Source organism: Mus musculus, chromosome 14 (genome assembly GCF_000001635.26).
Source record: "Mus musculus strain C57BL/6J chromosome 14, GRCm38.p6 C57BL/6J".
In the NCBI taxonomy this organism is placed as follows: domain Eukaryota; kingdom Metazoa; phylum Chordata; class Mammalia; order Rodentia; family Muridae; genus Mus; species Mus musculus.
In genome coordinates, this window is record NC_000080.6 from 44,731,409 (window position 1) to 44,803,497 (window position 72,089).

The following is a 72,089-nucleotide window of genomic DNA, read 5'->3' on the forward strand; positions in this document are numbered from 1 at the left end:
CAAAAGTTTCTTCTGAGTGTGATGAGAACATTTTTGTTTTTCACAGAGATATTATTAAGACTGAAGCTTCTGTGTGCAAAGCAGAGATCTGCTGTACCTTTCCCAACTCAGTCCATAACTCAGTTTATGTTCAAATAATGTATGATCTTATTAGTGATGCAAGGTAGATGAATACCTCCTGTGTTCTCCTCATGGGAATAGTCTAGACCAGAGTGAGATTATTTTTCTCTTTCTGACTCTCTCTGTGTCCCTTAATTATGTTTCTGTTTCTGTCTGTCTCTCTGTCTCTGTCTATCTCTGTCTCTCTGTCTCGGTCACTCTCTCTCTCATGGTGGTTTTGAGACAGTGTTTCTATGTTTATTCCTAGCTGTTCTTTTTTTTTTTAATTAGGTATTTTCCTCGATTACATTTTCAATGCTATCCCAAAGGTCCCCCATACCCACCCCCCCAATCCCCTACCCGCCCACTCCCCCTTTTTGACCCTGGCGTTCCCCTGTACTGGGGATATATAAAGTTTGCCAGTCCAATGGGCCTCTCTTTGCAGTGATGCCCGACTAGGCCATCTTTTGATACATATGCAGCTAGAGACAAGACATGTCTCTGTCTCTCTCTCTCATGGTGTTTTTGAGACAGTGTTTCTGTGTTTATTCCAAGCTGGTCTGTACCTCACTCCATACACCAGGCTGTCCTTGGGAGATTCAGGTAAAATCATGCACCACAAATGCCTACTGCCTGATTTTAAGAAATCATATATATCTTAAAGTATAGTGGAAGTTCATTGTAACAGTGACTGGAGCCGTTGTTCCTTTAATCTAGATAGGGAGATTAGAATTTAAGCTCTTAGGGATCTCCAGAGTTAAAAGAGATTACTCTGGCCCTCCTCCTTTTCTGAATTCCTTCTTTCTTTTCTTTTTTTTTTTCCATTTTTTATTAGGTATTTAGCTCATTTACATTTCCAATGCTATACCAAAAGTCCTTCTTTCTTTTCTTTATCCCTCCCATGTTCCCTCTCTCCTGCCATACTTTCTTCCTTCTTTCGTACCTGCCTTCCTCACATCCTTCCTTCCTTTCATCCACGTTTATTAATTTCCTTCTTCATTTGCTCTTGTTTCTTTTTATATCTATGTTTATTTCATTATTTCCTCCTCTAATTAAATTTGTGAAAATTTTTGAGACTGCTTCTAACACTATGGCTCAAGTTGACATAAATCTCATAATAAAATTATGCCTAAGATTTCCAATTGGTAGAATTATAGATAAGGGACAAAATGCCTCGTAAGATTTTTCTCTTTGGATCACTACTTGGCTTTCATTTTCATAGTATTAGTTTATGTGTCCAGGCTTACAAATTATTGAAAAAAAAAATACTTTTCTTTGTCTCCTCCCCACTTCTGTCTAATTTGTGTTTGAAGTTATTTATTACTTTGTGAATCTTCTTCAAAAGTTAAGGTCAGAAAGATGAAGAAGTCTAAAGCATTCACAGATGGGAGGAAAACAGGAGGAAGCAACATGATGTAAGACAGGGCTTAGATGCAGACCCAGGACAAAAGAGAAGGTGAGTGGAACAATGAGTCGGGTGAGAAGAGGTTGACTAAAAGTGTCATGCCAGTCTGTACTTCCTGGTGTGGACCACGTTGCTATGACTGTAAGCAGTTGACCTCTGGACAAAGTGAGTGAAGCATGTACACACATATGTCTACTTTTATATTTTTTCCTGCTTTTCTTTTATATCCATAATAATTTTGAAAGAAGAAAAAAGAAAATCCTGACAAGGTTGAACAAAATGAAAAAGCATTACTATAGAAATCATTGAAAGTCCTTCGTGATCAGAGAAGTGCAAATCAAAATGACCCTGAGATTCCAGGTTACATCCAACTGAAACGCTAAGATCTAAACCTAAACTGACAGTACATGTTGGCAAGGATGTGGAGAAAAAGGAACATTCCTCCATTGCTGGTGGGATTGGAAACTTGTAAAAACCACTCAGGAAATCAATTTGGAGCTTCCTCAGAAAATTGAAAATATATCTGCCTGAAGATCCAGCTTTACCAGTCTTGGGTATAACCCCAAAAGACGCCCCACCATACCAAGGGGCTACATATTCCACTATGTTCATAGAAGCCTTGTTTGTGATACCCAGATGCTGGAGAAAACCCAGATGTCCCACAACAGAAGAATGGATATAGAAAATATGGTTCATTTACCCAATGGAATACTACTAAGCTAAGAAGCAAAAGGGCATCCTGAGATTTGCATGTACATGGTTCTAACTACTCGGACCATGAGGTAACTCGGACCCAAAAGAACACGTATGCTGAGGGGCAGGGTGACCCTGTAGCAGGACCAGCAGACACAATTAACCTGGATCCCAGAGACCTCTCAGACCCTGAACCACCAACCAGGCAGCATACATCAGCGTTTATGAGGCCCCAAACACATATACAGCAAAGGACTACCAGGTCGAAGTTCAGTCAGAGAAGATGCACCTAACCCTTAAAAGACTGGAGGCCCAAGGAAGGGTAGGGCTAGTGTGGTGACAATTGTGGATGGCGTGGGAACATCCAGGTGGAGACGGGGTCTGGATGGAGGTATGGGGTGGGGAAGAGTCAGATAGTAGACCGGGAGGGGGATAAAATCTGGAGTGTAAGAAGATGATGAAAAAAAATAGAAACAATTCAATTTACTCTGCAGAAACCAACTTGTGGAGAGAAGACACCAAGCAATGAACTGTCAGAAAGTTGTTTGAACAGAGTGGAAGCCGAAGACATAAGGAAGCATACTAAGTTTACAAGGGATGACATCAATACATTAGTCAGTAATGCTTCATGACAATGTTCTTTTAGGGGGTTTGGGGTTGTACATACAAGGTGAGGTCAGAGGTCACTACTGGGAATCTGCCTCAAACACAGTAACATTGTAATTTTGAAGAATAGATCTCTCACTGATCAGGGACCTCAGCAATTGGCTACACTACCCAGTGTAATCAGGGATTTGCCTAGGTGTCCCCCCACTGCTGTTATTACAGGTGCATGACTCCATGAGAAGCTTTAGATAGGGGTGATAGGACTCTGAACTCAGGCCTCAAGCTTTTGTATAATATTATGTACTGCCATGTATTATTACATAGGCTGTTATAGCATCTGTTATGTGCACCCTGCAACACTGTCACAAATGCAAACAATGCATTTCATAGAATTCTCTCTGTTCATCATCTCCTGTCACCCTGCATCCTTTATACTGACCATTTCTCAGAATATTCCCAGTAAACCTTTAATATCATCTTAATTTAAGTTTAGATTCAGCATGATTAGAGAAAATGTGTGGCATTTGTCCTTTTGATTTTGGTTCATTTCATCTCTTTGACTGTCTTCCATTCCTTCCATCTTCACCAGATGACATAAGTGCATTCTGAATAACATTTCCCATTTCCCAATGTTTAGGTCTAGTAATGTGTTTCCAGGCAGAGTCTATAATGTAGTTTTTTTTTAATTAGGTATTTTCCTCGTTTGAATTTCCAATGCTATACCAAAAGTCCCCCATACCCACCCACCCCCCAATCTCCTACCCACCTACTCCCCCTTTTTGGCCCTGGCGTTCCCCTGTACTGGGGCATATAAAGTTTGCAAGTCCAAAGGGCCTCTCTTTCCAGTGATGGCTGACTAGGCCATCTTTTGATACATATGCAGGTAGAGACAAGAGCTCTGGGGTACTGGTTAGTTCATATTGTTGTTCCACATATAGGGTTGCAGTTCCCTTTAGCTCCTTGGGTACTTTCTCTAGCTCCTCCATTTGGGGCCGTGTGACCCATCCAATAGCTGACTGTGAGCATCCACTTCTGTGTTTTCTAGGCACCGGCATAGTCTCACAAGAGACAGCTACATCTGGGTCCTTTCAGCAACATCTTGCTAGTGTATGCAATGGTGTCAGCGTTTGGAAGCTGATTATGGGATGGATCCCCTGACATGGCAATCACTAGATGGTCCATCCTTTTGTCACAGCTCCAAATTTTGTCTCTGTAACGCCTTACATGGGTGTTTTGTTCCCAATTCTAGGAAGGGGCAAAGTGTCCACACTTTGGTCTTCGTTCTTCTTGAGTTTCACGCTTTTAGCAAATTGTTTCTTATATCTTGTGTATCCTAAGTTTCTGGGCTAATATCCACTTATCAGTGAGTACATATTGTGTGAGTTCCTTTGTGATTGGGTTACCTCACTCAGGATGATGCCCTCCAGGTCAATCCATTTGCCTAGGAATTTCATAAATTCATTCTTTTTAATAGCTGAGTAGTACAGCATAGTATGGCAGTTCTATTTTAGGACTTTGAGCATCCTCTAAACCAAGGTTTTCTCCAGCGGCTTTGCTAGCTTCCAGTCTTAGTGAATAGTGCTCCTTTCCTCACATCCTCCACACCATTTGTTGTTTGTTCCCTTAATTGTGCACATGTTGTATGGAATGAGATTGCATGTTGGTGTGGTTTTCTTTAAATTTTCATTCCTTTTATGCCTGAAAATATTTAATGTGGTTCATTATTTTTTCACCATTTCACTCCTTTTTGGAATCATCTGTTCATCTCATTTACTGTGAACCCCTGTATTACTAGAATTCTACCCAGAAACCCCTTGTCCTTACCTACATCTTGTTGTGGCTTCTCTTAGGAATTTCTACCTATTATAATAAGATCTTTAATTAATAGTGATATGGCGTTAGTTCAGTGTCACATCTTGGAATCTGATTTCTGTTCACACATATGAGGACCCACATGGCCAGGCACCATTTGGTAAGGGTATCCTTTCTTCAATGTAAGTTTGACTTCATTACTAGAACTCACATGCCTTTTCTCTGTCAGGACAACTCATTCTAGGTGAAAAGGTCATAGGTGCTTGGTTGAAGTCACATACTGTGAAGAGGAGTTCTGGCCTAGGCATGCCTAAAGTTTTCTTGTAGTACCTGTCAACAGGAAACATTTTCCAAAGTTTTACTGAGTTCAGATTTATAAAAATCCATCCACTAGGCACCAAGCTCCAGAAGTTTGAACCAGCCTTGCTGACTAATTTGAACTGACCTTACTTTTCTTCTTACCTCACCAAGAGCACTTCCTTAATGAAAGTAGAGTTTGCAGGGATCCACATGTTTATTTTCTCTTTCTATCTTGTTTCTTTATACTTGCTCATTGCTTCAAAGTCTCGGGTATTATGTTGAATAAGGTAGAGAGAATGTATACCCTGGTCTTGTTTCTTATTTTATACAGAATTTTTCTCTCTCCCATTACTATAATGTTGACTATGTTTGTTGAATAGAAGATTTTCGGGTGAGGCATGTTTCTCCTATTCCTAGTTTCTTCAGGAATTTTATCATGAGGTGATGATGGACATGTCCAATGCATTTTCTGCAGGTACTGAGATGACAATTCAGCTATTAATTTTTGAGACTATTTTTGTGCTGATACATTTATTTGATTTACATCTATTGTGTTATCCTTGCATAACTATATCACATTTTTATTGTGTGTATAGAATTTTATTTTTAAATTTATTCATTCTTTGAGATAGGTTCTCTCTATGAAGCCCTGCCTGTTTTGGGACTCATGGGACCATATTGGCCTCAAACTCACAGATATCTGCCTGCAAGTGCTGCCATTCAAGTGCAGAGATTAAAGTATTCTTATGCTACTACACCAGGCGTTTCTTTGTTTGTTTGTTTTTTGAGATAGGGTTTCTCTGTATAGCTCTGGCTGTCCTGGAGCTCACTTTGTAGACCAGGATTACCTTGAACTGAATGCAGAAATCCACCTGTCTCTGCCTCCTGAGTGCTGAGATTACAGGCATACACCACCATGCCCAGCACAACACCATGCTTTTAAATTTGTTCTGGAATTCAATTTTCAACTGCTTGTTAAGCTTATATAACTTTCAGGGATATAGGTATTGCAGTTGTTGCGAACTGCGGTGACGGTGTTGTACTGTTATCCAGTTTATAAGAGGGGGAGGCAACCATGATTTTGTGGAATCTGATAGTGTTTCTTCCATTTCTGATTCATACAAACATTTGCTCTCCTTGAAAGATCTGTGGCAAAATATGATTGTGTAACTGTTTTGTTTTGGGCTTTTATTGCTTGGAAGACATCATCATGGCTTATCATTCTGTTTGTATCTGAGATTTGTGAGTATTAAATGGTAAGGGAAGGACTTGAACTGGTGTAGCACAAAGGGACATTGCAAAGAATCTCCATAAACACTACCCAAAATTAGTACTTGCCAGCATGCCTCATTCAAGAAGGATTAGAAGGTCAAAAAATAGACTCAAAACTAGAAAGGGGATATTTTGAATTCTTTTTATAGTGAGTAATTGTTCTGTAATCTGAAGAGTCCCATTACCTTTTACAGAGAAGAAAGGTAACAGAAGTAATTGAAGCACTTGGGTATTTGAAATCTATACTCAATTAGGTTAGGGAGGGGAGCTGGCAAACTGATGGGATAACAATCAATAAAGCTAGGGTCAGGAGGCCATTCAGGTGTGAATTTATATTTCTGAGTGACTTTTCTCCTCTTAACAGAATACTGGCTGACACTTGCCTAAATATTTCCACCAACTGACATTTCTCAACCACAGGGCATTTAAGCTGATTTCTCTGCAGATTTGGATTTGAATTGGAGAGCATGCACCTTTGTACCTGCTGCCCCTGGCAGCCGTGGTTCTAATAATGTGAGTGGGAGGTCACTTTCTTAGCCTGACAGCAAAATGAAGATCTTTAAGCTCTGGAGATATAAAAACTTATGGACCTTTAAATGACCTGAAAGAGCAGAATGGTAGCAATGGTAACCTAGGATGGTGTTTGCAGAGGTGCCTGTTATGAAGGTAAGCTTTCCAACTAGCTATTTACTGATGAATGGGCTTTAACATATCTTAAATCTGAAGATTTTTAGACAAGGTAAGGCAATATTTTTTACATGAAGCATCCGTTCTGATGTTAAATGTCATGTAATTCATTTTGGAAGATTTAACAAGTAAGCTGTGTTTATTGTAGTCAGCACAGTAATCAGTAGTAAATTAAGTGTACTGGTTCATGTTTTTATAAATGATTTTAACAGCGTGAGGAGCCGAGCACATACATAGATATTTAACTGAAAAATAGAAAGTGGTTGCTCCTGTTTCTTCATTCATACACTGTAATACATAAACACAGAGTTATTTTGACAACAAGCCCCCCCCCAAAATAAAACATTCTACCTGCACATCTTCAGCACCTGTCTAAACAGCAAAACTAAACAGAAATATGACAGCAGGTCCCTACTCTTAGATCAACCTGCTGCCAAGGCTTTGAAGGAGATTCAGCATGAGCCTAGTGAATCACAGTTGGTGCATCTTAAGGAAGTCATTTTAAAAGATTTCAAAGTAAAAGTGAAGTGCTTAAAACATGGAAATATTGTTTCCCCAAGGAAGAAAACCAACCTCATTTCTCTAAGGAAAAAACAAGATTAAAAGTAATTCTAATTTTAATAACAGTATATGTCATTTGAGTGCAAAGATGCATGTGTGAGCCCACATCTGCAGTGCTTAGGAATGTCTAGACAACAGGATCTCAGCTCTGTGCATGTCCTGCATCTTCTTCACACCCTCAGTTCCTTCTATATCCTTCTCATTGATCATTAAAGCTCTAAGGTATATAAATTAGACTATGAATACAATAAACCAGAAGTTAGCAAGCTGTTTACACAATTGAGAATTCTTAAAGTAATAATAATAATAATAATAGTAATAAATAGTGTAGATGATATTAAGACTTTAAAAGTAGTTACAGCTGAAATGAAAGAAACTAATGTGTTTAATATGCAAATCAGACATTGTAAACCAAAACTTAATTAACCAGAAATTCAATATTACACATGTGCCTAAGTCTAATAAACTGAAAGGGCAGTGGTTCCCATAATTCAAATAAGTAAATCATATGATTATAAAACAGCATGTGGTTATATTGGAAAGCCTTACATTATGGGATAACTTGATCCACTGACTCTTCTTCTGCCTCTGGTGTTGGCAATGAAATATTTCAGAATTCTGTGTAGGTTTACATTATTAAGTGTGCTTTGCAAATGTTCATTTTCTTGAATCCATATACTTTTTCCAATTAAGGCCACCTCAACATATTCTGTTAAGTTAGATGTTTCTTCCAAGACTACCTGGAGCCTCAAATTCCACATAACAAGCTGAAGTCAATTCCCTGATACTTGTCTGGCTACTATTCTATTCTGTCAGCTGTTATCTGCATCATAGTTAGTATCAGCTGATAAGCTGTATAGAAATACTGATGGGTGGTTGCATGGCAACATTTATTCTTCATAGATGAAAGAGTCATAAAATTCTGTGTTTGTACCCTGTCTCTATTGATAGGGAGAACATATTTAATTTTAGTTTAATATTTTAATGTTTGAAAATGTTATACACATAAATTTTGATCAGATTAACACTGCTCCCCACTCAGTCCTCCATATCTGCCCCCACCATTATTCCTGACCATATTCATGTGCTCTTGAAAAATAACACTGAGTCCATTTATTCACCCCTGAAGAAAACCAACTCTACTCTCCTCAGCAGCTGTCAGTGACCAATAGCTCCTCACTTAAGAATGGATTTCATGAGTCCCTCCCTCATTAATGCCTGTGTTACTAGGGGAAATATTGTGTGTATGTTATGCATGCAATTACAGTTGCTGTGTTTTCATGTGTGCAACATCCCTGTCATAGCCAGTAAAAACTCTTTTATTATACCTACCCACTATGTGTAGCTCTTACAATATTTTCTTCTTTTTCTTCTGATGTGTTCCCTAGGCCTAGGGATTTATGGTTGATGTATAGTCATGTCATGGAGAGCTGAGCACTCAACGGTCTCTTATTCTATGTACAATTACAAACTGGTGCTATGGGTCTCTAATAATCGTTGTCTACTGTAAAGAGAATTTTCTCTGATGATGTGAAAGGTGTACTCCTCTTTATATCTAAAGGTAAAACTAAGAGACAATTTTATGCTATTTCCATATAGCAGGATAATACTAGTAAGAACTCCTTTAGGTCCTGAGCTCTGAGCATTCATGGGTACTTGGTTCAGTCAATAGTGCCAGTCATGAGTCTTGTAAAACATTGCATCCAGTGAGAAAGTGGTTGGTTTTGCTCACACCATCATACCACTATTTCACTTGGGAGCATGTCTTGCCAGGCTGACAATCATTGTATATCTCAGGGTTCACAGTTGGGAAAGGCTCTTGATGATTTTCTCCCATGTTAGCATGAAAACCATAATCTAATAACATGATACTAACAGGAAGGGACTACAGGTTAGCACCAGATTGATTTCTCCATGTCCTAAGACTCAAGCATATAATGTCTTCAGTGAAAGGACGTTATCATTAACTTGCAAATGGTAACCAAGCTCCATGGCAATATCCTATTCTTTGGGTTGGGGAAATACACATACACAGACACACACACATATATATGCACACACACATATATATACATATTCACACACACATATATATATGCATATATATATACACACATATATATACATACATATATACACACACAAACACACACACATGACTCAAACAAAGGGTTGCATATGTCTAGCACTGCACTTTTTGATAGACTGTGGTGAGTGGCAGAGAAACTGTACTCTGTTGTAGAGTAACAACATAGAATTCCATATATATCTATATATATATGTATGTATATGTCTCTGTATACATATTTATATGATGTATTTTGTATATAATTATTTTTATATATAATTAATGCATTATATTATAAGTATATATTTGTAATTATAGAATTAATGTTATACAATATAATTATATAATGTATTTATATAATTATATAATATAAAATAAATATATAAAAATTTATATGTAATATTATATATAAATATACATTCATATTTTACCATCTACATACTCCTGAGTGTGAAGCCATCCACTAGAGAACGGTTCTATTTTGCCATGGTGATAGATAACATAATCTCTGGGTTTATAGGTTTCTTGGTTATGGAAAACTATTGATCACTTTTTCCCCAGTAGATTTCATAGCAAGTAGTGTGCAGGGTATTGATAATTCATTAACATGAATATTTCTTAAAAACAGAATACTAAGTAAAAAATGCCACACATAAAAGATTACATAGTGTATGACATCCAGTAGGCCTTGGACATAGTTAGGTTAAAATGTACATGTAAAAATACCTCTCCAATCTTTGATAAACTAGATATGATACACAGATCAGTGTAGTATGTGAACTCTCACATCTCAGCTACTTCAGGTATCTCTAGAAAATAATTGATGCCTTATTGCCATCTCTCCAATCCTATACAATACCCCCTTCATCAGCTTTACCTTTTCCACATTTAAAAAGCTAACACACTACTGTAATGCAGTGATGTATGCTTAGTGTAACACTACTTCCCTTATAGGTATTAGTCATTTGCTGACATGTATTAGTGATACTACAATTTTTCTGTAGAATAAGATTCAGGACATGAACCAAATCCTTGTTCCAGTTTTTCTCCTGCAATAACCAGCTGGGCTGCAATTCTCACATAAAATCTTCCAGAACACCTGGCCAGCATCACCATACTTTGGTCTTTAGTGGTGACATCTTCCATTCTGTCCAGGTCAGTCCTCACAGCATAGAAACTGGCTGGACATGTATTAACCTCTTCTGGATAGTTTCAGTACTGCAAGGGGATCTATCACACTTTATCTAGATGTGTTGTGTATTGCCTATTGTCTTATTCTGGAGTCTGGGTATTTCATGTGTATTTGCATGGGGATCCAAAGGATCTCTTCTGGATATGTTTGTCATTGGAAGGTGATTGATAGCCACCTTTTAATATTTTGAGTACCAAAAGGCAATGTATCCCACCCACTCTCTGGAAAAGGCACTTTGACTTCAGGTCAATTTGGGTGAGGTACTTAGGAGGAAGGTAAGAGCTGACCTGTGTGACATCAGAAGTCCCTTCCCTAGATGTTGTGTTGTAACCTGGAGAGCCCTGGCATTTTCTGTGATGTTACTAATGTTGTGGTGACTCCAACTGCTCTTGGAGCATTCATTAACTACCTTTATGGTTCACCCTTAGTCATGCTGACAAAATTGAGCAGGCTTCTTGGAGGAGAGAACAATGAACATACAGAGACCAGAAAGAGGCAGCCACAAGATGGCCTTTGGTCTTAGTGTTAAAAGAGCAAGAATTAATGGCCGTGGGGAAGTCACTGAGAATCCTGGGCATGAAAGAGGGAGCTTCCTAGAGAAGGTGGGCTTGAGCTTGGACTTCCAGTAATAGGAATCAGAAGCTTGGAGCTTCTGGGAAGCAGTTTGTTTGACAAAGAGCAGGAATTGTCAAGGCTGCGGCTGCTCTGCAAGAGCTCCTTAATTTCATTCTGACTGTCAGAAGAGGGCATCAGGAGGCAGACTCCTCCTCCTTGCTCCTAGGGCTACACCACAAGCTGACTTTGATCTTAAGATGCTCTCTGGATGTCTTTGGTACTGGATAGCAATCTGTCTTATCCCATATTCTGGATACTTTGGGTACTGAGGATCTAGCACCCTCTTCTGGATATATTTGATATTACATGGAGGACTTTCATCCTTTTTTGCCTGCTTTGAGTATAGGAAATAAATCTAACCCATTCTTCTAGTCACTGAAGCTACTCCATGACACAGGCCTCAAGGATCATGTGAATTCAGGCTACTACCTGGACTACTTTCATGCAGTGGCTGCCACATTCTGCCTCCTATATACTGAGACCTTCTGGTGCTTATTAAACTTAGTATCCTGACCCCAGGACACCAACACATGTTGGGGTTCCCTAGTAAGGGATCCAGGGCTTCAAGACCTCCCTCATGGACCTGTAGAAAAAGAGTACCACTCTAAAAAGTTCCCAGGAAGTCTGTGCTACAGGTCTTGGCCCACCCTGTTACCACCTAGTTTTATATCTTCAGAACACTGATTCTCAGTTGTGAGTTCTTATTACTACACAGAGCAAATAATCAGTATTTGAGGGCAAAGAATCAACATCAGAATATATGTGTGTGTGTGTGTGTGTGTGTGTGTGTGTGTGTCTGTGTGTGTGTGTGTCTGTGTGTGTGTGTGTAACCCCCATGGGATTTCATTGTGCCACGAAGGTGAACACATGGACTAAGAGCAGTGCTGCTTAAAGTGGGGCTCCCTGCCCATAGTGACAGTCTCACTTCGAAACAGGCCTCACTGTAAACTACAAACTCCCAGGACCCATAGGGACACAAGCACACACACACACACACACACACACACACACACACAGAGAGAGAGAGAGGGGGGGGGGGAGAGGGAGAGAGAGAGAGAGAGAATTGGTCCTCTATGAGGAGTCCATGTCTGTAGGCTTTTGCTACACTGCATCTTTACTGGATTCTTTTAAGTTCCATGGATGTCTGATAGCAAAAACAATAACAGAAAATCCTCCTGGACATAAACCAAGGTCTCAGACGTTCAGGTACTTTCGCCTTGGACACAGGCAATCGCAGCTTGATAGTGCTAAGCACTAGGGATTCAAGGAACTCCTTGCATCACATCAGATACTAGCTGACAATGCCCTCCAAGCACAGCATGGCTGGCTAGCTTATGCCATCCAGAGCCAGTAGAACTGCAGTCTGGGCTGAGGTACATGACTAGCCACAGTGGTCAGGAATGGAATCTCATCTTGAGAATGCTGCCCTGATTTTAGGGGCATCACTGGATTCCAAGTATTCATTCCCTCTTACTCAGGCCACTATTTGAACTCAGCATGGTCTCTCCTGGCCCTATGCCACTCAACCATACAATGTCACTTGTGTTTAGATACCTAAAGAGACTACTGGAAGGTATTACATGGGAAGGCATTGTCCTGTTCTGGATGACTTGAGTCCTGAATGTTTTCCCACTGCCATGGGCAGTTAAGCACAGGTGGGAGCCACATCTAGCATTTGGAGGTGCATAGATCCTTTTGGTGTCATCCTTTTTGGTATTAGAATTTTCAGAAGTTGTATGAAACCTCTAGAATTTGGCTTTTCTCTGGACTTAGCCTGCCTCTTGGAGATGCTGGCATGGCTACTATGGGCTCTAGTCTGGTGCTGTCTGGGAACCATGAACCTTTCAGGGTGGGTAGTAGTGCTTAGAAGTACAGGTGGCAGATGGAAGCTGGCTGAGGCTTACAAATTTTTGTTCATAATTCAGCACCCTCCACAGCCTTCTCCAGAAAGAAAGCAAAAGGCAAGGTTAACATGTTGAGATGGTAGAAAAGAAATCTACAAGAGTAGCGGATATGCTGCAAGAGTCCTGTGAGGAGGTGAGGAGACTGTGAAGAGTCCCATGAGAAGATCTGTGACATCTGGGAAAACCAGTATCAGGTAAGCTGGGACAGTAGAAGCTGTTTCTCCACCTATTTAACCACACACATGAGTGTGCACACACATATACACACACATTCACATGCACACTCAAACACACATGCTTATAACCCTCCACCACATCACAATTATCTAATGAACAAGAGCAGAAAATACTGGAGGAAAGACTGTCGTACCTGCTGAAGCAGAAGGTGTTGGTCACCTACTCTAAAGACTTGGCAGTATAGCTGCAGCATCACTTCAATGACCTTCAAGTGAACTTGAGAGCTCAGACAGAGAGAAGGGGTAAAACCAAGTGGGTTCCCTTTACCTGTGTTCTTGAGTTTCTCAACGTTTGCTTGGCTATCAGCCATCCATATTGTAGAAAATAGGTTCATGGAATACTGTGCTGATGTCAAGATGCTCTCCAGACAGAGCCAACCCAAGAGCATCAGATGATCTCTCCAAATCAGTATTGAAGTGAACCTTGTATTATCCACAAGTGTTGCTGAAGACAATGTACTACAGAGATGTTGACAGTTCCTCTCTTCTTGTGTTAGTCCTTTGCTCTCCCAAAAGGCAAACAACTGGGGATTCTCCAGTTTCTCACCTTGCTTGCTTACACTTTCTTAATCTATAACAAGTTGCTTGGTTGTGAATGGGCCTGGGCTTTTTAAAATAATGTGTTTTCTTTCCCTATGCTACCTAATATTAGTTCTTGTAAATGTATTAGAAAACACATTGATTTTTCATAATCATTCACTAGATGAAAACTGGATAATAATAACATTGTAATTTTATACTACTTGAAAGATTTTGCTGGGATATATAAACGATGGAAGAAAGAATAAAAAATGCTGTGGCGTGGTTGGAACATTGTGTCTCCCATCCATCCATTATGTGTGTATGTGTAAAGTTTGTGTATAAGGGGGTTAGAACATTGTTCCTACTATCAACCAGTTGGGTACTTATATATGTATTGTGGAATACATGGAATCTGCTTGTTGGAGCTTTGCTGTAACCATTCAATGTGTGAATATGTGTATGTCTGTCTTTAGGTCTATATAAATGTATGTATGTGTATGTGTGTGTTTGTGTGTGTGTGTGTGTGTGTGTATACTTGTATAGTTGTAAGTATGAAGCAATCAGATTTTGATTTTGATTCATTCATTTAGTGTGTTTGTGTGTGGGGGAGTGTATTCGTCTGTACATGTGAATTTTCTCTCTATCCTTCTCTTTCTCAGTGACCCCAAGGAGGTAAAAGAGTTCATAGCTTTTACACTGGTACTACCAGAGGATCCGCAATACCTCTCCTGGGCATATATCTAGAAGATGTCCCAACTAATGAGAAAGACACATGCTCCACTATATTCATAGCAGCCTTATTTATAATAGCAAGAAGCTAGAAAGTACCCAGATGCCCCTCAACAGAGGAATGGATACAGAAAATGTGGTACATTTACACATGGAGTACTACTCAGCTATTAAAAAGAATGAATTTATGAAATTCCTAGGCAAATGGTTGGACCTGGAGGGCATTATCCTGAGTGAGGTAACCCAATCACAAAAGAACTCAAATGATATGTACTCACTGATAAGTGGATATTAGCCCAGAAACTTAGAATACCCAAGATATAAGATACAATTTGCTAAACACATGAAACTCAAGAAGAATGAAGACCAAAGTGTGGACTGTGGACACTTTGCCCCTTCTTAGAATTGGGAACAAAACACCCATGGAAGGAGTTACAGAGACAAAGTTTGGAGCTGAGACAAAAGGATGGACCATCTAGAGACTGCCATATCCCAGGATCCATCCCATAATCGGCCTCCAAACGCTGACACCATTGCATACACTAGCAAGCGTTTGCTGAAAGGACCCTGATATAGCTGTCTCTTATGAGACTATGCCAGGGCCTAGGAAACACAGAAGTGGATGCTCACAGTCAGCTATTGGATGGATCACAGGGCCCCCAATGGAGGAGCTAGAGAAAGTACCCAAGGAGCTAAAGAGATCTGCAACCCTATAGGTGGAACAACAATATGAACTAACCAGTACCCCCGGAGCTCGTGTCTCTAGCTGCATTTGTATCAGAAGATGGCCTAGTGGAAAGAGAGGCCCACTGGTCGTGCAAACTTTATATGCCTCAGTACAGGGGAACGCCAGGGCCAAGAAGTGGGAGTGGGTGGGTGGGGGAGTGGGTGGGGGTGCGTGTGGGGGACTTTTGGGATAACATTTGAAATGTAAATGAAATAAAAACCTAACTTAAAAAAAATAGGTGCCTGATTTGTGGAAGTCACTTAACATGTAGCTCTTACTACCGGAGTAAATGAGAAATAAAGAATTTGTAACTACGAAATGCTATCTCTATAAATAGTAAATCATCAATAAAGGATGCTTTTTATTAAAAAAAAGAAAAGAAAGTCCAACTTTGTTCATAAGGGGATACCAATATAAGATACAAACTGTGGGGAAGCAAAGGAGCTCAGCAAAGGATTGCTGACACCCTACAGATCCCAACACCATGACTCAGTGGCAGGTTTGAATGACCCACCATGTGGTTGGGTATTACAGTCCCTGGATACCAGGATTTTCAGAAAGAGCCAAGCCTCTATACACAAGCACAAATGAATGGACTAATCTTCTAATCGGGACTAAATTAACCATACTTGCTTGCGTCTTTAAATAGAGATGATTTTTGGATCCATCACTAGTACTTCCAGATGCTTCCAAACCTTTCATTCGTCTGTCCATGAAACAAAATGTACTGCAAAGGGTGTTTAAGCACACACTTTAGGGCCATGGAATCACCCCTGTGCTATGCTTGTCCAAACTACTGGAACCTATAACCTCATGCTGGCTCACATGTCTAAGAGATGTGGTAGCTACCACTATTCTAGTAAAAGAATTGGAGAACTTAACTCTGGGTCAGGATCTTATACTCAAACACTCATGCAGTTGTGGCTCTCCTCAAAGAGACTCCAGAACCCTTGCTGTGTAATGCATATGTGGAAGAGTAGCAAGTCCAACTCCAGAATCAACACGGAGACTGGTTTGAAAATGCAGTCATCAATCCTGCTACCCTCTTGCCTTATGACCCACAGGTGCTCAACCATGTATGAGGAAACAACCATGCCCCAAGGCATCTGTCTAGACCCAATGGCACCCCAAACCCTGATTCTGATGTAATGTTCTTCATGGATGGGGATATCTTCATTAAATATGGAACCAGGTACACAGGGGCTTAAGCAGTTACTGTTAGAGAAATGATTTGGTACCAAGCCTTAGAGCCAGAATAGATAGTGTAAAAGATGATCTGTCATCACATACCAGGAAAGTCACTTTGCTTTTGTTATGTGTGTTTTGGACATGTGCCTGATATGATCTTTAGGGAAAGAGGGCTCCTCACTGCTTACAGAAAGGAAATTAAAAACAAAGATGGATTCTTGGTTCTTCTGGAAACTATTTGCTTTCCTCCACATGTTCCTTTTGTTTCAATGCTGAGGACATCAACTTAATGACTTCCTTGAGGCCAGAGGTAACCAGGGCACAGATATGACTACCCAACATGGGGTCCAAAGAACAGTGGGTCCTCATAACATTCTGGAGACATACCATGACCCAGTGATGCCTGAGATTATGTGGTATTCCAAGGGGAAATAGAGGATGTAAAAAGAACAAATGGAGAACTTGAAACAAAAGATTAATGGTGGACACCAGAGGGAAGGATCACTCTGCCAGAAAAATATTAGCCAGGTTATGGTAACTAACCATCACCAAGCTACCTGTCTGTGGTCCACAATACTTTTTGAGTTGCTCAGAACAAGGTATGCTATAGACTTGGCAGACTGGCCTGAAATATCTAAGCAATATGTCAGGTTTGTAGTAAAGTAAATCTAAAATAGATATACTTCTCCTTGAATGGAGCCTTTTCTGGGTGGGAAGATGCTTTCTCCACCAGAATGAAAATCTCAAAGAGAGGAGAAAAAGCTCCTCAATGTATTGGTACAACAATTTTACCGCTCCCTCAGAATTGTCTCACACAATAGCTGAGCATTCATAGCCAAAACTTCTCATTTAATAGTGAATGATAAGCCGGGCGTGGTGGTGCACACCTTTAATCCCAGCACTTGGGAGGCAGAGGCAGGCAGATTTCTGAGTTCGAGGCCAGCCTGGTGAGTTTCAGGACAGCCAGGGCTACACAGAGAAACTTGTCTCGAAAAACCAAAAAAAAAAAAAAAAAAAAAAGTGAATGATAAATGCCTAGATGGAAAATTTCAATGTGCATGCAGACCTCAGAGTTCTGGTAATGTGAAAACAAAGAAAAGGACATTAAAGAAAACATTACAAAATTCTCACTAGAGTACAGAAAAGGGTGGATAGGCCTCCTTCCTTTGCATCTACTGTACCCTATATAGGGAGGACTTCAACTGTATAATATTATGTTTAGAATACTTCCCCCATTGCCCCCATGCTCAGAGATCAGCAGTTGGCCAAATTCTCTAACCATATCTTTCTTATTATTCAGGCAGTTCCCCATAAAGACTATTTATTTGACTTCCTGAGAGACTCAGTGGATTTCTGACTTCCCCAACATACCTTCTTTTAGATCCTTGCTGTAGTGATACTGCATGGCTCAAGGGGGTAGCCAAAGGCAATTAAATCAATTTATAAAAGACTTACATGATTTTTTCACTCTTACCCCTATGAGGTAAGGTGGTATTTTACCATAGATTCAGCACACCTCGGTCAAGAAGGCAAAATTGACAGATGACAGTGCCAAATGGACTCTCTCCTGAACATACAGACCCATTAAAATTGAGGATTGACCATACCTCAGGCCTTTCTACTTCTTGCCCATCCTCCTGTATCTTAGGTTTGGTGTCAATACAAGATCATGGTCCAACCCCTAACACCCTAAAGCCTGGACCTGGAGACTCAAGAAGGTGCATATTGGGGAAGTGATAGCTAAGGTGATGACAGACCAGCAACATACAGCCTACATTGACCTTTACTCACTGATGTCTACTTCAATTGTCTGGTTGTATTGGAGAAAGTAGGATGTGGGACTTTATCTTCTGATGGGACACAAAGTTTATAATTTGATATTCACCCTGAACCAAAGCACCTATGTTGCCAAAACTGGGGTGTGAGGGGGACAGTTCATTGCAAAAAAATGGGAGAGAAAACCAGAGATTTTTGTGAAAACACATGAATATATACAAACAATACCCACTCTCAAGCCATGCACAGCAAGAAAATATAACACAACTTGCATAAAATTAACTAGAACTTTGGGTACAACAGAGATCTCCTACCCATGCCACGGCCCTAACCAACTCACCCCTTCCAAAGCACTTGACTTGCAATGAAGCAGAGAGAAATCTCTAGTTTTGTAAGGAGAGTGTGCCAAGGGGTATCCCCTGTGTCATAGGTGAGGACCCAGGAAAGGGCACCTCAGAAACTGATCCATTTGTGGAGAGCTAATTAGCAGGTAGGCCATGGCAGTTCTCAGTGACATCACCAGTAGTCTCATCCCTGAACAATCTCTTGTATCCAGGACAGTCCTAGAATCTTCTGTGATGTCACCAGTGTTGTGGTGACAACTGCCTGTGAGGTATTCTTTCAGTGGCTTTTGGGTTCACAAACAGGCAAAACGTCAGGCTGCTCAGGTTATTTCAGAGGAAAGATGAAGAACAAGAAGATACAGATGGAAACGAAAGGATGCAAACCTGTCTTGGTGTTAAAAAGGAAGAAAGAAATTGTCCTGAAGAAGGCAGAGTGGGTCCTGGGCAGTTTGGGGGAGGTTCCTGGAGCATGCAGGCTTGAGCCGGACCATCCAGGACTAGCACTTATATCTGGAGCCTAGGATTTCCTAAATGGCAGACCCAGCATCAAGAACTTCTGATGATTAGTTTGGCAGAGAGCCAGGAACTGCCAAATCTGCAGCTGCTTTGCTGGGAACTCTTTAATTTCATTCTTAGTGAAATGGAGACAAGCAATGCCTCTAGATGCTAGGTGAGAATAACAGTGTCCCTCTCAGCATAGGATGCTGAAGCACTTCATCCGCAGCAGATTTCTGTAAGGTACATGACTACGTGGTGTCAGGAACAAGGTATCCACTAATCATGTATCAAGGTCTCAGACACTTTGTCCTTGAACCACATGATTAGGGCTTGGTGCTGCTAAGCAGTATGGACTCCAGGACTTCCCTCTATCACATCAGATATGAACTGCCAAGTCCTGCAAATCTTCCTGTCTGGGCCAGCTAATGCATTTCAGCTTATTATAGCAATAGGGTGTGAGGCATATGTCTAGCTATAGTGGTTGGGAACAGGGACCTAGCTGAAGAGCCCAGCTTGAAGATGGCTTTCCTGCTCTTTCAGGGATTCAATGTCTCTGACATTCTCACTTCCTTAGGCTTCTGTTTAGGACTAAGCATTGCCTCTCCTGTCCGCATCTCAGCATCTATACAAGTTTGTGTTTATCTACCTACAGAGTCTGCTGGGAAGGCATGATCCCAACCCTCCACCATCACTGAGCAGGAAGAGAGCATGAAGAGGTTGGAGAACCTGATAATTGATCTCCAGAAGATGATCTGTGAGAGGGATGAACTTCAGTCCTAACCCATTACACCAAAAAGGATTTGAACCACAGGTAGTCGTTATGCTCAGTTCTTTGTTGATCATCTTGAGCCCTCTCTGTTAACTCCATGATTCCCCTCATCACAGGAGGTTTCAAGTCCAGGCTGTCTTCACACCCAAACTCATTTTCCTGATTTCGTCTTAGACACAGAACCTGAAGTTCACATAGTTGGATGGGGTCACAGGCTATTTTGCTTCCTCCAAAAGTAAATTAGAGCCTGTGGCCTGACTCAATCTAGTGAAAAGAGAGGTAGTGTGTGAGCTCTTATCACCCAATTTTTATTTATTGGGTTCTTGAGACAGGGTTTCTCAGTGTATCCCTGGCTGTCCTGGAACTCACTCTATAGACCAGGCTGCCCTCGAACTCAGAAATCCACCTGCCTCTGCCTCCCAAGTGCTAGGATTAAAGGTGTGTGCCACCACTGCCCAGCATTATCACCCATTTTAAGAAGCCTTAACACGTGTGGGCTTCTAAGAAATGTTGGGTGCTCTGTGTTTATGGCCAATCGTTTTTTGTAATTGACCTAGAGGTGCTTTGGGTCCAATTGGTATAGTCCACAGCTGTAGGGACCTGGTTCCACGTGCTGCCTCTCTGACTGGATTGGCTGGACATTACCACTGCTTTTATCTGATACTATTCATTATACTCTGAGATAATACCACATCATTGTATTTATTTGGCATTCTAAGTGTAATTGTGTATTTCCCTTAAGATCCGGGGAGACTGTGGCCTTGATTAGGCCTGAGGATTGGCCTAACTAGTTTCCAGGTAATGATAGTGATGAGGCCAAGGAGCTTCACTTTGAACCTCTGCGCTTACCCTGGAGGCACGTTGGAATTTCTTTGTGCTAGTTATAAAGCCTTTTCCCTGTAAACACTGATTAAATTCTTTATGTATTCATGTAGCAATAGATCCCAGGTTTGAGAATGTTCTCCAAAAACAGAATAGTCATCATAGGTTTCTATTGGACCCATGCCTGTGGCACAAACTCCTGGAAAGTTCTTGGAGAGCTAGTCTGTTCCTTCAAGCCCCCTCAATGAGCTCAAGCAGGTTTCCTCTTTTTGGTTTCCTAGCTCTGCTGCTCTGGGGCCCAGGACAATAGGCTTAATAAGCACCTTGAGGACCCAGTACCAAGGAGCAAGGATGTGGCATGTCCTGGGCTGGGGTAGTCCAGGATTTAACATGAATTTGAGAGGGTTGTTTGCTCCTTAGTCCATGCCCTACCACAAACTGAACTTTAGATCTGTGATGCTCAAGATGTAACAGCAGAAGTTGGTGTGGGACCTGCAGAAAATGCCCCAGGAGATAAATGAGGCTTTGGATAATTTCAAGAGGCTTACTGAAGAAAATAAATCCTACTGGTGAATGACTAACAGGGCTAAGATCCCAGCACTAGGCATAGAATGTGTCTGTCCATATATGTCTTTGAACCAAAGTGAGGGCTCAGGTTCTATATACTGTGTCTTTACAGGAAAACTATGGGGAAAGGCTCTTGGATTTGTACCTCTTGGGATCTGTTGTATTAAGTTTGAAGAGTCTGTGAGCCCCTCTAAAAACTATCCTTCCTAACTCAGGGTCCTCTAGATAGAAAAGGTTTCCACCATGATCAAAATATCAACACTAAGCCTCTGGAGCTCTGGGTTACAAAAGACACATAGAAATTTTGTGACCCTGTTGTATCTTCTCTTCTCTCTCAGAGGCTGTTTGCCTTCTACCTGCTGATGGTTTTCTAACACCACAGACATATACACACATGGGGACATGTGGTCTTCTGGGAGGTGCATGAGGTCCTGTTGGTGTCAGGGTTTTCAGAAGTACTTTGAGTCTTTTAGAATGTGCCTGTTCTTTACATCTGACCTGCTACAGATGATGCTACATGGCTACTGTGCACTCTAATCCCAGGTTATCTGGGGATCAGGGCCCTTGAAGAGATGATAGTACTAGGAGGAGTGGGAGGAACATGGATGCTGGCTGAGATTCACCATTTTTTGTTTGTGGTTCAGCATCAGGTACTGCTACCTCCCGAGTGAGTCTACTCAGGTAAAGCACAAAGTAAATACATTGTATAATGAGATCAGTAAGCTGCTTGGGGAGCAGATTGCTCTGAGAGAGTCCTGTGAGGAGACAAAGAGGCTATGTGAGGAGGCCAGCATGAAGATCTATGACCTATGTGCCAAACAGTAGCAGGTAGAATGAGGCATCAGGAGCAAGTTGCTCTCATTTCCAACCATAAACACAGTCAAGCCCAAGTAAGCATCCTCCACCTCACTGTCTTCCTTTGGTGTTACCAATGTCTTTGCGAAGGAGCCAGGATACCTTTAGTGAGGGGACCATGATGAGTAAACTTGGCCATTGTGAGAGGCTTTTCTTGAATGCCTCTTTCTTGGGAAGCTGGTCTTCTGAGATCCAAACTAGCTTTGCATAGCTTCTAACTTACCTGTAGGATCAGTGAGTTTCTGCATAGAAAAATTTCCTGAAGAGGGAAAAAAACAGGCCAGCACAGCAGAACCTGGCTGAGTCAAAGAGCCTTGTAAAAACATCATAGGTCCCACTCACTACCTCATCATGAGACAGGAAATGTGCTGAAACACAGCAAACTTGCATTGGTGTGTGTTTGTGCACACACATGCACGTACACACATATACTCAGGTACAGGTGAGCATATTTGTGAACAGGATCTGTTATGTGTAGTGGGAGGTACTTCTGTAGATCTTTTTGGTATGGGTGTTTGTATATGCAAGTGTGTTTCTCTCTCTCTCTCTCTCTCTCTCTCTCTCTCTCTCTCTCTCTCTCTCTCTCTGTGTGTGTGTGGGGGGGCATGTACTCACTTGTGTTTCTGCATATGTGCACGTTCACTTGCTCATAGACCACCTTGATGTTATGGACCAACTTTAATGAGAAAAGTACTCTGTCAATTCACTTTGCATCCATGAAATGTCAAATACAGCATCCCATTATTCTGCATCTCCACCTAGATCCCTAGAACAAAAAGACACAAAAACCTGCTATAAAGTAAGATTTTCAAGTGTTTGTGGAGGCAAAAATATTTATCTGCATTGAAATCCTTTGGATGAAACTAAAGTTATATGGTACGTGGAGGCTGCTCTGGCAAATCAATATGCCTGAGAGGCAAGAAAGGCTGACTATAAGATATAAACTAAGGTTTATCTCTCTTCTCTGGTCTTGGTGAATAGTGACTGCCCACTAGAAGGTCAGGTGACACATTGTGTCTTCCCTGTATCCTGGTTTGCTTTCCTCTTTGTAGTGAAATTGCTTTGAACTTTTCTGTATTTTACATGATGTTGGCAATGAGCTTTTTGTACATTGACCTTTTTCTACTGAGAGATAAGCTCTATATCTTAGAATCTCCAGAATTTTTATTATGATTGGTTATTGAATTTTGTCAGAGGCCTTTTTTATTTTCATCCAATAATATGATCAGATGGTTTCTATCCTTTAGACATTTTATGTGGTGGAATAAATTCGTTGATTATTGTATAAATAATAATCTCTGCATGTATGGAATGAAGCAGACTGAGGTCTGGTTGATAATTTATGTGATTATGAATTTGGCTCACAAAGTATTTTATTGATAATTTATATATCTGTGTTCATCAGTGAGGCTGGCATTCTGCCTATCTATCTCTCTCTCTCTCCCTCTCTCTCTCTTTCAACATTAGGGTAACACTGACCTTCAAAAAAAGAATTTGAATGTGATTGTTCTGTTTGTAGTTTGCAGAATAATCCAAGTAATGTTAATTGTTTAAATATCTGGTCAATTTCCTCACTGAGTCCATCTGGCACTGGGTTCCTTTTAGTTGGGAAAAGTACTGTTTCTGTGTCATTGGTTAATATGTGGCTCCTCAAGTTATTCATGTTTCATTCTAGTAGATCATGTACATCTAGAGATTCATCAATTAAAAAAAAGAATTTGTCCAGTTGGTAGAATGTAAATTTTAAAAGTATTAGATGCCCTCTATGTCTTTTTCCTCTTTAATTTTATTAATTCCACTCTTCTCTTTCTTTTGGTTAGCTTGGCATAAAGGTATGCCAATCTTGTTAGTGTTTTCAACAAATCAACTCCTTGTTTCACTGATTCTTTATATTTTTATTTTTATATCACTAATTTCAGCCATGATTAATGGGATATCTATATCATACCCCTCCCACAAGGCTCAAAGACCATCATGAAAGATGGGACAGAAAGACTGTGGGAGCCCAAAGTCAGGGAAGATGAGAGGGAAACCTTGTCTTTTGGAAATGACAAGACTGCTGCTCTCAAGACACACAGCACCTGTGATTACCTGTAGAGCATAAAGCCAGTCAACAGTCAAACATCCGGTAGGAAGGGTCCATGAGCTACTACTCCTAACTGGTGCACTATGGACAGTTAAAGGCTTCTGGTGGAGGGAGGGACAGATTTCTTTAAGGGTCTACCTCTGGCAATATTAATAATTTTATAAAACCAGAGACACACAGTTGGGAGTCACAGAAGTAGGCAGGAGTAGATGTCAAGAGAATATATTAGTGAAATATGACCAAAACACGTATGAATTTTTCAAAGAATATAAATATTTTAAAATATATCCATCTACATTATTGAGGTAAACAGATGTTTTATATTAATCTTTTGTTTAGTAACAATGTTATCTGCAATGTATCTGCCAGTTTTGTGGGTTCACACGTAAGAGTATTATCTAATTTCCCATTAATAGTGTTTTTAAGAGGCAGTCTACAAAATGGAAAAAAAGTTTCAACTACACATTCAATTACAAGGCTAATATCAAAAATACATTTAAAAACAAAAAACCTGATATCAAGGAAACAAATAAATTTAAATGGGGTACATATCTCTCAATAGAAAAAACAGAAATGGCTTAGAAACACAAATGTTTAGTGTTACTGTACATCAGGGAAATGCAAATCAGGACTATTCTGAGATTCCATCTCACACCTATCACAATAGTTAAGTTCAATACCACTAGTGACAACTCATAGTGGCTAGGAAGATGTGGAGATAGGTGAGCATTCATCTACTGCTGGTAAGAACACAAATGGACAGTCACTATGCAACTATGGAAGCCCCTTCTGGCATGGGAGTTCAGTGTAATAAGAGATAGGGAAGTTCTGTATTTGTCTGAGCTTCCATAGCTGTCTTCAAGGCTAAGGCTTTGCTCATGGAAGTGTTATGTCTCAGAACTGTAAAGGCCAAGCTGTCTGAAGTCTCAATGACAAAACTGGCTCTAGGCCTCCTTAGTTGCTGGAATTTACAGGCAGTCTTTCATTCATTGCCTTCTACATCCAAAACTTCATCTCGGGCTTCATGTGCACAAGGCATATACATCCCCATTCTTCTCTCCCACATTTCTATGTTCATGAAGAGACTTTTCACACCAATTTCTGCACATACTTTTCTCCTAAACAGTGTGGTCTCAACTTGCTGTTTTCTCCCTATTTAGAAATAGAGCTGATGTCCACTTTACTGGATTAGGGTATAAACACCTGAAAAGACAGAAATCACCCAACAGCTCTTATCAAGCCTAGGGTCCAAGGAACATGCATGTAAGAAAGGAAAGGTTCAGAGCTCTGAGAACATGCATTCCAGGCTGACCTTGGGCTGGCTTCTCTTTACAGGGACTGTCAGCATCAGTAGAAATGTCAGGTGGAGCTTTAATAAAGCTGAAAGTTTTAGGAATCCTAAGTCTCTCCTCTTGCTTCCCCCTTCCCTGCCCTTGTGTTCTAAAGGATGTTGCACCTAAATCTAGCAGTATCACCTTTTCAAGAGCAAGGACATGGTCACATATGGCTCCCAAGAGAAGGATATAACTTCTGTTCCCTGGTTGAAGCTCCTTACCAAAGAACTACAACATGCTCTTCCCAATGGCTGTGCTTTTTTTGGGGGGAGGGGGGTGTCTGTGTGTGTGTGTGTCTGTGTGTGTATCTGTGTGTGTCCTCATGATACCTATCCATAGGCCAGGCTGACCTCTTCACTGGCACTACCCTCTCCTCCTGATCATATGCCCCATCATATGCTTTCTGTGAGTGTTTGCTTTTGATTTCTCAGGTCCCACCTGTGTTGAACCAATGCTCAGGTGCCTGCAGCCAGACCTGTGAACAGCTGATCACATCACTAACAGCCTCATAGCTGAATTGAGCTCTTCTGAAGCTCTGAGGGAAAATTTTATCACGCCATACGTGATTTCTCTGTTCTTGACTCCTCCCCCACAAACTGTTACACTCTGGATCTTTCCCAAGTGCTTGCTCAGTCCAGGGGAATCATAATTCCTCCTCCCCACCATCCTGACTTAAGCCCTCAGCATCCTTTATCCCCCATTTTATTGGTATGATTCTTAAGGATGCTCTGGGCCATTGTCAGTCATTCTGCTCAGATTGGAAATAGGTGTTCTGGGACTCAGAAACCTAAGAGGAACACAGTTCCCAGGTGGGACAATGTCCCAAGAGAAGGGTACCTGAAATATGGAATCCAAGAACCACACAGCTTTGAGAGGAAACCTCCTCAGTAGAAGGGTTGCTGCTCCCAGGGAAGGGTTTCCCCAGCTGAGCTCAGCAGCTCAGGAGTCTCAGCCCTGCTCCTCCTCTTTGCTTCTCCCCTGCTTCTCTTCATTGCTTATTGTCAATCTTCGGATGAGAGAGTCACACCAGGCAGAGTATCTCATAAAAGATTTATTGGTGGTTCCAAGGTGTGAGTGGGTAAGACCAGGAGTGGCTGCCTAAGTTCCCAGGAAGGAGCAGACAATGGGGAATTGGACAATGCACAGTGCTTAGATGTTCTTGGGGATAGAGTTTTCTAGGGTGGAGGTTTCCAGGGTAAGAACTGGTGGGATTTGGTGCTCAGGGTTTTCCTGTTCAGGGATTGTTTTGTGTTGGTTTTGTTGTTTTTATTTTTTGTTGTTTTGTGCTCAGGGGTTGGGTTGCTATGGGAAGTTCAGGGTTTGGTAGGTTTTGATATTCAGGGGTTTATAGCTTTTCATGAGACTTTTCACCTAAAATTAGCATAATCTGGGGAGGGTTCTGCTGAGTAGCTAGAGATGACCTTTGTGACAATTAAAACAGAGACGTCTGAGGATGGGCCTGGCTGCTGGAGCACCTCAGACAGGAGCCTGACTCCTTTCCTACCTTGAGAGTTTACAGAGTTTAGCAAATATACAGAGTTTACAGAGAATACAAAGTTTACAAATGGAATCATTGGTAGGGAAAACCATTCCTGCCACTTGAGTGGCATGAATATCTAACGTCCTACACCAATCTCCTTCTCATTTCCTATTGATGTACTTGGGGAAAGGAGTGATATGAGCAGACTATTTCTTGCTGAGTGCGTGTGTAGAAGTCCCATCTTCCTTCATCGCTCCTAGTGATCTGTGACTTTGAAGTCTGTGGAACACATTCAGTCTTCACTTACGGGGTGTACCAGGTATGGCAGAATCTGGCTTCAAAGTTAAGGGCCAGTAATCCTGTAATAATAATTGATGAAAACTCTAGTTGGAAATCATTTGGATCGGTGGACTCCAGAAAATCAAATAACCCCATTAAAAATGGGGCTCAAAGCTGAACAAAGAATTCTCACCTGAGGAATACCGAATGGCAGAGAAGCACCTGAAAAAATGTTCAACATCCTTAATCATCAGGAAAATGCAAATCAAATCAACCCTGAGATTCCACCTCACACCAGTCAGAATGGATAAGATCAAAAATTCAGGTGACAGCAGATGCTGGCAAGGATGTGGAGAAAGAGGAACACTCCTCCATTGTTGGTGGAATTGCAAGCTTATACAACCACTCTGGAAAGCAGTCTGGCGGTTCCTCGGAAAATTGGACATAGTACTACCAGAGGATCCTGCAATACCTCTTCTGGGCATATAGCCAGAAGATGTCCCAACCGGTAAGAAGGACACATGCCACTATGTTCACAGCAGCCTTATTTATAATAGCCAGGAGCTGGAAAGAACCCAGATGCCGCTCAACAGAGGAATGGATACAGAAAATGTGGTACATTTACACAATGGAGTACTACTCAGCTATTAAAAAGAATGAATTTATGAAATTCCTAGGCAAATGGATGGACCTGGAGGACATCATCCTGAGTGAGGTAACCCAATCACAAAGGAAGTCACACAATATGTACTCACTGATAAGTGGATATTAGCCCAGAAACTTAGAATACCCAAGATATAAGATACAATTTGCTAAACGTATGAAACTCAAAAAGAATGAAGACCAAAGTGTGGACACTTTGCCCCTTCTTAGAATTGGGAACAAAACACCCATGGAAGGAGTTACAGAGACAAAGTTTGGATCTGTGACGAAAGGATGGACCATCTAGTGATTGCCATATTCGGGGATCCATCCCATAATCAGACTCCAAATGCTGACACCATTGCATACACTAGCAAGATTTTGCTAAAGGACCCAGATATAGCTGTCTCTTGTGAGACTATGCTGGGGCCTGTGGAGATGAGCAATCGCCATTATAAGATGGCACTGGCTTCCACTACGCCTAACTAGTAAACAAGCCTTATGCGCAAGTGCAAGAGTGAATTCACGCCCAGTCACTGCCCATCTCGGGGCGTAGTAATGGGGTGATGGGCGAGCAACTAATCAGGTGCTGTCACGCCACATCAGGTGCTGAAACGTCACGCTGCGGGCTATATAAGAGCACCATTTTCCAGGTTTGGGGTCTTCCTTATGTTGAAGCAATAAAAGCTTTGCCATAGGATCTGGTTGTCCGAGTGAATTCTTGCCGGCGAGATACTAACTCGGGCAAGAAGTGGCACCGAGAAACTCGAGAATTTATCATCACCAGGCACTGTTAGGAGACCCCCGTTTCACGGGGCGGGTTCAGAACTACGGGACACTTTACAGCTCTACAAGGTAGTACAGTCTTGAAATTTCTCCAGAGTTAGACACCCTTTTGATTGTTTTCACTGCGATTATTCCTTCCCTTTCGATTTTGTTTTGCTTCCACCTCTGGAACTGCTGACTGGTTCTCAGTCGCGGTCAGGCCTGGACAGCGACCAGTATTGCTGACTGGTTCTCAGTCACAGTCAGGCCTGGACAGCGACCAGTATGGGAATCTCCCACTCTGTGGTGACCGCCTTATGGTCGGTCCTGAAGCAGCGTGGCTTGAAAGTCGCCACCAAGACACTAGAAGGCTTTGTAAAAGAGGTAGATCACATAGCACCGTGGTTTGCGTGTTCAGGGTCCTTAACTATCCCCTCTTGGGAGAAACTCAAGGGATATTTAGTTAGGGAACTGGAGAATGGCAAACTTAAAGCAGGAACCATGCCGTTGTGGAAGCTGATAAGATCGTGCTTAAAGGACAAGGAATGTCAACAAGTGGTTAAGGCAGGGCAGAGAATTCTGGACGAAATTCTAGACAGTCTATCAGAGGTAGAGCAGGGAGAGAGATTAGGAGCAAAACGGACACATGGTGCACCAATTAAGCATACAGGCCTTTCCACGGACCTTGAGCCCGAGGAAAAGATAATGTCGGGAAAGAATACCCGGGGTGAGTTTGGAAGGAAGGAGAAGGAAAAAGAGAAGAAGATCAATCAGCAGAGGTCCCTAGGAGAAGGAACCTATACCCGCCACTAGATGAGTTTAAGGAACTAGCTCTTAGTAGCTCAGAATCAGATGAGGGACTTAGCCCCTCTGAGGAAACGGACTTGGAGGAGGAAGCACCTCGTTATGAGGGAGAAAGGTACCAGCCAGATAAAATGCGAGCTAATCAGTCCAGAAAAAGGCAAAAAGCAGCTGGCGAAAGCCAGCTTGCTGCTCAGCCTCCGGGCTGTCGGCTTCAGGGTCCTAGTGCACCTCTGCCTTATGTGCAGAGGTATCATTCAGACTCATTCATTCCAAAAGAGGAACAGAGGAAAATGCAACAGGCATTTCCAGTTTTTGAAGGAGCCGAGGGAGGGCGAGTTCATGTTCTGGTGGAGTATATACAGATTAAGGAGCTTGCCGAGTCTGTCCGTAACTATGGAGTCAGCGCCAATTTCACTATAGCACAAGTCGAAAGGTTTGCGGCTTCAGCAATGACTCCTGGAGATTGGACAGCGGTGGTGAAAGCTGTGGTTCCAAATATGGGGATGTATCTTGAGTGGAAAGCATTATGGCAGGATTTCTGCCAGACACAGGCAAGGGCTAATGCCACCATGGAAGGGGACCAAAGAACGTGGACTTTTGAATTACTTACAGGTCAGGGACAGCACACTGCTAACCAGACAAATTATCATTGGGGAGCGTACACTCAGATCTTAGCTGCCGCTGTTAAGGCGTGGAAAGCACTCTCTAGGACGGGGGAGGTGAGTGGACATTTGACAAGAATTACCCAGGACTCACAGGAGTCATTCTCAGATTTTGTGGCCAGAATGACGGAGGCAGCAGGGAGGATATTTGGAGATCCAGAGGCAGCTATGCCTTTAATTGAACAGCTGGTTTATGAACAAGCTACGCAGGAATGCAGATCAGCAATCACACCTAGAAAGAGAAAGGGGTTACAGGACTGGTTAAAGGTTTGCCGTGAGCTTGGAGGGCCGCTTACTAATGCTGGATTGGCAGCTGCCATTCTGCAGGGGCAGAGGCGCTCGGACTCAGCGGAGCTCAAACTTTGCTTTAATTGTGGCAAACCAGGGCATTTAAAAAAGGACTGCAGAGCCCCCATAAAAAGGACAGCGCCAGGGTTGTGTACTAAGTGTGGAAAAGGATACCATTGGGCCAAAGATTGTCGCTCAATTAGAGATATTCGAGGCAGGCTCTTGCAGCCAGGGCCCCCTCAAGTGGTAGAAAATGAGAATGAAGGCATTTCAAAAACGAGTTTCGGGCCCCCAAGTCCCAGGGCCCCAAAACATATGGGACTCCAATGGGCAACAAGTGGACAACACGGTCCGCAGGGCAACAGAAGGCTCGGCTGGATTGGACCTCCGTGCCTCCACCCGATTCATGCTGATGCCTCAGCTGGGAGTGCAGCCAATTCCTACTGATTATAAGGGGCCTTTGCCATCTGAAAGTGTCGGCCTAATTTTGGGCCGGGCTTCCCTCACCTTACAAGGCTTTATTGTCCACCCTGGAGTTGTAGATCAGGATTATAAAGGGGAACTTCAAGTTCTCTGTTCCTGCCCTCAAGGTGTCTTTTCTATATCACAAGGGGACAGAATAGCTCAACTAATAATTTTGCCAAGCCTACATGGCTGTTTTCCCTCCTCTGGTATTCCTCAAGCTCCCAGAAGGATTGGTTCTACTGGAAATGATTCTGCTTACTTAATAATGTCTTTAGATTCCAGGCCATCCTTGGAGTTAGTTATAGAAAGGAAACAATTTAAGGGAATTTTAGATACAGGAGCAGAAAAAAGTATTGTTTCTTCCCACTGGTGACCAAAAACCTGGCCCGTCACTCAGTCATCACACTCTTTACAAGGGTTAGGCTACCAGTCCTGCCCCACTATTAGCTCCCGTTCTTTGAGATGGCAAGCGCCTGAAGGTCAAACGGGACAATTCACTCCTTATGTCTTACCACTCCCAGTTAATCTCTGGGGGAGAGATATTTTACAGGCAATGGGAATGATCTTGACTAATGAATACTCACCACAAGCTGTTCAAATGATGAGAAAAATGGGCTATACAGAAGGAAAAGGATTAGGGAAAGGAGAGCAGGGTAGGCTTGAACCTATCCCTCAAGAAGGTAATACTGGGAGACAAGGTTTGGGTTTTTTCTAGAAGCGGCTGTTGAGGGTTCCATGCCCATACCATGGCTTAGAGAGGAAGCTGTATGGGTTCCTCAATGGCCTCTTTCCTCTGAAAAGTTAGAAGCAGCCACAAATTTGATTTCTGAACAGCTATGCTTAGGTCATTTAGAACCCTCTACCTCACCCTGGAATACACCTATTTTCGTAATTAAGAAAAAATCTGGCAGATGGCGCTTATTACATGACCTCAGAGCAATTAATGCACAAATGCGCTTGTTTGGGCCAGTTCAGCGAGGGCTACCATTGCTTTCTGCCTTACCAAAAAAATTGCGAGATTATAATCATAGATATTAAAGACTGTTTTTTCTCTATACCTCTGTGCCCTCAAGGTAGGCAAAGATTCGCATTTACCATCCCAGCCATTAACCATTTGGAACCTGATCAACGGTACCAATGGAAGGTTCTACCTCAGGTGATGGCAAATAGTCCTACCATGTGCCAACTGTTCATGCAATTGGCACTTAAATCAGTTAGAAATTATTTTCCATACTTGCTTTTAGCTCTTTATATGGATGACATTCTCATTTGCCATAAAGATCCACAGTTATTGCAAGATGCATACCCTATATTAATACAGACATTAGGGCAATGGGGATTGCAGGTAGCCACCGAGAAGGTGCAAGTTGCTCAAATGGGAACCTTCCTTGTGTCACGCATTTATCCTGACAAAATTGTTCCTCAAAAATTAGAAATCTGCAAAGATCAATTACATACCTTAAATGATTTTCAAAAATTGTTGGGAGATATTAATTGGCTGAGACCATTTTTGAAAATTCCATCAGCAGAGTTAAAGCCTTTATTTGATATCTTAGAAGGAGATACTCACATCTCCTCCCATAGAGCACTTACCCCAGCTGCCTGTCAAGCTTTACAAACTATAGAAAAAGCCTTACAAGGTGCCCAATTATTACGCATTGATAAGTCGAAGTCATTTGAATTGTGCATATTAAAAACCGCACAGTTGCCAACAGCAGTCTTGTGGCAAAATGGACCCTTATTGTGGGTCCACCCTAATGCTTCCCCTGCAAAAATCATTGAATGGTACGCTAATGCAGTCGCTCAACTTGCACTTAGGGGAATAAAAGCTGCCATCACTCATTTTGGAGAAGAAACTCATATACTAATTGTGCCTTATACCTCTGCTCAAGTTCGAACCCTGGCAGCAACGACTGATGATTGGGCAGTCTTAGTTACCTCCTATTCAGGAAAAATTGATAATCATTTTCCTAAACATCCAATTTTGCAGTTTGTCTTAACTCAAGCCATAGTGTTTCCAGTAATTACAGCCAAACACCCACTTGCAGATGGGGTGTTAGTATATACAGACGGATCAAAATCTGGCATAGGTGCATATGTAATAAATGACCAAGTAACATCCAAGCAATATAATGAGATATCACCCCAGGTTATAGAGTGTTTAGTGGTACTAGAGGTCCTTAACACTTTCCCAGGACCGCTTAATATTATATCTGATTCCTTATATGTAGTCAATGCAGTGAATACACTTGAAGCTGCTGGCTTAATTAAATCATCTAGTAAGCTTGCTCACATTTTTCAACAAATTCAGTCATCCTTGTTACACAGAAAACATCGTGTCTATATTACTTATGTCAGAGCTCATTCTGGCCTTCCTGGCCCTATGTCTCATGGAAATGACTTCGCAGATAAAGCCACTAGAATTGTGGCTGCTGCTCTGTCCTCGCAGACAGAAGCTGCAAGGGAATTTCATAAATGCTTTCATGTGACGGCTGAAACTTTATGCCACCGTTCTACTTTAACCAGAAAAGAAGCTCATGATATTGTCACCCAGTGTCAAAACTGTTGTCAATTTTTACCTACTCCTCATATAGGGGTAAACCCCCGAGGTGTCAGGCCATTACAAGTCTGGCAAATGGATGTCACACATATTTCCTCTTTTGGGAGAAATCAGTATTTACATGTTTCTATTGACACCTGCTCTGGTGTAATGTTTGCCACACCTTTAACAGGTGAAAAAGCCTCTCATGTTATACAGCACTACCAAGAAGCCTGGAGTGCTTGGGGCAAGCCCACAATCCTAAAAACGGACAATGGGCCAGCGTATACTTCTGCTAAATTTCAACAATTTTGTCATCAAATGGATGTCACTCACCTGACTGGCCTTCCTTATAATCCTCAAGGACAAGGCATTGTGGAACGTGCCCACCGCACACTCAAATCTTATTTTATAAAACAAAAGGGGGGAGTTGATGAGACTCTGCCCTCAGTGCCAAGAGTAGTTGTCTCCATGGCACTCTTCACACTTAATTTTTTGAATCTCGACGAGCAAGGACATTCTGCAGCTGAGCAACATAGCACAGACCCTGATAGACCAAAAGAAATGGTCAAATGGAAGGATGTTTTAACTGGTCTGTGGAAAGGCCCGGATCCTATTTTGATAAGATCCAAGGGAGTTGTCTGTGTTTTTCCACAGAGTGAAGACAACCCATTTTGGCTGCCGGAACGACTCACCTGCAAGATATTTATCAAGGATGGTGTGGAAGATGCTGACCTCCTGAGGACTGTTCCTGATCCTGGCAATGCTGAAATTGTCTCAGGTTCCTAGTATAATGGGCGGAAAGAGATGGGCCATTCTCTCGACTTTCCCTAAACCAATGCCAGTTTACCATGATGCTATAGTTTTTCCAAAATTCTTTACTACTAATAAAACAGTGGATTTGCCATATCTACCCTATGATCCCACCTGAGCACCATTAGGAGAAAATAGCTCTTTACAAGAACAGGGTTCTTTATGTTTTCAAATTAATGGACCAGGAAAATGTATCAACCTCATAGCCTGAGCCTTGGGAATGTTTAATAAGCACCGAGGAGACTTGGGGAGCACAACCCAAGATACTTCCAATGCAGATATAACCATTACAAATCGGACCTTCTGGCAGGAGGCAATTTGGGTTAATGGTACATTTCTACCACCTAACTTTTCAAACAAAGAACGTCCCCACCAACCAAGAATAGCCCCCCATTGTAGCTTGGAAGATGAAGGGCTGATCCTGCCCTGGTCTGATTGTCAATCCTCCATCACTCGTTGAGTAGATCAGAGTAAAACCTTTTCCTTTTCTCCCAACATGATGGTTGACCTAGAGAAGGAATTGGCTATGAAAACGGGACTTTTCATACAGGACATTAGAATACATCCCTTTCACAAGTGGACGCATTGTGGAGTCAATGGCAGTTGTTCAGAACTCAATCCTTTGATCTTTATCCAGGGAGGAGCAGTTGGAAAGGCTTCTTTTACTGGCATCTCAAGAACTGCTCAGTATTGAGGAATGCATGCTGCCTCCCTGGACTCATGGATATACTAATACCAGTGTAGAGATCACTGGGTTCAATAAAACTTTGGTAAACCAGATAAATTATCCACCTACCCCAGTCTGTGTTTACCCCCTTTCTTGTTTATCCTTTCAAATGATTCATTTGAAGGCTGTTCTAATGATTCTTGTTGGATTTCTCAATGTTGGGATGTAACAAAGGACACTCACGCCATGGTGGCCTGGATCCCATGTTGGATCCCTGTTCCGGTGGAAACACCCTCCACCTTATGCCTGTTCAGACAAAAAAGAGATTTTGGCATTACTGCTGCTGTAATAATAGCGATTTCAGCAGTGCTGCTGCTGCTACAGCTGCAGGGTACGCTATGGCTAATACGGTTCAAGCAGGCACAAAATTAAATCAGCTTTCAGTCGATCTGGCTGATGCCATCAATGTTCAAACTTCTGCTAGTGCTCAGTTGAAGGGAGGGCTGATGATTTTGAATCAGCACCTCGATCTGGTTGAGGAACAAATAAGTGTTCTATACCAGTTGGCCCAGTTGGGCTGTGAAAGAAAATTGGGTGTTCTGTGCATTGCCAGTGTCTAATATGAAAATTTTACTCGTGCAGCTAATCTGTCTAGACAGCTCTCCTTGTATCTTGCAGGAAATTGGTCCAAGGGGTTCGATGAGACTCTTGAGGCCCTGAGGGCGGCAATTTTAAGGATCAACTCGACGAGAGTGGACCCGTCATTGACAGAGGGCCTCTCCTCCTGGATTTCATCTGCATTTTCTTATTTTAAGGAGTGGGTGGGGGTAGTTTTATTTGTTGCTGCCATCTGCTGTGGACTTGTGTTCATGCTCTGGTTGGTTTGTAAGCTTAAAACCCAACAAAACCATGACAAGGTTGTTATTACTCAGGCACTTGCAGCCATTGAACAAGGGGCTTCCTCTGAAATTTGGCTATCCATGCTTAAGACTTAAATGGCATCTGAGTTCTCTGCCATTGCATCCCACGGATTTGTGGATCCATTGCACTGGGATGAGAGACACTCAACGCTCATTGATCAGCACTTGCACTTCGCTGAGTTTTACTAATTTGTTTTTTGGCTAGCCTCTTTTATAGAGTTCTCCCTAGGTCATTTGGCAGTTACTGTCACACAGTACTGCGGTATCCAGAGATGGGCAACTTTCCTCATGTACAGACCAACCTAAGACACGGAACCAGTGGCGATAGGGTTACCCTATGAAAGGAAAGGCTGTGACATTGCAGGAATAACCTAAGACAGGAGCCACAGCAGATGGACATGACTGCAGAGGCCTAGATCAGCCTCAAATTTTAATAAAATAAAAAGGGGGAGATGTGGAGAGCCGTGCCATGAGCAATCACCATTATAAGATAGCGCTGGCTCCCACTGCGCCTAACTAGTAAACAAGCCTTATGTGCAAGTGCAAGAGTGAATTCACGCCCAGTCACTGCCCATATCGGGGCGTAGTAATGGGGTGATGGGCAAGCAACTAATCAGGTGCTGCCACGCCACATCAGGTGCTGAAACGTCATGCTGCGGGCTATATAAGCAGCACCATTTTCCGGGTTCGGGGTCTTCCTTATGTTGAAGCAATAAAAACTTTGCCGTAGAAGGATCTGGTTGTCCGAGTGAATTCTTGCTGGCAAGATACTAGCTCAGGCAAGAGGGGCCTAGCAAACATAGAAGTGGATGCTCACAGTCAGCTATTGGATGGATCACAGGGCTCCCAATGGAGGAGCTAGAGAAAGTACCCAAGGAGCTAAAGGGATCTGCAACCCTATAGGTGGAACAACATTATGAACTAACCAGTACCCCGGAGCTCTTGACTCTAGCTGCATATGTATCAAAAGATGGCCTAGTCGGCCATCACTGGAAAGAGAGGCCCATTGGACTTGCAAACTTTATATGACCCAATACAGGGGAACCCCAGGGCCAAAAAGGGGGAGTGGGTGGGTAGGGGAGTGGGGGGAGTGGCTATGGGGGACTTTTGGGATAGCATTGGAAATGTAAATGAGGAAAATACCTAATAAAATTTTTTAAAAAATCGTTTGGATATGGTATTGAAGGAATCTAAACAAGAAGTTTATGGGGCAGTCTGTGATTCATAGGATTAAGAAAAGAAGGAAAAGGGGAAACAGGAAGTGTAGTATCCAATTCCATATTAGATTCATTAATAACAACACATGGCCAGAAGAATTAAACTGTTTTTTTTATGGTTTAAAGATCCATCTGGAGTTATAGGACTTTATCTTTTACTATGCCAGAATAGTTGATATGAAGGCAACATTTGTCCCTGATGATGACCCCCCCCGCCCCGTCTCTGTGAACTACTGCTACAAATCTAATTCTTGCTGATTTTGCAGCACTAGAGCTGTCAGTGAGTGTATTTGGCCCTGGAGGGTGAGGATAACCTGTTCCACCCATTGGAGATCCTTAATGAAGGAGAGGGAAACAGATGGTAAATAGCTAGAGAAGTAATCAGCCCTGCCTTACAGAGACAACCCCAGCAGTTACACCCAGGAAAGCAAGGCAAGGCAGGATCGGAGGTGCTCATTTGTTATGACTTTATGCTATAAACCCTATGATAGGAACTGGCAAAGGTTTTTCACCAGGTACCACCCCTTGCATTGGAAAAAGGAACACCAGGGCACACATCCCAGACCACTCAGTGGGTAGGCAGTGGTAGAATTGAGTGCTGCAGAGAATAAAGGCATGGTGAACACTTAGGCACAGTGGCTGACTGGTGGTGTTAAGGGTCATGGTATTATTGCAGTCTGCAGCAGGATCTAGTGTGCCCACAAAATGTGCTCCTGAGGAGTTAAAGGAGTCTGAAATACCAAAGCAAGAAATGTGGAAAAGACATAGGGTGGTTGTAATGTTTGACTTGAAACAATTAATGAGCAGAGAGGTGAAAAAAACTAATAAGCCAACAGACAAGACAATAGATGGTGGATGTGACGTTGGCCCAACATTCTCCAAAGCAGTCAGGTACAAATTATTCAATTATTTTTCAGTTATTATTCAGGTCTGAAATAAATGGTATGATAGAGAGGTGGGATCAATATTGTCTAAGAGGACTGATATAAATGATGTAAGGTCATTTTAGGAACATTGGCCCACTTCCTTTTCTGTATCTATACCCAGGGGTTGAGAGAGTTGAATTTTGATAATGGCAAAATGGTAGCAATGATGAATGTTACTGTAAAATTTACCAATGGCTCCTGCCTCCCCCCTGGGGTTCCATTGGTCCTCCATTCGGATATAAAAATTCTGCAGTCTGCATAAAATGTAGTATGCCTTCCTGAATATGCATCAGGTCTCTTACAGGACCAATAACAACAGCCTTCAAAAGTCTCTGGCCAATGTTCCCAGTAATCCCTAGTTTGATCATAGAAGAAACAAGTATATGGAACGGGTGTTTTAAAAACCACACAGGTGGTGCGAGGATCCATATATCCTTTCAAAACTCTGCTGGTGAGCAAGTTTCCAGATGCTATCATATGAATGATATGTTTGAGCTGTTGAATATGGGTTTCCTGAACTTCAAATCTCCTTACATACTACTGATAGGAGTGAGCAAGGGAAAATAGAAGTAGGGCATAACCCAGTAGGTTTGGGCTAAGGTCTCAACATGGGTATGAGATATCATTCTACTGAGATCAGAGGCAAGCTACTCAACCTTGATACCTTTTTAAACTTAAGAGTAGACGACCCTGTGGGGTTGAGATGTAAAAAGGAGGATTAACTTCAAGTAATAGCTTAACATGAGACTCAAGTTGAATCCAGTGAGGGAGGCCATTGATCTTAGCAGCAGTTGAGTAATAATGATAACCTTGAAGGGACCTGGAGAAAGAGGAGGGAGGTTGGGACCAAGAGGAGTGAAGAGGACCAAGTTCCAATGTTGATTGAGGAAGATAGGGGATAAGGATGAGTTTGAGGCAAGTAGAGGGTATGTGTGCAAAGGTAGTGCTTGTGAAGACAGTGCAACAAAGGAGTCAGGAGGTGATGAGGGAGAGGTGATGGTTGGGATATGAGGCTAGGAGGCAGGACTGGCCAGCCATAGAATGAGAGGAGGATGGTGTTTGGCTGCAGAGGGATTTTGGGCATCCCATACCTGGGGATCAACCTCAGAAGTTGTTAAAGGAAAAGGTGTATCAGGGGATTTGTAGTTTGGGGAGAAGAATAACTGGTGAGGCTGCAGTTAAGCAGATATGGGAAGCAAATGAAATAGAGGTTCCCGTTTTGGCCAGGAGGTCCCTTCCTAGGAAGGGGATGGGACAAGTTGGTACCACTAGTAAGGAATGGGTAAGGGGGATAATGTTTTGATTTGATAAGCCTAGTAAGGCTGCCAATAGGGAAACTGGAAGGAGAGTTGGGTCTGTAGAACTCCATCATGACTGAACAGGTATTCCAAGAATCCAGAAGGAATGAGATCAAACACCCTGATACTGTGATGACTACCCAAGGCTTCCTATTAGAGATGGTAGTAGTCAGGCCAAAGGAGCCTGGGTCCCCTCAGTTGTCCATGGTGAGACCTAGGAGATTGGCTGTAGGGGCTTCTGAGTCTGATGCCCTTATATCTTAAGGGACATGAGGATAGTCAGTAGTCCAATGTCCCTCTTGATGGTACCTTGGACATAGTTGCAATGGCTTATGATGTCTTGTGCATTGCCAGGTACAGTGTCCTTTCTGACCATACTTAAAACAGGGACCAGGAGTTTTTTAGGCTTTTGAAGACTTGGGAGCATAAGCAGTTGCTGAGGCCAGCTGAAAAGCCATCAGGAATCTTGAGGCCTTTAAATTGCTCCTATGGTATACCTTAAAAGACACAGTTAAAATTTCTGCGAGTGGAATCAGGGATCCTTTCTCTAGATGTTTAAATTTCACCCTTATATAAGAGAAACTCAGAGAAGTAGTATGCCATAAGGAGTTGTCTTCCATCTGGAGTCAGGATCCAGATTGGTATATTGTCAGACGGTCTTGGTAAGTGGCTCTTGGAATTAAGGTAAGTTTTTGTTTGTGCTGGATGAGTTCTCATACATGTTTATAATTTACTGCTTTAAGGGAGGCCTTAAAAACTCCCAACCAGTAGACAAGTCATGAACTCATCTTTAGCTTTAATTCCCCTGGGGTGTTTTAATCCCATTCAGGGTTCTGGCTGGGGACTGCCTTGGTCCCAGTAGAGTGGGCACTGTCAGTTTGGTGGACTTTATCTGCATGTGCCCTAACCTGATCCCAAACTTGCCTGTGCTCCTCAGGAAGAAGATTGTAAGGATTGTATGTATATCATGGAAGGTGAGATTATAAGATTGGGCAACACATTGGAATTGCTTTAAAAAGGTGGAGTAACTAGCAGTATAGAATCCCAATCTCTCCTCTATTTGAGTTTGCTTAATGAGTCCTGCATGTACTCTGACCAAGTCATGCCCTCCAACAAGTTCCTGCAAAAGGAGAGCAATAGCTGGCTTAGGCTAGGTACAGGGAGGTAAAGGAGGTCGTTTTGCAGAGCAAGAGCTAGTAGCAGGAAAACTAGGGGCTGGCTGATGGTATGCTAAAAATGGGTCCCTGGGAGAGCTTATTTGGGCAACCTGTTGCTAGAGAAGGAGAAAGGGAAAACTGAAGGAGTGGAGAAGGAAAGTGACTTGTAGATTTAGTCTAGTATTGGGGAGGTTCATAGCCAGATTGAAAATAGTGGAGGAATCATATTGTTCAGGCTTTGTAGCTAAAAGGAACTGAGTGGGAGTACAGGAAAAAAAAAATGGGAAAAGCTTAGAATCAGGGATTAGAGAAGGCTAGGACTTAGGAAATCTCTTTCAATTTCCCTGATTGCTGACAGGATTTGTAAAGGTCCCAAGTAATATTGAGATCTAGGGTGGGTCTAGGTTACTGTTTTGAGGCTATTTTGATTGATCATTTATGTGCTATTAAGGGCAAATAAGTTTGAGTCCCCTCAGGTCAGTTGCCAGGTGGAGAGGCTGGAGGTTTTCTAAAAGGCATCCCAAGGGTGAATGACAAGGTATAGAAGACACCATTCACATGGTTAAAAAAGCAGAAGAAGGAATGGCACAAACCATTCAGTGGGATATCACACACTCAACGGGAGTCAGAGAGGAGCTTGGCTAAGCTCAGCGCTGGGTATCTGGTACCACAACTTTTAGTGAGGAGCCTGAAGGCAGAGAGCCCAAAGACAGAACCCATGAAGGCCAGGAGTGAGACAAGATGTTTAGTGGGTCATCACATACTCAGTGGGGGGTCAGAGCTTAGCCTGGAGCAGAGAGCCTGAATAAGCCAGAATGGCAGAAGCCTGAAGGCAAGAAGTGTCTCTAGTGGGGTCTAATCCACAGGAAAGAATAAGGAAATGGGGTCCCAAAAGCCACATGAGCCAAAAGAAGCTGTGCAACTATAGGCAACTCTGAAGTGAAAGTCCAAGAAGAGCGGGTAGGGATGCAATGACCCAGTAGAGCATAAGGAACTGTGAAGTTGTAGCTCCAAGTCTGGTAGCACAAGGTCAGGTGAAAAAGGCAGGAAAGGTGGTCATGGCCTAGGAGGGACTAAAGAAACTGCAATGAAGATTGGTGGGATAAGGTCAGGTGAAGAGATCAGGTAGAGATGCAATGGCCCAGTAGGGCCTAAGGAGCCGCAAGGTTGCAGCTCCAGTGATGGGGGAGGGGGGAGGAAAAAACAGGGGCAATGGAATCTGCTGTAGACAGCCAACAATAGCCTTAAAGGACTTGGCTGGTGGTACTTCCACCTCTAAGAATACCAGAGATAGATTCTCAACAGTCACTTTCTTGGACTCTGGGAAGCGTTTACACCAACTAGAAGGGAGCTTACCTAATTGGAGCTAGTGGATTGGGTGTTGTGCTATAGATGAGCTGGAAGGTGAGTCTGCTGCAGGCTAACTGGAGATGAAAGAGTCCTAGTGCAGTTCAATCCCTCCAAAGGCAGGGAAGCACAGGCGCCAAATAGAGTCTATTTGATTCACAACACCAAAATCTTGGCCTTTCTGCTGGGATGAGAAGGGTCCTAAGCCTTGGAAGCCTAGGATCTACATAGCTTTGAAGCAGGAGAGTGTCCCAATGGAAGAGTATCCAGAGACACAGGCAACCAGCAACCACACAGCTCTGAGAGAAAGTCTCCTCAGCAGAGGCATTGTAGCTCCTGGGGAAGGTGTGATGGTTTGAATATGCTTGGCTCAGTGAATGGAACTATTAAGAGATGTGGGTTTATTGGAATAGGTGTGGCCTTGTTGGAGGAAGTGTGTCACTGTGTGGGTGTGGGCTTTGAGACCCTCCTTCTGGCTGCCTGAGGATACTGAGTCTTCTCCTGTTTGCCTTATGAACAAGAAGTGGAACTCTCAGCTCCTCTAGCACCATGCTTGCCTGGACACTGCCATGCTTCTCACCATTATAGTAATAGAATGAACCTTTTATTTTGTAAGCTAGTACCAATTAAATGCTGTCCTTTCTAAGGGTTGCTTTGGTCATGATGTCTCTTCACAGCAGTGGAAAGCCTAAGACAGAAGTTGGTACCAGAGACTGGGGAGTATCATTGTGACAGGCCAGACTATATTTTGATTAGAAGAATGTGGATTTGGGGCCTTGGAATTTGGAAAGCCATAGAATGCTTTAAATAGGACTAAATGGGTCATCCTAGAAGGAATATGTAATACATTAATGTTAATGGTGATTTGAACTCTGGGGATCTCCCTCAAGCTTTTTCCTGATATCAATACGCTGCCTTGAGATTGTTCTTCTGATATTTTGGTGGAGACTGTGGTTGCTTTTCACCCTTGTACGAAAAGTCTGCCTGAGGCTAAGGTGTAGAAATTCAAACTAATTGAATTGACAGAGAATGTCTCAAAAAAGCCCAGCATAGACTTTTCCTCTAGTATACACTCATGAACAGCAGTTTGATCAAGTGTAGCAAGCTTAGGAAGGAAAATACCAAATGTATAGTTCAAAGAGTAAGGGAGCACCAGGAAGTGGAATGAAGCCAAATCCTATTTTCAAGGATAAAAGGAATTAAGGAAGTGATGATAATAAGGCAAGATCCCACCCAGATAAATTTGTTGTACAAGGGGGAGTTATATCATGTTAGGTGTTATTATGTCCTGGTTATTGTTTACATTTGGACAAGAGGAGATACAATTATGTCTCAAATTGACAAGAGATAGATTGTGATGGCTATTCTTGGTTTTCAACTTGGTTAAGATCTATAATGAAAAAGCTTAGGTCCAGGCAGGGTGGCACATGCTTTTAATCCCAAGAGATAGAAGCAAGCAGATCTCTGAGTTCAAGGCCAGCCTATTACAGAGGATGCTCAAGTTAAAGTTTAGTTCCATGCATGGTGGTTCATGCGTTTAATCCCAGCTTTCAAGAGACAGAACCATGCAAATCTCTGAATTTGAGGTCAATCTAAAGGGCAAGGTCCAGGATGGCCAAGCTTAAGCAGTGAAGGAGTTTGAACACATAAAGCTGGTGATAATGTAAAAGAACAAGTGGGCCATATTCCAGCTCTGGAAAGCAGAACTTGTTGTCAGCTTTAGCCATGTAGCCCTGGTTTAAATTAACAGTGATTAAGAAGAGACCAGCATCACTGCGGTGAAATCTTCTGGGAAGAATTTTCTGAGATCACAAAGAAGCTGTGTTCCAGACATAGCCAAGGTTGTTCCTTGTGTTTAGATGGACTTGGTAATGTATAAGAATCACCCAGATGGTACTGGATTTGAAGGCATGAAGGGGTCACAGAGAGAAACTGTGGCATTATGAGTGGCCAGGAAAGTCCATTGGTGAAGGTGCAGCCTCAGTTTCAGTTAATGGTCTAGAACTGCAGGAATCATGCAAAGAAGTTGAGGCTTAGCACCATGAAGGGTGAAGCCCGGTTGCAGAGGAAGATCTCAGCATATTACGAGATGCTGGTATCATGGGATGACCACCCAAATAAGCAGCAGCAGTGGAGGATGGTCAATCAGAGCCTAAAGTGCTACAGAAGACAGAGCTGGAGAAGTAACAAGTCTTTTGGAGGAGCACAGAAGGTCATATGTAAATCCCAGGCATTGGAACAAGAAGCTATAAGGTTGAAGTTGCCTTGAAACCCCCAGGATACTAGAGATGCCGGATGGATAGGATACCTGCTGAGGAAGGCTGCTTATAAGGAGTGGAACCACAAAGAATTTTGCTTTAGTCAAAAAGTAGAAAGGATATTAAGAGATATTAAGGAAAAGTAATTGTTGCTTCCTATTATTTTTGTTGTTAAAGTTGGCATTCTGTTCTTGTGGCAGTCTTCTTTTAGGTTTGTTGAAGGATTACCTTCTTGCTTTTTCTAGGACGGGGTTTCGGTCCTTGTATTGTTTTTTTTCTGTTATCCTTTGAAGGGCGGGATTCGTGGAAAGATAATGTGTGAATTTGGTTCTGTCGTGGAATACTTTCGTTTCTCCATCTAAGGTAATTGAAAGTTTGGCTGGGTATTGTAGCCTGGGCTGGCATTTGTGTTCTCTTAGTGTCTATATAACATCTGTCCAGTCTCTTCTGGTGAAAAGTCTGGTGTAATTCTGATAGGCTTGCCTTTATATCTTACTTGACCTTTTTACCTTACTACTTTTAATATTCTATCTTTATTTAGTGCATTTGTTGTTCTGATTATTATGTGTCGGGAGGAATTTCTTTTCTGGTCCAGATTTAATGGAGGAATCTAGGAGTGACTGCCTAAGATACTAGGAGGAGGAGACACCAAGAACTGGACCAGGCACAGTGCCTATACAGGGTCCTGAGAGTGGTAAAGGGAGCTCCATAGTGTGGAAATTTGCAAAATGAGGAGTGGTGGGATTTCAAGTCCTGAGCTTGGGAGAGCTCAGAGATTAGTAAATTTTCCTGTTTAGGGATAGCTGAGTTTTAGTGGTCAGGGATTAGAGAGTTTCTGTTGGAATTTCAGGGATTGGTAGGTTTTCCTATTCGGGGATTGGTGTGTTTTGTTTAAACGTTTCACCTAAAATTAGCATAATATGGGGAGGGTCCTGTTGAGGGGCTGAAGATGGCCTTTGTGACAGTTAGGACACTTAGGGAGGCCCAGGGGATAGGCATGGATGCTAGAGCTTCTCAGGCAGTGGTCTGGCCATGTTCCTACCTTGTGGGTTTACAAATTTTACAAAGCATATGAAGTTTACAAAGGGAGTCCACTGCAGGGAAAGCCCTTTTTGCCACTTGAGTGGAATGACTAACTCCTGAGCAGTGTTGGAAAGTGACAGTCTTTCTGTTAAGGCAAGAAAAAAATGTTCCTGGGGAAGGCAGAATAAACAATTGGCTGGGGATAGGGAGCTTCCTGGAGGAGGTGGGCTTGCACTGGGTCTTCTAGGAGTCGGGTTTATCATCTGGAGCCTATGTGTTCATACTGAGTAGATTCAGCATCAATAATTTCTGATGGTTAGTTTAGCACAGATACAGGAATTGACAAGCATGCAGCTGTTTTTGCTGGGAGCGCTTTAATTTCATTCTGAGTGGCAAAGGATGCCAAGAGGAAGTTCTAGGTTTCTGTAGATTATATGGGTATGTGATGCCAAGAACAGGAGGGTACTATCCTGGTCATATATCAAGGTCTCTGACATTCAGACACTTTGAACTTGAATACAGGTTTAGGACTTGGTGGCCTTAACCACTATGGACTTCAGGACTTATTTGTATCATATCAGATTTGATCTGACAATACCCTCCAATTCTTCATGTATGGGCTAGCTTCTGCATTTCAGTGACATGGGGACTGCAATGGGGAGTGAGGGATATATCTAGCTATGATGAGTGTGAACAAGGACATAACTAAGGAGCCCAGCTTGAAGATAGCTTTCTTGCTCTTTCAGGGATTCACTGTGTCTCTAGCATTCCCTCATCCTCAGCTTCTTTTAGAGACTCAGCAGTCTTTCTGTGCCATCAACTATGCAAGTTCACTTGCATTTATCCACCTACAAGGTCTGGCGGGAAGGCATCATCCCAACCCTCCACCATCACTGAGCAGGAGCAGCAGATGAAGAAGTTGGAGAAACTAAAGAGGGGTCTCCATAAGATCAGCATTGAGAGGAATGAACTTAGTGGAATCCTGGTCCATTGCACCAATAAGGATTTGAACAACAGACAGGCAGTCATTATCCCCAGCTCCCTGTTGTGTCTTGATCCCTTTCTGCTAAGTCAGCTTTCCTCATGTCACAGAAGGCTGCACATCCGGGTGTCCTCACACCCAAACTAATTTTCCTATGCACCTCTTAGAGGCAGAACTTGAATCCCAGTTAGGAGTGAATGGGAACACGAAGTATTTTTGTTTCCTTCAAATGAATAGCAGAGCCTGTAGTCTGAGTCACAATCTGGGTATAAGGGCAGTAGTGTGTGAGCTGCCATCGTGAGGCAGAACTTGAATCCCAGTTAGGAGTGAATGGGAACACGAAATATTTTTGTTTCCTTCAAATGAATAGCAGAGCCTGTAGTCTGAGTCACAATCTGGGGATAAGGGCAGTAGTGTGTGAGCTGCCATCGTGCCTTTTATGAGGCCTTGACAGCTGTTGGCTTATGCAAGATGCTAGGGGCCGTGAGTTTTTGGTGAATCTTTTTTGTATTTTCTCTGGAGGTGAGTGGGGTCTGATTGGCCCTCCTAGTAGCTGGAGGGGCCTGGTCCTACTTGGTGGTCCTCAGTGTGTGACTGAATGGCCTGCAGGTCATCCCTGCTCTTCCCTGGCTCTGTTCATTATTCTCTGAGACAATGAACAATGCCATGTCCCTATATTCACTGGGAATTATAATTGTGTGTGTTTGTGTGTGCATGTGCTCATGTGTGTATACCTCCAGATAATGAGAATTGGGGGTTCAAAATAAGGCCTAAGGATTTGCCTGTCACAAGTTTCCAGGTGATGCCAGTGATGAGGCCCTGAAACTCCACTTTGAGCAGCAGAGCACTTTTTCCTTGTGCTCACCTTTGTGACAAACTGAAATCATGTGGGGAATTTATAAAGCCCCTTTCCTGGAAGTACTGGTCATGTCCTCTGGGTATTCATAGGAGAAATATCATCAAGGGATTCTGGTGGACCTAGGTTTCTGTCAGACACACCTAGGAATTTCTTAGAGAGCTAGTGTCTTCCCTCAGTCCCACTGAGAGCTCATCTAGGCCAGCTCCCTCCTTCCCCCTCCCCCCACATCTTCTTTTGGCCTGCGGCTAGGATAATAACTTTATTAAGCACCAGGAGGACCAGCACATAGGAGCCAAAATTTGGAATCTCCTGAAGAGTAGTTCTGGATGCAGCCTGAATTAATCTTATCCTTGAATCCTGCATTCGTGGGGTTTGTTGCACCCAAGGGGTATGCCCTACCTCAGGAGAACTTTGAGTTCTACATACTCAATATACAACTCCAGAAGTGCCACCTTCAGGAAATGCACCAGGAGATAAGAGACTTTAGATAAGTGCAAGGAGCTGATTAAAGAGAATGAATCCTACTAGTGGCTGACATGACTGGGACCCCAGGAATTGGCACGGAATGCTTCTTCCCTTCTTTGTTTTTGAACCAAAGTGATGGCTCTGGTTCTATACTGTCTGCCTCTTAGCAAAAGGCTTGCCCTGAGACTCAGACTTGTCCCTCATGACTCAGTTTTCCTGAGTGTGAAACATCTGCTAGCCCCTACAAGCATTGTCCTGCCCAACTCTGGCGCCTCTAGAAAGAAAAGGGGGTGCATTATGAGGTGAAATCCATCAGCTCTGAGCCTCTGGAGCTCTGACAGGAGATTTAAAGATCTGGGTTCCATGAGACACATGGAAAGACTGCATTCCTATTGCTTCTTGTCTCATCTCTCAGGCAGGGTTTGCCCTCTCCCTGCTCATGGTTTTCCAAAACTATAGATGTATAAGCACAAATGGGGATCATATCCTCTTCCAGGATCATATCCTCATCCCTTTTGCTGTCTAGTACTCACGAGTACTTGAAGGAGTGGGAGGCAGATGAAGCTGGCAGTGGCTCACCATTTGTTTGGTTGTAGTTCAGCATCAAACTTTGCCACCTCTTGAATGAATATACTCAGGTGAAGCATAAAGTGATCACACTAAGGAAGGAGAACAGAAAGTTGGAGGGGGCAGACTATACTACCAAGAATACTCCAAGGAAACATAATCACTGTGTGTGGAGTCCAGCATTAAGATCAACGACCTATATACCAAGCAGCAGCAGCAGCAGGTATAATGAATAAAGAAAGCATCAGGGCAGGCTGCCCTCATGTCTAAGCATAAGCACCGTCAAGCCTATGCAACCATCCTCCACCTTATCCAGGCACTCTCCAATGTCTTATTCAGTAGTCCATTTCTGTGATCACTTACAAGACTTTCTGTGGAGTTTGCCTCTTTCAGGAAAGCAAACTTTCCTGCTCTACTAGAAGCTGCAGTCCATTAAAGGAGATAGGTTGATCACATATCACATACTGACATACCATTGGGTTAGAAGAGCTATTTGGGAGCCACTTCTGGAATAAGCACAGAGTTTTTGATTGATGTGGTCAGAGGCCTGAAGCTCATTTGCTTTAGAGGGGTCATGTAAGGTCAGAGGCAACTTCATAGATGAAAATTGTAAAGAGTGTTGCCCACTGGAAATGAGTTGCTCTCATTGTCACCTTTTTGAGTGACATGTGGCCTTTCTCCCTCTTGTTCCCTCTTGTTCCTTGCATCACAAGATGGTCTCTTCAACCTTTGCAGGTCCTGGTTCACACTGACAGGGCCTGAGTAGCAGCTTGTCAATCCTGTTTCTGTGAGTGCTGTTGGAGAGTTCTTTCCTGAGCTTACACTCTAGTGCTGACTGGATGACCAGCAATGTGGGAAAGGCTTCTCACAGGTTGGGGGTTAGTGTGACAGATTTGAGGCTTCAAGAGAAAAATTTCTCCAACTACCTCAACATCATCTGTCTAAGTTCTGTGCTCCCTAGGAATTTTCAGTTCCCATGGCTGAATATCAGAGTCATGGGTCTCACTTGAACTATCTACTGTGCATAATCTAAATTCAACTGTTCTTCCACTATGATGTCCTCATTGCTTTCTTCTCACTTGTGATTTCTATGATGTGTGTGTGTTCACTTATGATTTCTATGATATGTGTGTGCAAGTGTGTGTGTGTTTTATATGTATGCATGTCCATGCAGATGTGCATGTTGGTGGGCAAAGCTGGCTGACCAGCACTCTTTGAATCCCCTGCCCCCTCTCATGTGGAGCTTACTGTCTTGTTTTGTCTCAATCCCTATGAGGTTTATTTGCTCAGAGAGAGGAAGAACATGTTCCTTTCTCTTCATTTTTATACATTTTTATTGTTCTGCAGTTAACGTGTTTCCTGGTACATTAAAAAGTCAAGCAATATACCTTTTTAAAAAATAAAAAATTAACTTCTTTACTTTCCCTGCACAGAGGTGTGCCTGTGGAAATTCCTGGTTTGTCTTATTGGCCTTATCCTAAGATGTATGGAATCCTACAGTGCATCCCTCTGCTGACATTGTGCTGTTGACTATATCCTGTGCACATCTGTGGTTCAGGACAGATTCCTCCTCATAGTTGTACAGAGTGCTGCACTGCATAAAAGTTACGGCAGGTGAATTCACTAGCCGTCTCCTGGCTGACATTGGGGCTGTTTTCACATCACATGTACTGTAATGTGTTGAAAAGTTCCTGGGTAATGACTGAGTCACTGTCTTTCTCTGTTGCTACCAAGGCCTTCAGTGCAGAAGCTAGCGTAGGTTTACTGAGGGTAATAGGATCGTTCAATGTGAAGCCTGTTAGAGACTTTGTTTGGAACCCTCTTTGCTGGGAACTTGTTTTTTTTTTTTTTTATATTTTTTATTAGGTATTTTCTTCATTTACGTTTCCAATGCTATCCCAAAAGTCCTCCATACCATCCCCCACCCCCACTCCCCTACCCACCCACTCCCACTTTTTGGCCCTGGCTTTCCCCTGTACTGGGGCATATAAAGTTTGCAAGTCCAATGGACCTCTCTTTCCAGTGATGGCAGACTAGGCCATCTTTTGATACATATGCAGCTAGAGTCAAGAGCTCTGGGGTACTGGTTAGTTCATAATGTTGTTCCACCTCTAGGGTTGCAGATCGCTTTAGCTCCTTGGGTACTTTATCTAGCTCCTCCATTGGGAGCCCTGTGATCCATCCAATAGCTGTGAGCATCCACTTCTGTGTTTGCTAGGCCCCGGCATAGTCTCACAAGAGACAGCTATATCTGGGTCCTTTCAGCAAAATCTTGCTAGTGTATGCAATGGTGTCAGCGTTTGGAAGCTGATTATGGGATGGATCCCCGGATATGGCAGTCTCTAGATGGTCCATCCTACCGTCACAGCTCCAAACTTTGTCTCTGTAACTCCTTCCAAGTACTCTCAGCTATTAAAAAGAATGAATTTATGAAATTTCTAGGCAAATGGATGGACCTGGAGGGCATCATCCTGAGTGAGGTAACACAATCACAAAGGAACTCACACAATATGTACTCACTGATAAGTGGATATTAGCCCAGAAACTTAGGATACCCAAGATATAAGATACAATTTGCTAAACGCATGAAACTCAAGAAGAACGAAGACCAAAGTGTGGACACGTTGCCCCTTCTTAGTATAGGGAACTTGTTCTTTTTGTTAAAAAAAGTTTTATAATTCTTTATTTCTAAAAACTTACATAGCTACTTTGTGTGTTCATGATGGGTTGTTTTATCTGTCTAACAATATCTTCTCTGGCTCAGTTCAGCTTTTTCTCTTTTAATTAGGTATTTTCCTCATTTACATTTCCAATGCTATCCCAAAAGTCCCCCATACCCTCTCCCCCACCCCCACTCCCCTACCCACTTATTTCCACTTTTTGGCCCTGGCGTTCCCCCTGTACTGGGGCATATAAAGTTTGCAAGTCCAATGGGCCTCTCTTTCCAGTGATGGCCGACTAGGCCATCTTTTGATACATATGCAGCTAGAGTCAAGACCTCTGGGGTACTGGTTAGTTCATAATGTTGTTCCACCTATAGGGTTGCAGATCACTTTAGCTCCTTGGTTGCTTTCTCTAGCTCCTCCATTGGGAGCCCTGTGATCCATCCAATAGCTGACTGTGAGCATTCACTTCTGTGTTTGCTAGGCCCCAATCACAAAAGAACTCAAATGATATGTACTCACTGATAAGTGGTTATTAGCCCAGAAACTTAGAATACCCAAGATATAAGTTACAATTTGCAAAACACATGAAACTCAAGAAGAAGGAAGACCAAAGTGTGGACACTTTGCCCCTTCTTAGGATTGGGAACAAAACACCCATGGAAGGAGTTACAGAGACAAAGTTTGGAGCTGAGACAAAAGGATGGACCATCTAGAGACTGCCATATCCAGGGATCCATCCCATAATCAGCCTCCAAACGCTGACACCATTGCATACACTAGCAAGATTTTGCTGAAAGGACCCTGATATAGCTGTCTCTTGTGAGTTCAGCTTCTTGATAAGCTGCCACCACCTGTCTTCTCCAGTTGGTAGCCCAATTCACTTTCAAGTGTAGGATCACTTAAAGGGCCAGGCACATAAAATATTTCACATTTCATTTACTCCCATTTGTTTTAGCTACTAATTGCTCAGTTTTGTAGGTGATTCTCAATTATTTCCAATGTCTTTTTCAAGGTTCTCAGGTGTCTGATGTGATCTTTCTGCTGATCTGTCAGGAGCATATCCAGAACTAAAATAAGAACCCAACAGAGATCCTTCTTTTTCCTGTAATTTGGTTACTGCTTCATGAAATTTTCTTATTTCCTGGGCCACCTTATCTTCTAACATCTTGTGCTTTGCAGATTCTTTTCAAAGTCTCTTGGTCTCTGTTCCCAGCTCTGTGAAGCTTTTGCTTATGGTTGCTACTTGGGCTTTCAGGATGCTGTATTCAGCATTGATTTTTGTTTTGTCCTGCTCATTAGCCTGTTGTTGAGCTGCATTGAGGATAGGTCCCTTTTGCAGGAGACCAAAGTCCTTCCCATAGGCCTGCCTGTGGTTAGGTGCTGATATTTTCTTGTCTAGGAGTTGCTGGCTGCCAGGGAAATGCCCTGATTGGTCAGGTGCTCTTCATTGCTCTGTTTGGGTCAGGGCCCAGAGTTTTAAAAAGATCTGATGGTATCCACAGCTTTTCGTTTTCTGTGGTAATATGAACAAATTGATGTCCCCAGCACAATACATTTCTGACTTCTGATGTTAACATATCCCTATAGTATGTAGGTAAATTTAATTCTACTCTTTTCTATAATCCAGTGTCTTTTAGCCCCTGTTGTTCCTTTCTCATTAGTGTTCAGAGAGTTTAACATTAACAGAGCATTATTTCGTCCATCCCTGGGGATCTTTATTCTTCCTTTTTGCTTTATAAGCATTTCTTTCCTTTTTTAAAATATTGAACTTTTAAAAAAATGTTTTATCATATGTAAGTACACTGTAGCTGTTTTCAGACACACAAGAAGACAGTAGGATTCTAACACATTACAAATGGTTGTGAGCTACTGTGTGGTTGCTGGGATTTGAACTCAGGATCTCCAGAAGAGCAGTCAGTGCTCTTAATCGCTGAGCCAACTCTCCAGCTCTTGCTCCAGCCCTGCTTGCTCAGGCCCTGCTCACTGTAGCTGTCTTCAGACACCCCAGAAGAGGGCATCAGATCTCATCACAGATGATTGTGAGCCACAATGTGTATTGCTGGGATTTGAACTTAGGACCTTTGGAAGAGCAGCCAGGGCTCTTAGCTGCTGAGCTATCTCTCCAGCTCTATTAGCGATTCTTTTAAGGTACAGTTAGATCTTTCTACAATGACTTGTCCTGTAGGCTTGTGTGGTATACTTGCATTGTGGTTTATAATATGCAGAGAATTCCTTCATCTTATTGGTGACATAAGAGGCATCATTTTCAGTTTTAATTTGTACAGGTATCCCCATAATTGCCTTTACTTCCAGGTGTTGTGTAATTACAGAGTCAGCCTTTTCAGAGCTCAAAGCAATTGCCCATTGAAACCCTGAGCATATATCATTGGTATGTGCACAAACTTTAATTTTTCAAATTCTGCAAAGTGAAACACATCCATCTTCCAGATTCAATTTTTTTTTTGGTACCCTTAGGGTTACCTGTGATGTGTAATGAGGTTTGGTTATACAAAAAACAAGTAGGACATTTTTTTATATGTGATTTGGCTTGTTGCCAAGTGACATAAAAAATTTCACTGTTACTGTAAACATGGTATTTTTCATGAAATTTTGAGGCGTTTGACACATTTGTAATAATTGGTCAATTTCTTCATTTTCTTGTGCCAGCGGACCTGACTAGCTTGTATGAGACCAAATATGGTTCATATTTCATAGATAACATTTCTAATTGTTGCAGATGTATAAAAATTATGCTAATTCTGAATTATCAGTTTCTATATGCAAATATTTCTTTCACCATATTGAGAGTCAGTAATTAATTTTAAGAAGTTCAGAAAATCAAATTGAACCATAGGAATTTTTTTAAACTGAGTTACATAGCTTTGGATTACTTTGCTTAATTTTTCTGCTTTATTAAGTGGCCATGCCCAATTTGTTTGCATCACTATAAAATGTAGGCAATTCAGGAAATTGGCATTCCCTTTACAATACATTGGAGACTCCAATAGTTCTTTTTATAAATAAGAGGCAATTTCTTTTAGGATATTTGATGGTTAATTTCTCCAGCAAATCCTGATTGATTACCCATAATGAAGGAATCTCAGCATTAATATAAAGCACTATGATTTCTGCTGCATCTATTCCTGATAACTAATGTAGTCTTAATATTTCTTCTACAATTTAGTCAGAAATCTTTTCTTTTTGTAAGTCTTTAATTTTTTACTTTGTGTGCTAAGAAAATTCCATTCTAAATTACTGTCTTTCCTTTGCATAATGAGCCCAGTAGGAGAAGGAGTGGAACGTAAAATAGAGTCCAGGTTGGGATGTATGAAATCCACATAGGCATCTCACAATATCTTTTCTATTAAAGCTAACTTTTTTTCAGCTTCCTTTGTTAGCTTTTTTGGACTAAGCCAGAATCTCCTTGTAATGTTTGAAACTAATTACTTAACTCATGCATAGTTACTCCAATAGTGGGCCATATCCAATCAGTATCTCCAATATTTGAAAATCATGGAGAGTTTGCAACTAATCTCTTCTGATCTGTACCTTCTGTCATTGAATTTTTGTTAATTCCTTTTAAAGCCTAGATAGTGGACCAAAATCTCTATTTTTCAAAAGCAATCTAAAAACTCCAAAAAGGCAAAATTCTTTTTGTTTGATCTGAATCACCCCCTAAAAAACATCCATGTAATGATAAATCATGGATTGAGAACATTGCCTGCACATTATTTCTAGTCCAGAATATTGGCATAAAGTTGGACTGTTTAACATTCCTTGCTGAAAACACGTGGAAATCAAGAAGAAGGAAGACCAAAGTGTGGATACTTCATTCCTCCTTAGAACGGGGAACAAAATACCCATGGAAGGAGTTACAAAGTTTGGAGCTGAGATGGAAGGAAGGACCATCCAGAGACTGCTCCACCCGGGGATCCATACCATAATCAGCCACCAAACACAGACACTATTGCATATGCCACGAAGATTTTGCTAACAGGACGATGATATAGCTCTCTCCTGTGAAGCTATGCCAGAGCCTGGCAAATACAAAAGTAGATGCCCACAGTCATCTATTGGATGGAACACAGGGCCCCCAATGGTGGAGATGCAGAACGTACCCAAAGAGCAGAAGGGGTTGGCAACCCTATAGGAGGAACAACAATATGAACTAACCAGTAACCCCAGAGCTCGTGTCTCTAGCTGTATATGTAGCAGAAGCTGGCCTAGTCAGCCATCATTGGGAGAAGAGGCCCTTAGTCTTGCGAAAATTATATGTCCTAGTACAGGGGAACGCCAGGGCCAGGAAGCAGGAGTGGGTGGATTGGGGAGCAGGGTGGGGAGAAGGTATAGGGGACTTTCAGAATAACATTTGAAATGTAAATGAAGAAAATATCTAATAAAAATTGTTTTTGGAAAAAAATTACTTAATACACACACATGCACACACTCCTTGCTGAAGAACTTTCCACGCTGATATCTTTTTACAAGGTTGAGCATTATTTATTACATGTAAGCACTTGAAGGCAAATTTTTCCTTATCCTGCTCTTGCAAGGTGATAAGGAGAAAAAGGCACTCTATCAAATCTATTGCTATCATTGGCCCTGCCTTTGGTTGTAGAGAAAGTAAAGCAAGTCCATTCTGCAACAGGCCCATTGTTTATTTTATTGACAGCTCTCAGATCTGTTAACATTCTCCATTTCCCCAATTTATTTTTCATAATAATTGCAAGGGAAATTCCATGGGCTGTTAGACTATTCTATATGTTGAGCCTCCATCTGCTCTTGTACCAGTTGCTCAAATGTCAGAAATTTTTCTTTAGTTAAGGGCCACTGCTCTACCCACAAGCTTGTTGGTCAACCATTTTAAGGGTAGGGACATTGGTATAATTTTAGAGGTGGCCCCTCTTATAAACTTGGAATCTCAATCTCTGTTGTGTCCTGGTTATGAACAACCTGCACAATCTGGGTATTTTCTGGAAAACATTTTTAATACCTTCCACTGGAGCATCTTCCATCTCACCCCTTATTTTAGGGATTTTCTTTGGTATTGAGGGGTTATTAATCTGAGTTCCTCACTGATGAAATAGATCTTGACTCCACAAATTTAAGGCTACTTCAAGCACATAAGGCCTCAACTTTCCTACTTGGCCTACCTCTCCCACACATTAAAGCCCCCACACACATTGTTTTTTATCTGAGACATCTTTGTAATTCCTAGAAACTGGGTATAAACCTTTTCAAGTAGCCATTCTGAATCCCATTTGTGTGTGTGTGTGTGTGTGTGTGTGTGTGTGTGTGTGTGTGTGTGTGTGTGTGTGAAATAGTTATATCAGCTTCGGCAGCCACCAAACCTATTTCAATGTCATTCACTTGTGACTTTGATTTTGGCCTCTGATTGTCAACAACTGTTTACCAGAACAAACACTTTCCAGTACTTCCAAACCCTCCAGATATTTCTATTGGAGCAGCTTTACCTTTGATATAAGGAAACATTAACAACTGAGTAATCCTATCACAAGTTAAGTTTCATATCTTTTTAAATAGAGGCCATTATTTTAAAGGGACACCTTGAAATCTATAATTCCTAGATATACAATGAATCCTTGTAGGTAATTTATAACTTAGAACATTTAGGGATAGTGCAAGATGTTTATCTAAGGCCAAGTCTAGAACAGCACTTCCTGTAGTAGCATGTATTAGATCTGTATTACTTAGTTTTTTCTACCTGTTTGATATTTCTTGATTGACAAGAGGGAAACTGCTCAAACATTTTTGCTGCACAGTCTCAAGGTAGGCCCTCTCCCCATATAGTTTCCCGATGGCAAGAAATTGCCTTGGTTATCTCTCTTAGACCTATGTTCATTGGTCCAATGGTAACCCTTGCCACATAATCTGCACCCTTCTGGAAGTATAGGCCTTCTGAATTGTATTTTGAAAGACCATTGCACTTAGAGATGCCTTGTTCTCAATTTTGTTTTAAATGTCCATATTTCACACAATTAAAGTACCAGGTTTTTTGATATAGGAGACCTCTAGCTATAGCTTGACCTATTATATTAGCAGGGTATATGTTAGTACAATATCATTCATATTCTTTATCTGTGCATCTTTGGGTGTTGCCTGAGTCTTTAGTGATCTTATGACTTTTTATACTCTACATATTCAATTTTGAATGCTAGGGTCTCTATAAACACGTGTATAAGGGTATGATATAGACTTATTTACTGCTGAGATCAATCTTTGTAACAAAGAAATCAGTGAAAGCTTGTCCAGAGATAGGAGGTTGGGAGGACCATCCAGAGATCCACAGAGACCTGGGATGTGAGAGACTCTCAGGTCTCAAAGGGACCTTAGATGAAATGCCTGATAGTAGAGAGAGGGAACATACACAGAGACCACCTCCAGCAGGAAGATATGACATCAAGTGAGGGGTGGGGTTGCCATCACACAGTCACAACTCTGACCCATAATTGTTCCTGTCTGAAAGAACTGCAGGGATGGAAATGGAGAGCAGCCTGAGGAAAAGAAGTTCCAGTGACAGGTTAAAAGTGGAATCCATCTCAAGAGGATATCCCAAGGCCTCACACTATTACTAAGGCTATTGAGTGCTCACCAAAAGGGACATATCATGACTGTACTCCAAAAGACCCATCAAGCAGCTGAAAGAGACAGATCAGATATTTGCACCCAACCAATGGACAGAAGCAGATGACCCCTGTTGTTGAGTTAGGGAAGGCTGGAAGAAGCTGAGGAGAAGGAGAGTCCTGTAGGAGGACCAGCAGTCTCAATCTGGATCCCCAAGATCTCTCAAACACTGGACCACCAAACAGGCAGCATGCACCAGCTGATGTGAGGCCCCCAACACACACAGTAGAGAACTGCCAGGTCTGTGTTCATTCAGAGATGATGTACCTAGCCCTCAAGAGACTGGAAGCCCCAGGAAGTTTAGAGGTCAGGTGGGGTGGGGGGTGGGGAGATGCACATGGAGACAGGTGGGTGGGGAGGCAGTATGAGATGTGGAACAGTTGAGAGGTGAATCAGGTAGGGGGATAAAATTTGGAGTGTTAAAAAATAAAGAATCTTGAAAATACTTGAAAATTGAGCATTATTTAATAATGTTAAACAGGATATTTTAAAAATAAAAAACAAATTAGCTCAAAACAAGGAAAGACAAGAAAAAAACTGCTACTACAATACATGGAGTGTTCCAACAACAGCTTCTGTAAACACCCTGTCAGCTTCTTCAAACAAAATATCCATCCCTTTTCTTTCCTGTTCTTCTACCTTACTTGAAATAAAGCCTCTCATTCTGCCTAGCCACAATGATGGCAAATGTCTTTTAACGTATGGTGGGTTTTGTTTTAGTTTTGTTGTTGTATTTTATTTTGTTTTTCTTCCTTCAAACAGATTCCAAATTGCTGCTACATTTTTTTTGGTTTAAAAATGTTGCTTTTTGATTTATAATTCCTTGTTACTATGAACTTATACAGCTACTTCATTTGTGGGTTTTTCATGGGTTCTTCTTTTGTCTGTTTCCTAACAACATGTACTCTGGCTCTGCTCAGCTTCCCCTGGATAAACTGTCACCAACTGTCTTCTCAGTCAGCTAGCCCACTTCATTTTCAACTATTTCTTAGTTTCACTCTTCAAAATAATCTTCTCTACTCTTTTCTAGCCCTGCTCAATTTCTTCTTTCACTTTGCTGACATACTCTTTGTCTGCTGAACCCTACTTCTCCTCCTCCTACTCTCTCGCTCTCCTTTCTCACTGCTCCCCTCCCTCTCAGCCTCTGCTGGACTTTATACCCTCTTCTGTTCCCAGAAGTCTAAGAGCCAACTGTCACTGAAGAACATTGGGTCATTTAAAGGGATAGGCACATAAAATATTTCATACTGCAGGAACTTGCTCTTATGTGGTCCCCTTAGCTGTGCAGTGGTTTTAACTTAGCTATAGGATCAGTGAGACTCTGCATGGGAAGTGTTCATGGATAAGGAAATACGTACAGGCCATGGGAGCAGATCCTGGCTGAGTCTCAGAGCCATGTGCAGAGTATAGGTCCCACTACCTCCTCATTCAGCAGAAAAGCTGCTGCAGCACAGCAATCTTTGCTTTGCTCTGTCTCTCTCTGTCTCTCTCTGTCTCTCTGTCTCTGTCTCTTTCTGTTTCTCTGTCTCTGTCTCTCTGTCTCTCTCTGTCTCTCTGTCTCTATCTCTCTCTGTCTCTCTGTCTCTCTGTCTCTCTCTGTCTCTGTCTCTCTCTGTCTCTGTCTCTGTTTCTCTGTCTCTGTCTCTCTGCCTCTCTCTCTCTCTGTCTCTGTCTCTCTGTCTCTGTCTCTGTCTCTCTGTCTCTGTCTCTCTGTGTGTGTGTGTGTGTGTGTGTGTGTGTGTGTGTGTGTGTGTGTGTTTACGTGTCTTCTCTGCTCTTGGTAACAGTGACTCCCCAGTGGAAGGGCAAGGGGTTCACTGTGTTTTCTCAGCATCCTGGATTGTTTTCCACATTGCTTCCTGCCATTTTCTTTTCAGCTTTGCCTAACCTTGGCTCAGTTGAAATTAGCCTTCAAGTTTGGCCTGGGTTCTCTTACTTGAGAGACTGAGTTGCTTGGACTTCTTCATCCAGAAGTCCCATAGCTACGCTGAACTGCAATAACAGGACTGCCCCAGACAGACCCTTCAACTCATGATAGTCTAAAGCACTCACCCTGTGTCCTGTCTGCAGGACTCTATAACTGCTGTTATTCAAAATGATTTGATCTGAGTGAAAATCAGCCTCAAGGAAGGATGGGAGAAATGAGGACCTTCAGACATTGCTGATAGTGTCAAATGGGGTAGCCTTGTGAGAAGCCATGTACAACTTTTCAGAAAGGTGAACTGCAGTCCCATTTACCCAATGATTCCAGAACAAGAAGTAGGTATTGGTATCCACAGAGAAACTATGGAACATCAGGGTTGTAGTGTTATATCTCAGAGCAGCTCTGAAGGAGAAACTACCCAGCCATTCATGAGTCAAGGAGTGAAAAAGAAAATATAGTTCAACCCTTCCATGGAGTATTGCTCAGTGTGAGACAGTACATGCAAGTATTTGGCCTTTAGCTAGTCAGCCTTATCTTACTCAAAATATCCCTGACACAGTCACTTTACAGGAATAAAAGTTTTATTTTGGCTCCTGGTTATGGAGATTGTCTAGTTGTCTGGACTTATAGCTTTGGTTCCAAATTCAGACAGGCTACGGTAAATAGAACTGCTTTTGGGGGAAGCTGCTTACCTTAGAGAAACTGGAAAACAGTGAGCAAAAACAAGATGCTTGTCCACCACCATCCAGTAGTCCTCTGCTGGCAAGAACGCCTATTTTTTTTTAACAGTCTTTGATGTGCTAAGTAGACATGGCTAACTGGCCAAGACCCAAGGTGTCTATCTTTTGTCCATTAGGTACACAAGGAAAGCACTTTCTGACTGAGCTGTCTGTACCCCATGCCCACTATGTTCTTATCCCATCCAAGAAACTATTGGAGAAATATGATGTTTATTTGTTTGTTTGTTTTTTTCTAGTCTGGCACAGTGTGTAACTTATACCTCAGGTTCTAATACTTTTTAAACCTGGAAAAATTCTAGGCCTACATAGTATCTAACACTATTTTCTTAGGATACAGGGAATGAGCTCAACTGAAAATTAATGCTAGATTTTCCAGCCGAATAGATCTGATTTAGACTTTGCAGCTGACATGGCAGGTCATCAATGGGCCCATGTCCCTTCCTTCTCCAGGTCTAAAATCTTCTAGAATGAGGATTTAGCCCAGCCCAGGATGAGAGCTCCCTCAGATGGAGATGCTGTTGCAGGAGCACTGAGTGCCCACAGCAAGGAAGCCACCATTGCGTCTAATCCACAGTAACCATGGCAATCCTGGGTGGGGTTTCTTCCTTTACTTCTGTTTGCTATGTACAAATAGGCCCTGATTTTGTCTCACCTGTGGCCCAGCAAAAGTGCTTCTGGGTCTGATTGCCTTTCCTTCAGTGATAGAACCCTTGAGAGAACTGAGGGGCAAAAGAAAGCCACAGACAACTTGAACACAACAGTCTACACTCTAGGGTCAAGGCCTCCTCAGAAAAAGACACCTCCTTTAGAAATGAACTCACCAGTGACACAAGTGCCAACAGTACTCTAGGAAATGCAGCCATAATCCGAAGCATGAGTCTGTTGGCTAACTATTGCAAGGGAAAAGAGAGCACCAGAAATTAGCTTGAGATAGAGAAAACCAAAGACAAGAGTTACGAAGAACCTTGACACCCAGCAGCAAGTGGTCCCAGTGAGGGGAACCACAGGAAGGAATTGGTGAGCACAGTTCCCTCTATCAGGGGCTTTGGGAAGCTGACTGGATCATCAGCTGTCTTTATGAGGTGAGCCATCTGGGATGGAAGACTATATTGATGTCCTGCTGGTTTTTAGACAGACTATACCATAAAGTATCGTATTCTTTCTACAGTACTGTGTTGATACTACTCCACATCACACACATGTGATGCTGAAGGTAATGCTCTACAGAGATGACAACAATCCCTCTGTCCTTGTGTTGGGAAATTGTTCTTCCCTAAGGAAAATCACTGTGTATTCTTAAGTATTCTTATGTTTCATAGCCTGGACTAATCTGACTGGTCCTGAGGAAGGTTTTCTAGAGGGCATCTGAGTTTTATTTGACACTTATGGATAGGCAGATTCTCCCCCCACAGATTCTTTGGGTCTCAAGTAAGCACGCACAGGCTTGTGTTGGCTAAAGAATAACATAATGGCCAACACATTACAGTATCAACCTGCTGTAGACTTTATTCTTTTTCACAGGTCAAAGGCTGTGTATCAAAGGCTGTGCATATTATACCAGCAGTGGGTGGTAATTTATCAAGAAGCATTACTTGGGGCTACAGTGAATTTTCTAAGAGTTTCCACACAATGATAAGCCCATAGCCAGCAGGGACTAACAATCACTTGTCTTGGAAACATCAAATAACATGATGTTCAAGAGCTATGTAGCTTCTAGATATTGTTAAATCATCTAAAAAGCATGTATATAGAAGATGCCATTCTAAAATAATCCAGAGACATTGTGGTGACCTACATCCAGCACAAAGAGGCTGATTCCCAGACCCAGAGATTGTGATCAGATGGAGTATCTATAAAATAAAGAAATATGGGAGTCACTAGATAGTCACAGCAAACATGACCTTCATGGGCATGTCCTGAACTTGTCACCCAATGTTCTGTCTGTAGATAATGAGATTTAGGCAAGACCTTTGAATGTCCAAACCATCAAGATCAAAGATAATATTTAGTTTTCAGATCAATCAACACTTGCTGAGGTTTTTGAAAAAGCAGTTTGAGGACTCCACAAATTATCCACCCTTCAGCCCTGGATCAAAATGCAAAGAATAATGGTGGATATTAGGTGGTTAATCTGTACCCCAGAGGTATCAAATGGTGTCATTTTGGTTTACTAGGTATGTTATGCCTTGTCACCTGGGTATCTGATCATTTATCCTAGTGAGGTTTCATTGCCTTTACACAATGTATGAGAGAAATCAACTTTAAAAGGAAGGTTTTATGCCAGCAGCCAACGCAGAGAAGCTAAAAGTTCAGGTGATCTTCTTGAGATGGTTTCCCATGGATTATAAAGTTATGACAGATTCATTTCTTTAGGACAGGCTGAGGAGATTACATTTTAGGAAAGACTCTGGCTGTTAATATTCTTTCCTGTTGATATTATATATACATATATGTGTGTGCATATATATACATATATATATGTATGTATGTGTATATATATATATATATACATATATATATATATATATATATATATAGAGAGAGAGAGAGAGAGAGAGAGAGAGAGAGAGAGAGCAATCACTAGGTATTATCTGCTAACTTTTGAGCAGATTTCTGCAGTACAACAAAGATGTACTCTCATGTAGTCATGCTATCTAGACAAATAGATCATTTCTTAATACTTAATAATGACCCTATTAGAATTCCTAAAATTACATTAGTAAATATTAAACTATTTTATAATAGGATGGCTATTAAGTCCTCTCAGATAATCAAAAATCTCTGATAAGCAAAAGTGAGATTGTCATAGGACAATAATATATGTGTGTGTGTGTGTGTGTGTGTGTGTGTATGTGTGTGTGTGTGTATACATATAGGTAAATACACACACACCCCTCAGTCAGTAAAGGGCTAGCTGTGTAAGCATGATTTTCTGAATTCCATCCTCCAGAACCTATGCTATAAAGCCAGGTGGGCAGCGTGTACTCACAGTGTCAGCACAGGAGAGCCAGAGGCAGGAGGATCCCAGAGACTTGCTGGTCAGCCAATTTAGGCAAATCAGCAGCCTCCAGGTTCAGAATCAATCCCTGTGTCAAAACATAAGGTGGAGAATGATGGTAGAAAACACTCAAGTCAACCTCTAGCCTCCACATGTGCCCACACCCACTCAAACATGCATTAATGCACACCAAAAAAACTCTAAATAATTCTAGAACCCTTGACATTTTGTAATGTATACATGTACCTACATACCTATATATGTACGTATTTCATCATATCGACAAAAAGGTTGAGCAAAAGTTACAAAGAGAAAAAGAGAGACGTGTTTCTGACAGAGCCAGAGGAAAGCAAAGAACCTAAGGTCCCTGGTACACCCGCCTTCCTGATCCATGGAGCCTCTGAGTTCCACACAGCCGTATATGGCATTGCCTGTTGAAAGTCTGCAGAGTTTGGCCAACTCTCTAAAACCCTGGGATTGGAAAGCAGCTTACAAAACATACTCTGGTACATGCAGAGAGCTGTTAGATAAAGAACGCAAGACCAAATTCATGAGCCCTGATGGAGTTCAGGAAGACACCAGGAAAGTTTCAAGCATAATATCCAGAAGGAACTGATCCTCCTGATAAACAACCAGACAAGCAAAGAAAACATTGAGGCCTTAGGGGGTAATTTGATTCTCAGGTGGTTCTGCTAAATCCTGTTTGTTTGAAACTTGAGATTTTACTTCAGGAGATCTTCTTAAACTGCACTTAGGTCTCTAAGTGCCTGTGGCTCTTGAGTGGTTTTCTGTTTGCTTGTTTCCCTCTCACTGGCACTGGTGTGCTCTAGCTGGTTTCCCATTCTTTCTCTGTAGTGATGCTTGGTCCTGGGTCTCTCTGTTCACTCTCTTGTATCTGATCACAGGGGCTTATGTACCTAAGTAGTCTGCTGCAGTTTTATGCCCAGATTTCCTGGAGGAAACTTCCCTGCCAGCTGGGTTTCTCTTGTTCCTCCATGGTTTGTAAGGTCAACATGTTCTTCATTTCCTAAGAACCATGTCTTGGCATGTTCCCAACAGCTGACATGGTCTGGCCTATCATACGCTTTATGTGAGTGTTTGCTTTTGATGTCTCAGGTCTCACCTGTGTTGACCCAGCGCTCCAATGTCTGCATCCAGACCTGTGAATAGCTGATCACATCACTAACAGCCTCATGGCTAAATTGAGATCTGTTGAGGATCTAAGGGACGTTTTCATCAGAATTTATGTGACTTCTATGTTTTTTTACTCCTCCATCCAAATTGTAATACTCTGTGGATCTTCCCCAAGTCCTTGCTTACTTTCATTTATCACTTACCAGGTCTACCGGCAAGGCATCATCCAAATACTGCACCATCATTGAGCAGGAGCAACAGATGCAGAAGTTGGAGAAACTGACCGTTCAGCTACAGAAGATGACCTTTGAGAGTGATGAACTGTGTGGAATCCTCAGTTCACTACCAATCATCCTGACCTAAGTTCTCAGCTTCCTTTCTCCTTTGTCATATTGAGTATGCATCTTAAGTTGGGAAAGAGCCATTTTGGGGCTGTGTTTGAAGAATGAGTCTTCACTATCCATACAGGAAGGAGGGAAAGGATTCTAATAAAGCAGAATCATCTCTGGCTTTGGAAGGGAAAGTAGTTGAAGGTCTTCCCTTGTGACTCAGGGAAGGCTCCTGGAAAGGGCAGCTTGGCATGGTGATTTGGGGAAGAGTTAGTTAATGGATAGGTGTGGGTTGTTGGAGTGCACCCTCCTCTGGACAATGTATTGTATCCTGAAATTCCCATGGTGTTCTCTGTGATGTCACTAGTGTGGAAACAGCAGCTGCCCCTGGGGCATTCAGTTAGTGCTTATTGGGTTCACCCATAGTGATATTCTTTGAGGTCGAGCAGGTTATTTGGAAAGAAAGCAGAGAGCACAGATAGACCAGAGAGTGGCAGAAGAAAGTAGGACTTCTGTCTTCATATGAAGGATCAAGAGATAAGAATTCTCACCTGAGGAAACTCAAATGGCTGAGAAGCACCTGAAAAAAATGTTCAACATCCTTAATCATCAAGGAAATAGAAATCAAAACAACCCTGAGATTCCACCTCACACCAATCAGAATGGCTAAGGTCAAATATTTAGGTGACAGCAGATGCTAGGGAGGATGTGGAGAAAGAGGGACACTCCTCCACTGTTGGTGGGATTACAAGCTGGGACAACCACTCTGGAAATCAGTCTGGCAGTTCCTCAGAAAATTGGACATAGTACTACTGGAAGATTCAGAAATACCACTCCTAGGCATATACCCAGAAGATGTTCCAACTTGTAATAAGGAAACATGCTTCATTATGTTCATAGCACCCTTATTTATAACAGCCAGGAGCTGGAAAGAACCCAGATGTCCCTCAACAGAGGAATGAATACAGAAAATGTGGTACATTTACACAATGGAGTAGTACTTAGCAATTAAAAACAATGAATTCATGAAATTCTTAGGCAAATGGATAAATCTGGAGGATATCATCCTGAGTGAGGTAACCCAATCACAAATGAACACACATGATATGCACTCACTGATAAGCAGCTATTAGCCCAGAAACTTAGAATACCCAAGATACAATTTGCAACACACATGAAACTCAAGAAGAAGGAAGACCAAAGTGTGGATACTTCATTCCTTCTTAGAATGGGGAACAAAACACCCATGGAAGGAGTTAAAGAGACAAAGTTCTGAGCGGATATGGAAGGAAGTACAATCCAGAGATTGCCCCACCTGGGAATCTATCCTATAAACAGCCACCAAACCCAGACACTATTGCATATACCAGAAAGATTTTGCTGGCAGGACCCTGATATAGCTCTCTCCTGTGAGGCTATGCCAGTGCCTGGCAAATACAGAAGTGGATGCCCACAGTCATTCATTGGATGGAACACAGGGCCCCTAATGAAGGAGCTAGAGAAAGTACCCAAGGAGCTAAAGGGGTCTTCAACCCTATAGGAGGAACAACAATATGAACTAACCAATACCCCCCAGAGCTGTGTCGCTAGTTGCATATATAGCAGAAGATGGCCTAGTTTGCTATCAATGAGAGGAGATCATATGTCACAGTACAGGGGAATGCCAGGGCCAGAAAGTAGGAGTGGGTGGGTTGGGGAGCAGGTTGGGGGGAGGGTAGAGAGGACTTTTGGGAGAGCATTTGAAATATAAATGAAGAAAATATCTAATAAAAATTGTTTTTGAAAAAAAAAGAAAGTTCATAGCAGTAACAATTCAATGAAGTGACTATCAAAAACAAACAATAAACACCTAATGAAGAATTATTAAATTTGTTCTGTGGAATACACAAGGGATGGAGCCATTAGAATAATCCATCTATGGTTTTGAATTAGTTGATGGTAAATAAAAAAGAATATAATGATATTAATGGTGGGTCATTGTCTAATAAATAGATGTTTTGCTTTTCCTCTGCCTTCATATCTCCTAATTATTATGACTCCCCAAATGAGGAAGTGCTCAAGCATCTTTTATTCTAATTGTTTTGTGGGACAGCTTATTATATAAGCATCTAAGACCTAAACAGAATGTCTCAAATCAAAACCCTTCCTTCAGGTCTCAGGACACCCTGGGGACAAAGAGGCAGAAAGAGTACCACAGAATATAGTAGATGCCAGATTCTTCTATTGTATATATATTTTTTTCCATCTGAGATTCTTACTTCCATCTCTTGTATTCTGTTAGTGAAGCTTATATCTGTAGATCCTGTTGTCTTTCCTAGGTTTTCCATCTCTAGGATTGCTGAAGTTATTGTTTACTGTATTGCTTCCATTTCCATTTTCAGGGCTTATACAGTTTTATTCATTTCCTTCACCTGCTTGATTGTATTTTCCTGTATTCATTAACTTTATATTTAAAGGTTTCTATCATCTTCATAAGATTAGATTTAAGATCATTGTCTTGCTTTTAATGTATGTTAGGATATTCTCTGCTTACTGTAGTAAGAGAGGTGGGTTCTGATGGTACCATATTCCCTTGGCTGTTGTCGATACTGTTCTTGAGCTGGCCACTAGCCATCTGGTTGTCTCTGGTGTTGGGTGACTGGGTAGCCCCTGGTGGTTGCAGGCCTCTACAGGTAGATCTGGTGGTCTGTAAGGGCAGCAGGCCTCTGGTTGTCTGAGCTGGTTGCTCTGTGTAGCATTAGGGCTTGCAGGGGACAGGAAGAGCTGTGGCCCAGGGAATGGAGTGTGGATCTGCTTTGCAGATAGAGGTGTGGACCAGAAGATGGAGAACAGAAAGAAAGGGGCCGACCTCTGGACTGCTGGGCTTGCTAGGGAAACAGAGCACAGGGTTTTGGGGCATTGGTATCTTACCTGGTTTTCCAAGGTAGCACCAGGCCTCCCAGGTGGCAGTTTGATCTCTGGCCTGGGGAGTGAACTGCAGTGTCATCATCACAGGTAGAAGAGGTCACCTGGAGCACAGCAAGGACAGGACAGGTGACTCAGCTGCTGGGCTTGGCAAGGGCTCACAAGACAGATAATTTACTGTAGTAAATCAGCATGCCATTTTACATCTTATGTCTTTATAGACATGCTGAAATAGCTAATATAAAATTAACACACAGTGGTAGCATCTCCTAACTGAAAGCTAAGTACACTTGCACCTTAGTAAACAGACTTTAACAAACAGTTCATCGGGAAGAAGAGGTATGGTATTGTTATGAGTATACATTAAAGTCGTTTAAAATTTTATTTGCAAATACCAGGTTAGAGAGATTGGAGTCAGTTGGTTACCCAGTCAAAATACATCCATGGGAAGAACAGCCTGATATGGTAAACACATTTGATAGCTTTCTGTGAACAAACCCAGTTTTCTATAGCACTGCTTTCACAAGCTATTGTCAAATATTCTTTCTTGGGCAGTTGTGAAACTATTAATACTAACTTCAAATATTAGAAGAAGCCCTGTGTTCACCTTAGTAAACAGACTTTGACATATATGCAAGCTTCTGGCAAGGGACAGATTAGTGCATTTCAGTTTATACTATGTGACAAATGACACTGGAAATATTTACTCAAGATTGTCCTTACCGAGATTGATAATGGCTGTTTGGCAGTGCTAAGCTCTCAGTTCCAAAAAGATTTGCCACCCAGTGTCCTAAAGTTCACCTGCAAGTACTGTTTGGAACAGTGTGGCCTCCTCTGGGTTGCTGATTCTCATTTTAATCAAGAATGAATCAAAGGCATTGGTGTGTTTACTAACTTATTTCCACATATAAAATTTTAATTCATTTTGCTGACACAGTACTAATTTCACTAAATACACCACACAAATTGTTTTTATTTTGCCTCATCTATATGAAAATATCCATATGTTATGCTTAAGAATGAAAAATACTAACATTGTGTTAGTAATACCACTTGTGTCCCTGAGAAGCATAAATTTAAATATAAAAGCACTGACTTTGAACTCCATGTATTCATATGAACAGATGAAATATTTTATCTCCATTATATATAGATTATTCTCAAATATAAAAACATTATAACCCTTTAAAATTTCCATAATGCAAATTTTTACATGTCAACTAAACAGTTAAATATTTAAAGATATTTTATACTTAGTCTGATAACTTCTGAAAAAGTTTAAATCTGCAATTACAAGGACTTCTCACAAAACACCAAAGTATGAAAATGTTGGCCCTGTTGCCATTTTGGACTTGGATTGTACCAGCAATGTGATCCTTATTCCACATTCAGCTGTCAGTGTGCAAGATATATAATATACATTTTAGATTTTATCATAAACATGCAGTCACAAAATCCAAACCATGAAGAAGTATATATCAAAGGGGTAGCATTCTCCCAGATAGAGTGTCAAACAAATAAAGAAACAGAAGGAAAATCTGTGGAATCTGAGGATTATGGAATCAACAACTTCAAGAATAAGCAATAAAACTTTATATGCCCCAGTACAGGGGAATACCAGGGCCAAAAAGGGGGAGTGGGTGGGCAGGGGAGTGGGGGTGGGTGGATATGGGGGACTTTTGGTATAGCATTGGAAATGTAAATGAGTTAAATACCTAATAAAAAATGGAAAAAAAAAAAGAATAAGCAATAGACTAGAGATATATTCTTGAGTGGCAATAAAGACAGAATCATCATCACTGTGAGACTCAGTGTAGTGGTTATGGATGGTGGGAAAGAGAACATTGCCATTAGATGGGGCACCTGAGGGTTTCTGAGGAACCTGAACATTCTCTTTAATCTACCTGTTGATTGTGAGACAGGCATTTACCATAATAAAATAAGCCCTTTGTTTATTTTATGTACTTTAGCTGTTTGCTTTTAAAATATAGAAAAAGCCTAGGATAGCAAAAACTCTTCTCAAGGATGAAAGAACCTCTGGTGGGATCACCATGCCTGACCTAAAGCTTTACTACAGAGCAATTGTGATAAAAACTGCATGGTACTGGTATAGAGACAGACAAGTAGACCAATGGAATAGAATTGAAGACCCAGAAATGAACCCACACACCTATGGTCACTTGATCTTCGACAAGGGAGCTAAAATCATCCAGTGGAAGAAAGACAGCATTTTCAACAAATGGTGCTGGCACAACTGGCGGTTATCATGTAGAAGAATGAGAATTGATCCATTCCTATTTTCTTGTACTAAGGTCAAATCTAAGTGGATTAAGGAACTCCACATAAAACCAGAGACACTGAAACTTATAGAGGAGAAAGTAGGGAAAAGCCTAGAAGATATGGGTACAGGATAAAAATTCCTGAATAGAACAGCAATGGCTTGTGCTGTAAGATCGAGAATCAATAAATGGGACCTCATAAAGTTGCAAAGCTTCTGAAAGGCAAAAGACACCTTCATTGAGACAAAAAGACCACCAACAGATTGGGAAAGGATCTTTACCTATCCCAAATTGGATAGGGGACTAATATCCAATATATATAAAGAACTCAAAAAGGTTGACTCCAGAAAATCAAATAACCCCATTAAAAAATGGGGCTCAGAGCTGAACAAAGAATTCTCACCTGAGGAATATCGAATGGCAGAGAAGCACCTGAAAAAATGTTCAACATCCTTAATCATCAGGGAAATGCAAATCAAAATAACCCTGAGATTCCACCTCACACCAGTCAGAATGGCTAAGATCACAAATTCAGGTGACAGCAGATGCTGGCGAGGATGTGGAGAAAGAGGAACACTCCTCCATTGTTGGTGGGATTGCAAGCTTGTACAACCACTCTGGAAATCAGTCTGGCTGTTCCTCAGAAAATTGGACATAGTACTACCAGAGGATCCCGCAATACCTCTCCTGGGCATATATCCAGAAGATGTCCCAACCAGTAAGACAGACACATGCTCCATTATGTTCATAGCAGCCTTATTTATAATAGCCAGAAGCTGGAAAGAACCCAGATGCCCCTCAATAGAGGAATGCATACAGAAATTGTGGTACATCTACACAATGGAGTACTACTCAGCTATTAAAAAGAATGAATTTATGAAATTCCTAGGCAAATGGATGGACCTGGAGGGCATCATCCTGGGTGAGGTAACCCAATCACAAAGGAATTCACACAATAAGTACTCACTGATAAGTGGATATTAGCCCAGAAACTCAGGATACCCAAGATATAAGATACAACTTGCTAAACACATAAAACTCAAGAAGAACAAAGACCAAAGTGTGGACACTTTGCCCCTTCTTAGAATTGGGAACAAAACACCCATGGAAGGAGTTACAGAGACAAAATTTGGAGCTGTGATGAAAGGATGGACCATCTAGTGATTGCCATATCTGGGGATCCATCCCATAATCAGCTTCCAAATGCTGACACCATTGCATACACTAGCAAGATTTTGCTGAAAGGACCCTGATATAGCTGTCTCTTGTGAGATTAGGCTGGTGCCTAGCAAACACAGAAGTGGATGCTCACAGTCAGCTATTGGATGGATCACAGGGCTCCCAGTGGAGGAGCTAGAGAAAATACCCAAGGAGCTAAAGGGATATGCAACCCTAGAGGTGGAACAACATTATGAACTAACCAGTACCCTGGAGCTCTTGACTATAGCTGCGTATGTATCAAAAGATGGCCTAGTCGGCCATCACTGGAAAGAGAGGCCCATTGAACTTGCAAACCTTATATGCCCCAGTAAAGGGGAACCCCAGGGCCAAAAAGGGGGAGTGGGTGGGTAGGGGAGTGGGGGGGTGGTTATGGGGAACTTTTGGGATAGCATTGGAAATGTAAATGAGGAAAATACCTAATAAAAAATTTTTTAAAAAACAAAAAATATAGAAAATGGCCGGGAAAGTATATGGATCAATGGATAGATACTAGTTGTACAAATCAGATGAACCCAACCCCTAAAACTCACATACAAAGCCAGAATGGTTGCTTTTTCACCAGTAATCGAGGCAATCTAGACTGGAGTACATAGTATACCCAAGAAACAAGGGAGTCCTTGTCTCAGCATGGAAGAAGTGGAGAGCCAAAGCCTGAAAGATGTCAGAGGACATCCACAGATATGCTTGTGAGGGTTCAATTGCTGGGACAAAACAATGACTAAAAGCAAGTTGGGGAGAAAATGATTTGTGTGACTTACACTTCTATATCACTGTTCCTCATGGAAGGAAGACAGACCAGGTGCTAAAATAGGGCAGGAACCTAGAAGTAGGAGCCAATGAAGAGGTCATGGAGGGCTGCTGCCTCTTGGCTCATTCTCCAGAGCTTGCTCAGGGTGCTTCCTTGCAGAATCCAAAATCAGTAGCCAAGGGGTGGCCCCACCCTGAAAATGGAATGAGCCCTCCCATAACAATCACTAATCAAGGAAATGCCCTGTAACCTCCAGCCTGACCTTATGGAGAAATTTTCTCAGTAGCTGATCAGTCTAGCTTGGGTCAAGTTGACATCAAATATTTCATATAGCATGCACGCTGTGGCATATGTTTACCCACATTCACACACACACAGAGTCCCCTTTGCTCCAACACATACAATGTTTGA

The 72,089-nt window shown here is 42.0% G+C and overlaps 2 long non-coding RNA genes across 4 annotated transcripts; one reads left to right on the forward strand and one right to left on the reverse strand.

Moving 5' to 3' along the window:
- Nucleotides 1-18,988: 18,988 nt before the first annotated feature.
- On the forward strand, nt 18,989-34,372 carry Gm34060. 3 transcript variants are annotated; one of them, XR_874575.1, is made up of 3 exons: nt 18,989-19,005; nt 19,887-20,045; nt 34,249-34,276. It is a non-coding gene; the product is annotated as a predicted gene, 34060 (long non-coding RNA). The 3 variants fall into 3 exon arrangements; XR_383390.2 differs by lacking the exon at nt 18,989-19,005 and adding an exon at nt 19,008-19,169 and having other exon boundaries at nt 34,249-34,372; XR_383389.1 differs by lacking the exon at nt 18,989-19,005 and adding an exon at nt 19,052-19,406.
- Nucleotides 26,701-30,423, reverse strand: Gm41141. The gene is made up of 2 exons (XR_874574.1): nt 30,394-30,423; nt 26,701-27,506 (listed from the first exon to the last, which is right to left on the reverse strand). It is a non-coding gene; the product is annotated as a predicted gene, 41141 (long non-coding RNA).
- Nucleotides 34,373-72,089: the final 37,717 nt, after the last annotated feature.